We start from the raw sequence: 72,089 nt of genomic DNA on the forward strand, positions 1-72,089 counted from the left end.
TATGACCTTTGACCCTAATTTACATACCCAAGATGGTGTCCGATCAAGTAGTTGTTATTTTATAAAAAAAATATACGTGACATGAACTAAAAATGTGCAAAATATGGGGTTGATAGCCATTGTTGTTGTTGATCTATTGCACAGAAAGTAGAAGAAAGAAAGAAAAATAAAGAAAAACTTAAGTTATTTCATAGAAATTTGAAGGAGAAGCATAAAAAAAACAGAAAAAGATAAAGTTAGGAAGGAAGATTAAGACTAACTAAAGAAAAAGAAGAAAAAAGTGTTTAAAAAAATTAAAAAAAAAACATTGGCAGGGGTGAGCCTCGAACCAGGGACCTTAGGATTACGAGTCGGATGCGCTATGCACTGACCTATTTCATGCTCCATAGGCCCTGTGTATTAAGCAAAATGACGCTGCATCGAAGCCACGTGCCATTTTCAACCAAGTTTTTTGACGTGATGCCGACGTCGTATGAAAAAACAAAGGGCACACCTCAATAGCCCAAAGTCTCAGCTACAACATATTAAAATCTGGGAAAAATTCACCGAAGCATAAGTGAGCTATTGCTCGAAAAAGATAGTCATGTCAATTTTCACTTCCAGAAAAACTGCTCTCCCATAGAGATAACACGTAAACTGGTCAAATTTTACAAGGATACTTTCAATCCATTTTTACGAGGTGATAACGTCATCCAATCAAAATTTTGTAATATAAATATGAAAGTACATTTAATAAGCTACAACATACTGAAAACTGGGTGAAAATTGGCAAAGGATAAGTGAGATACGCTCGAGTGAACTTGAAATTTGATGACGTCATTTTGAAAATTTACTTTTTTTACTTTATTAAGAAATTTGATATCTTTCAATCATTTTTTCAGTATCGCCAACCCATGAAATGACATGTACAACTCATCAGCTTTCAAAATGTGTAAAGAAAATGGGGGGTCATCCTGACGAGTAAAATCGGATTTAAAGTTGGCAGTTTTTTTTTGCATAGTTGCACTGTATATCGCCATTGACGCGCGCGCGGAATTTCAACTTTGACGGGCCCGTATGACGTCATATTGAGTCGGATTGACTTGAAACTTGGTAGAAATATTCCTTGATATTTCAGGCATCTGATAAATGTGAAAAAACGGGAAATTTCTATTGCATATGAGTTTTTTTTCAAAAAATGCTTCAAATGGTCCTAAACGTGTGCAAAAAGATTTTGAGCTCGATTGGAGCATACAAATATTTCAACGCGCGCGTACGCGCACGTTTTAATAATAAATATGAATTTTGATAATATGAGTACAATACGCTTGACTTGAAATATATGTGACGTAAATTTCATTGAAAATTTCTATTCCATTAATGAGATATGAATGAAAATGTGTTTTCATATAATGACGTCATCGTGACGTCACGGTCGACTGATCACAATGATACATTAGATCTGTCATCTTTGTGACATGATACATACATGGTATGATTTTGAAATTGATAGGCAGAGGACTTTCTGAGCTAACCTCTGCACAACTTTTGAGGAGAAATAAAGAAGCAAAGAAGAAAGAATCCGTACAGATACAGAAGGTGATCCGAGAGGATACTCGGATCACCTAATAAAGAAGAAGAAGAATAAAGAATCAGTACAGATACAGAAGGTGATCCGAGAGGATGCTCGGATCACCAAATAAAAATGTCACCAAGCATATCTTTGTTCGCATTCTTACACGGCATGATTGGGCCCACTCATTCATTTATGCCGAATGCGAATGCGAAAAACAAAAGAACAATCCTCCGAGAGACTGGTTCAAAGTAAAAGAAATATGTGTCGGTTTATGTAGTGCATACGCCTGTCCTGTAAACCTCTTATTTTTTTGTCTTCCTTTCTTGTTTGTTTGCAATAGTAACACAAGGTAAAGACAATAGATGCATTTACAACGATTCTTTCGCCTTGAACTCTGTTTGTGAATCGGCGTCTCTTATGTTTAACCTCCGAGAGGAATGCACTGTGTTTACAAAGTCACCTTACTTGTTTTTATGAACTTGGTATGACTACTCTGTTTATATCTGTATCGCTCTTATTATCTTATTACGTTTACAATATGTAACATGTTTTAGTATCCAGGTAAAACCAATGTGTTTTAGTCCAGTCTCGATATTCTAAAGGGGCCCCTGCTCACGTCCCCCAACCCAGTGTTTCCCCTACAAGTACTCAACATACTAATCTGTTTACCACAAATCTACTCTGAAAAAAAGTCCCAACATAATGATGTAAAATAAACAAATCATTCGGCCTCCAGCTATGGTGGATATCGTAAAGCAATCTATCCGTCCCCCTCCCCCCCCCCCCCCTCAAAAAAAAAATCCCAGCTATACGACATCGTTATTACGATATGGGAATTTCTCTACTGACCACCCCAACCTATATTTATGTTCAAATGAATTTCTACACAGTGGTCAGGTAACTTTTCATAATTAAACTCAAACCAACAGAATAACAGTAGTAGTTGAAATTGAAATTGAAGTTGAAGTAGTAATTGAGATTCAACCCTAGTTGCATGCATATGACACATAACTTGAAAACACATTAATGTGCATTAGTAAAGAGGGGTGTGATGCCATCACTTTACAATTTGTTTATTTTCTCTGCAAACCGATAGAAAGGAAGTTTGAGAGTTGTGATACTAACAGCTACATATTGTTTCCAAGAGAGCTTCTTCAGTTGCGTATTTGACGAGTTAGCATAAAAGATACCTCCCCCACCAGAAGTTTTGCTGTTACGCTTGACTCCCTGCCTGTTATGTAAAGCAAAAATAAAGTGTCATTTATTCCTGGTATTGGGGTGAGATTAAAACATGATTTATTTGTTCTTCTCCAAGACAGAAGAATTCAGTTATTTTGTTCAATGTCAATACAAATGAAAATTTCATCAGGCATATTTTCGTCACTCTTACACGAATGATACTATTTCTTTTATGCGGAATAAGGCGGGACAAAGAAGAGACCTTCAGAAAAGCGACACAAAGTAAATAAAATATGCGTTGGTGAGTCAAATGTCAGATAGACACCTGCAGCTAACTATTACTGTTCCTTTGCTTTCTTTGCAAACCTAATACAAGGCAAAGACAATACATGTATCAAGAGCTTTTGATCTCAATCTTCTTGTGGGCGACGACGAGAAAAATATTTCACCCTTTGATTTAGAGAAAAAGCGTGCATGGCCTCCAAAGGGGTGCATTGTATTAAAGGACAAGTTCACCTTCATAAACATAAGGATTGAGAGAATGTAGCAATATCAGTAGAACACATCATTGAAAGTTTGAGGAAAATCGGACAATCTGTTCAAAAGTTATGAATTTTTGAATTTTTTGTGCAGTAACCGCTGGATGAGAAGACTATTGCAGCGTGTGAATAACTTAGATGTCACATGCGTACAACAATATAAGGAACATATAAAGAGAATTTCACAAAATTTCATCTTTTGAAAAAAGTACACATTCCCCCGACTCGTCACCGACAAATGTTATGGGTAATATTATTCCCCCTGCCTTTAGAAAGAGGCAAGTCAAGTGCTCTTTTATTATGCGAAAAAAGTGAAAATATGTTGAATTTTCTTAACATTTTCCTTATACTGTTGTACGCATTATGACTCACAAGCTGTAGTAGTCTCCTCATCCAGCGGTTCCAACACAAAAATTTAAAAAATTCATAACTTTTGCATCGATTGTCCAATTTTCCTCAAACTTTCACTGATGTGTTCTACTAATATTGTTGCATTCTTTCAATCCTTATGTTTATGAAGGTGAACTTGTCCTTTAAGGAAGTCATCCTTATTAACATCATCTAACCTGCCTTTGTGAACTTGTCATTGTGCAGTTTTATGATTCTTCTTATATTTTCAATGAGTAGAGTGTTTATCATCCAGGTAAACCACTTTGCTTGAGTCCTGTCTAGAAGTTTGAATGTGTGTCTGCTCACGTTTCCCGGCAACAACTCCGCCACCCCCCCCCCCCCACACATACATACACACACGCACACAAGATAGAAACTGTACAAATCTGCTTTGAAACAAACAGTCCCTAATTATGGATGTAAAAGAAACAAATCCTGCTGCCTCCAGCTATGGTAGATATCGGAAAGGAATCCATCAACATGATGAAATAAAAGCAACTACACAATTACGACAATACGGGAATTTCTCATTCTGTACTGATCATCACACCCTTATTGATCCTCTGCTTGCCACATGAATTTTCTATCCATAATTATGTGTGTGAAATGTGTACACATTTCACACAGTAGCACAGAAAGAGTTTAAATATGAAAAGGGGGCATTTTACTCAGTAGTCAGGTAACTTTTCATGAGAAAACTCAAACCAACAGAGTGGCAGTAATGATATCATCGACATTGGACCTAGAATATGAAAATTAGGGAATTTTCAAGCATCATACATGTACACCGATGTGTTGGCTCAGTGAGTAGAGCGGCTGCCCTCACAATCGGGAGGTCGTGGGTTCAAACCCCGGCCGCGTCATACAAAAAGACGTTAAAAGATGGGAGTTGCTCCTACCTTGTTTGCCATTCAACAGTTGAAAAGGTTAGAGCAACGTCGATCTGGCGCTGCTCAGTGGCTGCCGGGCCCACGATCAATTGGGCAAAATGAATTTCAATTCTTGGACAATAAAATTTGGAGTTTATATCCAAAACAATTATTATTAAAAATTACTATTACCTGCATACACATTACTTGAAAGCACGTTAGTTACGTGCATTAATAAAGAGGAGATGACGTCATCAATTTACAAGTCTCCCGTTTTCTGTTTCTCCTTTTTAACTCCAAATACAAATAAAAATCGTATCCCTTGCTTCAATTATTTGTTGCAAATTACCTTACAATGATGACTCTCAAGGGTGAAGGGCTGGAGTTGCCGAATCGGTCATTTAAAGTGAGTGATTGTGCGAAAATTGTATGTTCTGACCATGGAGCTATTTAGTAGCCCCTGCTCTAACCATTGGTCGAGTTTTGTATTGTTGATAGCATCATCTTAACCATACTGCCCCTGTGGATTCAGTTCAAGGGAACCCAATTTACCATACAAATCTCACAACAACCAGTACTCTAAGGACACTAATTACATCGACAATTTCTTCTAAGGCTGTCGAAGATATAAAGGTGTATCCAAAGCTAATACTGCCGACATTTATTATGACTTCCACAACATAAATGATAATCTTTGTTCCACTTCACCGCGTATCTCCCCCCACCCCTCTCTCTCTCTCTCTCTCTCTTTCTCTCTCGGGACCGACAAAATTTAAATTATCAGCTTTTCATTAGGTTCCTCCCCTTAAAAAAAGTGGTTTCCCCAACAGAAATTATCAACTTCTATGTCATGAATATGTATTAATTTATGCGAATTGATGTCTGCATGCTTGTTGAGGGCACCCGCGTGGTGGGAAGCTTCTAGATTTTTTCAACTTTATTTTCAACTTTAATTTCATTTCCATCAAATAAACAGGGAGAATTATATACAATGCATTAACAGAACATATTTGTAGTAATATCAAAAACGTAATTGCATTTATAAGTTATATACATACGCATATTACAAGGATGGGAATGGAAATGGAGGGTCCCGCTAAAAAGCCAAGCTTGTACGATGTGGGACCCTCAGAAATACATAAGAGAACGAATAATGACTTCATGAAACTACAAACAAATATATGAAACAAAATCAAAGAAGCCAATGTCAACTGACATGAAATGAAATAACAGGAAGGAACGGGGAAAAAAGAAAAAAAAGGGCAAAGAGAAAAAGAAAACGAAACTGCAACACACGCCATCGTGGACACAAGCAAACTTAATTCCAGTATGTAGGAGTAATAAGACGCACCCTGGAATGATATTGCGAATTAAGAATTGGGTACATATACCAGGAAAAAATACAAAAGAGCGGACATATTAAAAGGAAAGAATAGACACAATGATACATTGTTCAATAACAGTAACATTTGAGGAGAACTTATATTCGACAGATTATTTTACTCTAATAATAGAAAATAGTTTGATATGCAATTGATAATGCATACTTAAAAAAAAGATGATGACTTAATTGAGTTAATGAAACAAACCTAATCAGGTTGTATGTTATAAAATTTCGATAAAAATGATTTCAATTTATTCTTGAAAGAATTCAAAGTTCGTGCTGTTACAATATCGTTAGGAAGTGAGTTCCAATACTTTGGCCCATCGTAAATGAAGGTGTTCTGAGCCAGCAGAGTTCTGAAAAAGGGCAAATGAAATTCATTCGAAAGCCTTGTTGGATAATTGTGAACGGATTGATTTCTTGGAAACATTGTTTCAAATATATTTGGAAGATTATTTTTATCATAATTATACATAAATTGTCCTAAATTATATAAATACAAATCCTTAATTTTCAATATTTTGCTTTCAAAAAATAACGAGTCAATATGAGACAGAAATGCAGTATGACATATAATACGGAGTGACTTCTTTTGTAATAAAAGTAATTTATCTAAGAGTGTTTAATATGTATTTCCCCACGCAAGAATATCATAATCTAAGTATGGCAATATGAGAGATGAATATTTAGTTTCTAGATCGCAGATACATGGTGCTCGATATCAAGAAATAAAGTTTGTCCTTGTTGGTTCCTCACAAACGTTTGGTGGCAATATATCATTTTTTCTGCTATTTGTGTCACTGAATGACGCGTGTAATGTTGAATGCGATGATCTCCTGGATGTCATGATAATTGGGGGCTTGTCCGGGAAATGAAACCGGGACCTCTCGCATACCCCGTCCGTAACATATATCAAACTGCACAGACATCTTGCAATGTCTTGTGTTTTTTTTTCTCCAGCTTATGTGACATTAACGCCACGTACCTTCCCAACTGTAATCTATCTGGTCGTATTATATCAACTCCTTTTGCTAATTGCTGCTACCTGTACTTGTAAAGTATATCTGTTGTTTCCTAATGTATTATCATGTATTATTCATATCCTGTTGTGTTGCAAACTCCTTTGTGGTGAGATTGTGTCATGTTGTAATATGTGCCATGCGAATCTAGATGTGAAATCTTAAGTGTAGAGTGTCCTATTATCAATTGACACTTTGAAACACTTTCATAAGAATTTCAAATGATGAATTATTTACTATTGTTGTTGCTGTTGTTGTTGCTGCTCTGATGTAGATACACAAACTATGTAAGATTGCATGCTCATCTGAAGAAAATGGAAAAATAACCAATCTAAATATTTTCCAACGATTCTGACACTGAATTTCAAGGACAATGTTACTACTCATGGAGTGATCTTTGAATACTTTAAAGATAAACATGATAAACGAAACGTACTTTTTATTGTTAAACGTTGGCCTTTATCTATCACTATTGTTGACTTATCAGTATGAACGTGTTTTTCTGAAGGGGCATAGTTACGTGTGAAGGGTGCTGTTCGTTATTCCGAAGGTTCGTTAATCCTAAGGTTCGTTAATCCGAAACACACAAATTCCCTATACCTAGAGGTTCGTTAGTCCGAAAATGAAAAAGAGTTCGTTATTTCGAAGGTTCGTCTATCCGAAAATGAAATAGGGTTCGCTATTCCGAAGACTCGTTTATCGGAAAATGAATTAGGGTTCGTTATTCCGAAGGTTCGTTAATCCGAAAATGAAACAGGGTTCGTTTTTCCGAAGGTTCGTTGATCCGACAATGAACTTAGAGTCCGTAACGAACCTTCGGAATAACGTGCTTTGTTTCATTTTCGGATTAACGAACCTTCAAAATAATAAACCTTATCACATTTTCGGATTAAAGAACCTTCGGAATAACGAATCTTCGGAATAACGAATCTTGGGAATAACGAACCTTCGGAATAACGAACTGTAAACCATGTGAAAGTCCTTTTTTGGTCTTGATTTTAATCAGTGTAGTACAAAATTTATTAAAAACCTAGCATACCAAGGAAACACGCTCCATCTTTCTAGATCCGATATATCATTGCACAACAGTCAAGGTATCCAGGCCGGTGGAAAACCAATTTCACGCCTAGCATATTTCCAACTTCATCCACTTAATCCGCAGGGGGGCATTGTCGATGAAATCAAATGTTCAACCTGGCGAAACGAGTCATATTTACACGCTTATAATGGAGGATTTAATTTCAAAAGGCTCTGTCGGGTGCTTGTCATTATCAGTGATTACTGCATTCAAGTTTCTTCCAGACAGCAACGTGTGTTAACTTGCCTTGAGAAGCCCCCGTATCAGTATGTCTGTCAGTGTCAAAATCGTGTTTGAATCCACTGGCTGAGTTAACAATAAATATTATGCTGATGTGTTGGATATTATGGACTTATATTAATTTCCATATCGGCGTTATTGAAAGTACTTATTCTTTTTAAGCATCAATTCAGGTACATGATTGTAATATATAACGTTACAGAGCCCCCGCTTGGGAAGTATTTTACTTGTTTGAGAAATGAGAATGCGATTTACATCAACTGTACTTGACATTAAGAGGCCTTGTACTGGGCACACCTCCAGACCCATCATTACAGCTTTCAATTCTACTCGCAATGATTTCATTAAGCGTCGAGTAGTTTTTATTGCAACTGATTGACGAATTGCCCACCCTCGACTTTGTTGTTCAACATTCCTTATTATATAAATAAACAATGTGACATGAAAGGCCTTGGTCGCCTCCTGGATTAAATAGGAGACACAAGACAATACAGAATAACATGTAAATACATCTTACAAAATAAAAGACCCAGTCAACAATTACAGTTACATGCTCACAAACAAATTGAGAAAAAAAATACATTTATACATAAGGACTGAATTGATCAGTGTTGCAGTAGAAGCAATAACAAAATAAATCATGGGCATATGTATAGGATTATGTATGTCCACAAATGATTTCTTCTGGCATGGTTACTCCGTGCTTATTCACGCCGATGTAGGGTAATTTTTCAATCAGTCATAAATGTTGTGACTGATTGTAAGAAGTCGAGTGGATGGGAAAACACTGGAAAAGAAACATACAAATTTTTCATCTATCGAATCTCATCTCCAGAGGGAAGAAAAGGCATAGACGATAATATACAATGTATGCATACTGGGATTGCTAAAAAGATTCAAGTTCATGTATAGCAATTTAAAAAAAATTGCATGATACCACAGAAAAATTTAGATACTGATTAGACCTTGCTTGTCTCCAACTTTTAGGTGTCTGTGCAGTCAATCTTAGTTCTTTTCTGCAATCACATCTGCCTTCAACATTACATCTATTTCAACACGTGTATATATACATATGTATGTGTGTGTGTGTGTGCGTGTATGTGTGTGTGTGTCTGTCTGTAGAACTATCTATTTCAACACGTATCATATACCTGGTATATATGTAGGCCCATATATATATATATATATATATATATATATATATATATATATGTGTGTGTGTGTGTGTGTGTGTGTGTGTGTGTGTGTGTGTGTGTTTCCGTGTCTGTGTGTCTGTGTGCATGTGAGTTTGTATGTATATGTATTACAATCATCTGTGTGTTCATAACTATACAGCTTATGGCATGTGCGTTTAATCAAACATAGCCTCAAGCTGTTCTCTATGATGTAAATGTCAGATGCAGATTTAATAGATATAAATACTTCTCACTTTTGCACAGCTTTCAAGGTAGCCAGCGTTCTTAAAAGGTATAGTCCATGAATGTTTTGACCGAGAAGGAAAAAGAATAGAGTACAATGTGGCCACGGGATATTTGAGTTTCAGATCAGGGCAAAAGAGAACTTTTGCGCCTTCTAAAAAAAGACCCACAAAACAAAACAAAACAACCAATATCAAAAAGAACAGAAGACCCAATATATGTTCCTTTCTTTCTCTCTCTCTCTCTCTCCCTCTCTTTCTCTCTCTCTCTCTCTCTCTCCCATTCTCTTCGTTGTCCTCTCCTCTTTTTTCCTCGGGTTCATGTGTTTGTGTTGATACAGACTTCAATAAGAGAGAAAAAAAGAGTGGAATGATGCGTGGGTTGAAAACGCGACACTAGCCAAACACGACGCACGATTTAATGGGAAGTTGAGATCTTAAAGGGCTATTTGACCTTGAGAACAACATGAATACTTCATCCTATTTGAATATGTGATATATATATATATATAAATGTGTGTGTGTATTATATTTATCTTACACATATATATTTAAATATATATATATATATATTTATATATCTTATACATAAAATTACATATACTTAGTACATTATATCATAGTTGCTGTGAATGTTTAGAAAACATGTTATTAGCAAATTCTCCGTGTTTGTCAGAGTGTCTGTCTGTCTATCTGTCTCCCTCTCTTGTATTGAGGTGCCGTTATTTGTTTGTGTGTGCTTGTGTGTGTGCGTGTGTGTGTTTGTGTGTGTTTGTGTGTGTGTGTGTGTATGACCCAAGCAAGTTAAACACTCGACCTTTGTTGGTTTGGTCTCGATCGTACCTTTGAAGTCATTCTAAAAGGCGCTGACGGCAATATTCTTAACCTTTAATGACATGGCTATTGACACGAATGTCATTCTCTACAATAAACTGCGTCTACTTGATATTCATCCCGCCAAGTCGAGTGAAGATGTGCAGAAATGCAAGGCAAAAATTGATGATAAAGATCAGTCTAGCACTCTGCATGCTTGCACATGCTGCTAACTGGCAAAAGATAGCATGCTCTTGTTCAAACATTTTCAACATCGCAAGCAAGAACACGCACACGTAAACGTACTCAAGCACGTACGTGTGTGCGCTCACGCGCGCACACAGTCACGTGCACATCCGTAAGCGAGCAAACATAATGCGCTTACGAGAACACGCGTGCACGTAACACATACACACGCACACACATACACACACACACAAACACAAAGACGCAAATTTACACCACAGAACAACAACAAACTACCAACGAATATAATTATATCATCATGTTTCCACCATTTTGATTTGATTGTCAGCTAGAGATCTAGTTAGTTTACTAGCTAATTTACTAACATCTATAGTCAAGTTTTGTTGTATATATCTGTATTTGTTTATTGTGCGTCAAAGCTTATTGAGAAAAATGAAAATCGATTGAAATGAAATTAAATTTTGTGCATCCTTTAGAACAGAGGTTTGTTCAGACAGCAATGAGAATGCTCGTCCACCAATAAATTCAAGTTGTATTCAAGTTATCAAAACGTCTTTTGAAATTAAATGGCTTGTTACCTATGTGGGGAGGAGGTGAGGAGGGAGAAATACCCATGAATTTCACATACTTGATAAATCTGTGTACTGAACTTTGCCGGAAACACCTAGATGGAAAAAGACTTTGTCGGTATATCTGTATATGTACATACACAAATTTGACTTCTACAGTGCAGAAATATTCTTGGATCCCTTCTAGAGTGTTTTGTTTGTTTGTTTGTTTGTTTGTTTTGGGCATTTTTTAAACAATTGCTTATTTCGTAGGAAAATTGCGCCCTTTGTTGTTCACTCTACAAAAATTTCATGTTCCAGTACCTTCTCGGAACCAAAAATCCGAAAACAACTCCTGCATCAAATGTGAATGCAACTTGTACCCATAATTTGGGAGAGCAGACGTATTAATGGTCTTGTATATCTCTGGAAAAGACCATACTACACAGGGTATAAGATTTATGTAAACCTACAGCAAAAAGCGTTCGTTATTCCGAAGGCTCGTTAACCCGAAAATGAAATAAAGTTCGTTAATCCCAAAGTTTGTCATCCGAAAACGAAATTAATGTTCGTGTTTCCGAAGGCTCGCTATGGCGCACTTTCTGTGCATATTTGGAATAACGAACCTCACTTCCTTTTCGGATTAACGAACCATCGGAATAGCGAACATCACCCGTAGTCTTTTAAAGATAAAGCGTTTTAACGCTTTCACGTTCGTTGGACTGCTCTGTTTCGTGACAAACGTAGTGAATTATGTCACTTTGATGCATGTGTGTGCCTACTCAGCAATCAAATATTTCGTCAGTAGCTCTATGATATCATCCATCAATCTGGTGATCAGATCGGGATAGAAAAAAAAAGAGGTTGTTCATTACGGAGGTACATTGTCGGAAGATCAATCATGGTCTCCCATTATCCGATATATCAATCAACCAATGAATGACTACTGCTCACGATGAAAGACTAGAGTGGGATAGCGGTCGGGATCCGTGAGTTGATTATGTTTATACATAACGTGTCAACAGTTTCCTTCGTCTTGTATATTACATAGCCCAGTGTGGAGACTCTCTTTTTCTGTAGGTTAGTTCAAAACTGAGAGATCTATACATCGCAATATTAATTCCATTCCAAGTCAGGTTCAAATTTACTATACGCTCTCTTTCTGTGTATATATATATATATATATATATATATATATATATATATATGGATATACATATACGAGATATGTTTATACATTTTCATTATGTGTGTGTGTATATTAATGACATACGATAAACTATCATTGTAATATGTGTTTATATCACAATCAAACATACCGAACAGAACAAATTTCATTAAAAAAGACATGAAATTTACATAACTAAGTGTGATATTTTACTGTGTAATTTAGCAAATTAGACCTTTTTGTCATCTCACAATTCGTTCACACAAATCATATTTCAGGAATTTAGCAATAACAACCATCACACTTTAAGGTCTAAAATATTGCTCAATTCTTCCTATACTAAATTGGGATGTATGTCGTTCGGACATTTTATTGTAATTTAAAATACACACACACACGCCCACACACACACACACACACACTCACACACTAATTTAGCAAAAATTTGTGCGCACGTCAATAAGATACTGTGACAACTCTATGTTACGCCGTCTTATTTGCATGATGTTTGTGGCCAATGTCACTTTTACATGAAAATATGACATTTTCAGAGGCCTAAACTTTTAAACACATCATTTCCTCCGGTCAACCAACTATTCAGAAGTTGTCACCAAACGGCAAGAAGGAGCTATTTCGTGATTTTAATTGATTTCATTTGAATTGAATTAAAAGCATCACCAAAGTGCTGAGGAATCCTTCGTGCATACTTATAGCGAAAGTATCCAGGTCGGTAACTCAGAGACGTCTCACAAAAAGTTACACAAAAAACTCACAGGATTTTTGACTTTTTATTTTTATCCACTTTTATTATTTTCCAACAGAGAACCAAACGACAGACAAACTGCAAACAGCCGTGAGACCATTTGTATCATGAAACATACTCACCGGTGAGTTTATCTATTGGGAAAATATTTACACGTAAAGTAAGGCAATGAGATTGATAACGTGAAAATAACTCGTCCTCACCATGATGAAATGGCTAGATTAAAACAAATCAACTCAGAAAGAGATGGACGTCGTCCTCTGACTGGGTCCCATTGTAAGAGCAAGATAGGAAGAAGAATTATTTGAAATACGGAAGACATCACGAGACTGAACCTCCTTTTGATAATTAGACCATCACCTTGACATCGGTATTATTTTGATGAAAATAATTAACTTCACAGCATAGGCTCAGTGTTTGAAGACAAGATCCGAAACACCATCACAGTATTCATATGAATCATACAATCTTAGAAGTACTTGCTGATATTCTGATGTTGTGGTACACTGCAAAAAGTCCGGTGTTAAATAGTGAACACCGAGCTGGTGTTAAATTTTCGGTGCTCATTTATGGTGTTAAATTAACACCTCCGGATGTCATTTCCAAATTTTAAACTGTTTTTTGAAGAGTTTCTTAGTAAGTGCACTTCTTGTTGATTTTTAATTTAAACAAGACGATCAAGAATTTAACATTAAAATACTAGATTTTTGAAAAAATGTGAAAATAAATTTACACCAAAGTAACACCAGCTGGTGTGGTCTCTTATTGAAGCTGGACGGGTGTTAAACCATTGATATTAACACCAACAAATATCAAATCAACACCATGTGGTGTCATTTTTGAATTAACACCAGTACAGTGTCAAAATAACACCAGGTACAGTGTCAAATTAACACCACGACGTGTCAGGTGAACACTTTTCAACACCATCACAGTGTATTTTTAACACCTGTGGGTGTGGTCCTTTATTGAAGTTTGATCGGTGTTAGATTTAACACCCGTGGTGTTAAATCTAACACCGACGTTTTTACAGTGTAGCAAATCGTTTTGGACGTACATTCTACAAGGTCGTAATATCAAAGTCTACAAGAAGATAGAATGAGACTTTTGGTGATACTTCGGATCATTTGCATTATCCTGGAATAATTGTTAATTGGCGTCATGCTTGTCAATTATAGGCATCATCCCATAGTTGTTGTTTTTGTTTTCTAATTATGCAAAGAACAGACAACAGGGATGGGGTAAGTTTATAGGAGAAGGAACTTTAAACATGTCCAAATGGTTACGCTTCGGAGCTACCATATTAAAAGCTATGAGCAGGGAGATGTACATCAAGAGCCCCCCCCCTCCCCCTCCCCCTCCCCCCCCCCCCCCCCCCACGGTACGAAGCAGGCAAAGCTGAAACAAATTGATCATTGCACTGCAGTCTTTCTTGGCCTATATGCAAATGGTGAGGAAAAATAAACACACAAACAAAAAATATCCTTGGCTGGGTCACGTGCTCACTTCCTTCGCGTCACCAAATTGGCAACTCTTGTCAGATGTATACATTCTCTAGTCGTTGGTAACAACATATAATAGCGCATCGATTAGGAAAATAATCATACATATTTATAACACGACCAATGGTGTCCAATGATCTTTGTGGTTGGTCTGTTATTCTGAGGCGATTAACAATAGGACGCTTTACTCAAGACTTAGTGATATAGGCAGGTGATAATGATTATCGTTCAAACAACACACATACCTACACGCATGTGTGTACAAGGAGTCTTGTGTTTCTTATACAGGGGTAGCCTGATTAACACGTACAAGGAATTTACAAAGATTACATGAGGATCTGCATTCATATCTCAGTTCAACGATGAAATCCAAATGTTATCGCCGACACGGCAGCACGAAGCAGGGGAAAAAACAACACTTTGCCTCTGCTGACAATATTGTACAAAGTCAGAACTACTCGAGAGGATTTTTTTTTCACAATTTCGCAATGCCCGTTACCAGTTTCTGACCCTGGGACACTTTGTCAAGTATACACACTTTATTGCCAAGTCATGAAGACATATTTGTCATTATTCAAACAATCAAACAATCAAACACTAAAATCACAACACAAAACCAGCCTGAAGCAGAAATAGTTTCTATATCATTGTCAAGTACAGTAAACAAATTAGTTTGCTAGATAAATCCATTAAACTCTTTTCCTTCGCTACATCGTCCTCAATAATGCTTTCAACATTGATTTCTCATTTGATGGCCCATGTAGGCCGTCGATATGTATACGGGATGATGCGACGTCATCTTATTAATTGCACTTAAAATGTGCAAACGTCATCCATCGCTTTACGGTAAACAATATAAATTTATTGAATTAATCGTAGTCTATTAAAAAGAATGACCGTGTCGGAAGGTAAGTTTTCGCTTTTCAAGTAGTGCTGTTCCCAGTCATGTGTGCACAACAGGAACATTTTACTTCGACTTGAAATCAAAGGCAACGTAGTCCCACCAAAACTCCTTGGTCCCACACTAGGAATTACATGGGACATCGTACAGTGTCTTAGAAGTTGTAAGAAGCTGCATACATGATACTAGGTATACTCGTGCCATAGTTCTTTCTTTCTTTCTTTCTTACTTTCTTTCTTTCTTTCTTTCTTTCTTTCTTCCTTTCTTGCTTCCATTGCACATCGGAAACTGAATCTCAATAAAACTCCCCAGAAAACGTTGGCTCTGTAATACCACATCAATGAATCCCATTCCAGGTCTGAATCACTTTAGAGTCTGAAAATCAGCAAAAGGTCACGAAATGCAAGCACTATCATTTTCAGGATCAACTGCGGAGGCGGGGTCACCATAGTGACCGATATTACTATGGTAAACACGACTATGGTCACCGCTCTCTCTCTCTCCCTCTCTCCCTCTCTCTCTCACACACACAAACGCACATACACACACACATACACACACACATACACATTACTTTTCTTCTTCCTTTACGTCCCGCTCATTTGTTATTCAAAATGAACTTTTCTCGTGTGCATTTGACCTTCGATTATAGCACCTCTGAAACTCTCTCGGTGTAGTCTGCTATTGACTCTTCCTAAGTTAATCAATTTCCAAGCTCTGTCTGTCTTTTAACAACGCTAAAATAAAACAACGTTAACACAAACAGGGACGACGATCTATATCTGAACAAATTCCATAGGTTAACTTCCCCGATGTGTTTGCGATGGATCGTGTGAGGGGTTACGTCGTGTGCCAAACGACAATTTACTAGTAATTTTTCTCTCCTTTTTTTTCAGTGGCAAGTTCTTTTTGTCATTGCGATTGAACGTTTTTAGCAACTGTGCCCGTAAAGTGTTTAATCATTCACATTATTATTATTATCGTCGTCCTCATCGCTGTTAATTGCCATGATCTTTATCGTTATAATCACTGTCCTAATCATTACCGTTGTTATAATCATCATGATTACTATAATTTTATTATTATTCTGGTCATTATGACGTCAGCAAATACACCAAAACGTATAAGAGATAATTGACTTTGTTCTTCAAAAATGGCGCATTGGGTACGATTTCTTTCTCCTACTGGTCAATTTGTCAAGTGGATATGTTGATCTATTGCATGTCTTTAGAGGATACTTTTTTCATATCATGCACAGTGATGCACAATTTCTTTCTACTTGATATCAGCTGCTGAATTACGATTTTATGACGTGCTCCTGCGAGAGGGGTATTGGGGTGTGAAGGACTCGGAAGCACAGAGTTTGGGCTGATTTCTACAAACGGGACACTCGTCAACCACATACATACAGCTGTCTAGAATAACTAAAATTGGAATAAAGACAAAATGTTGTTGTTGTTGTTGTTGTCGCATAATGTGTGAAGACATCGAAATGATAATCATGCACCAAAGGCACCGGTTATATCATTCAACGAATAGCACGTCTTTGTTTTCATGGAAATGCAGCAAATACGCAAAATACATTATAGTGGAAGACACGAGATTAGTATAACATTGTCGAGTGTGATAATTTCATGTCATTGACAATGATTGAGAAAGAGGCAATACATAAATACTAGATATTAGGCAAAACTTGAAAGACATCTTCAATGCAACAACAAAAAAATACCAACATTTGATTTGTATGAGAGCACCCGAGAACCGAAGATTTTTGTTCTGATGTTCTAATGCACAGTGACTTGTTATAATTATGACATAAAAAAGGCAAAGTTGTCTGAACCTTATACAAAGTGAGTAATGTCCATTTTGATCTTAATTTTGTATCCGGCTCTATAGACCTTCACTGCAGCTACCATTACACAGTGCAGCTGCCACTGCATAGGGAAAACATATACATTATCGCTAATATTGATTGCAAGAGGGTATTATGTTTAAGGCAATTTCGTGAATGTCTGATTAATGAGCCATAAGTATGATCATAATATTCCCGAAATGACGTCGGGACTGGCTGACAGTCCATGGTAGGACCTTTGAGGAGACAGTGGAAAAAGAATAATTATATTCTACGTTGTAAGAACGCGAGCCTACGCCTCACACCTGCCCGCGAAACACAGCCCGGGGCTCTCGAGCACTCGGAGAAACGCCGGCGGCAATTTCCTCCAGGGTCCGTTCCGGAATCATGCGGGGAAGATACGTGTCTCTGCCCCCTCCTCTTTCCCCGGGCAAGTTAGTTGTGCCTGGATCAGAGTCTCAACTCCCATGTCTAATAAGGTCAAAACAGGGAGGTAACTCACACCTCCCTGGCCAAAGAGAGGGAGGGATGCACTCCCGGTGTCATCGTTGCCTGCTTGAGTTGAGTGGCACAAGAAATACGCTCATAGATCGGCGAACGTTTGTATCTGCGACGGAGTTCCCCTTGCCGGCTGGAGGGCGTCCTATTGCTGACGTGCAGAAACAAAGCGTAGCACCTCGTCATTGGAATAACATAAAAGGTAAAGAAAATATGTATAGCAGTAAAACATCACAAATGAGAAAACTAGAATCATGAGAGAGTCTTGTCCGAGTTGTCTACTCCGAGCGTTGTAAGTTCCTCAGCTAGCGCTTGAGCTGACAAAAGTGTTCCAGCGAACTATTCGTTGACACATCAACCTATCGCGAGTCTTTCTGATCAATACGAGCCCCGCTACGTGGATTTCTGTCCGGTTCTTTGTAGTTCATTGCTGGCCAGCTATGGCCTTCGCCCCTGGCCCAGACTTTGGCGCCAAAGTTACTGTCGGTGGTGGTTCAGTTTGTCTTGGTGGCGCTTCATGTGCAACGAGAGATGGTCAGACCGGGAGAAGCAGCGCTCGCACACCTTGCATTTGAACGGCTTGGCCCCCGTGTGTTTGCGGTAGTGTCTCGTTAGCTCGTCAGACCGCGCGAACCGCCACTGACAAGCGTTCCATGTACACCTGCAAAGGAATGCAAAGAGACAGAGAAAAGAGAGAAAAATTGTGAATACTATCCATACAGCTTTCACTCTACTACAATATGTACCGAATCGAATAGATACATAGATGAATGAATGGATGCGCTTACGGACATTACTTCAGAATTTCAAGCGACAGGTGTTCTATCAAACTAAAAGGTGAAAACTTGAAATGGCACAATTTCGTCAGAACTATCTTTACGAAAATAATCTGGGAGCCTTATATGAAAAATCTCTAATGTCATCTTACTTGACATCACGTTATAATAAACCACACAAAAAAATATTATTGATAGCTAATAGTTTATCACTTTGCTGATACTTATATGTAGATACTGTCTGCATAATGATTTTGACACTAAAGCCTATCATATTACACATGATGGTTACAATGCAGCATAGCGGGTGATCCATCAATTAACCGGTTAAAAGACTGATTGCTTTTACTGCATTTTAATTCAAATGATTGCATCGCATTCCTAATATCAATCAAAGATCTTTATCCTTGCAATGTCAAATATTTCATAGTTTGCGCTGTAGGTTTTTTTTTTTCTTGATTAATGAGCAAATTTGTTTTGAGAGAAATGCATAGTGATATCATGTACAAAGGACCTTGACCAGCATCTTCTCAGGTAACCACGGTCTTGCTAAATCGCTATCTTTTACTCCTTTTGATTTTATCAAAAATCAAATACTACAGTCGAAAAAGAAAGGAACGTAGCAGCTAGTATTCCATTAATGCTGCTTGATCACATTAATTCTTATCTGTACCGAAATAAGTTGTACAGATTCATGCAAAGAAAGAGCTACAATACGATCTCCTTTCATCATGTATGCATAAGTTTATTACAATGAATGACTTGCTTCATGTGTGTATAGCTACATACTTACACACACTCGGTTTTTTTTTTTTTACCCGTTATGTTCCCTTAACTATAGTTACTTTTATCACTTCAGTTATTATCACTCTAGATTGCCACTTTATTTTCAACTATCACTAATATTGTCACACACTCATAATCACACAAACACACACACACACACACACACAGACAGACACATACACGAACAAACACACAGACACATATTAACACTCAGCTTTAAATGCCAATGCGTGGGAGAAGAGGAAAATTCCATCGTGACACGGCAGTGTTTATATAATACAGTAAATCTGCAAACTTTGTAAATAGACGAAGATTGCCTCTTGAACGTCAGCTTTGGAACACGTTAAGACGAATCAAATTATGTGATCTTAGTGCCACTTTATTCCAAGTGAAAAAAAAAAGAATTAAAGCAACCCAAAGATACGAGATGTACACGTGAGTATATTATACAATCAAAGGATAAGGCGATAGATCATCCGCACATAGTTATTTACATTGTATTTCAATGATACCAAAACATGGAAGCCATGACGATAATCTTGACATAATATTTCAACCATGTCACTTGTACAAGGCTATTAAGATAGACAAAAACATGCTTAGTTTGTTCTCACGTACGATTGATTCTTTTGTTAAAAAAAAAAATCAGGGCCGTTTTGGCAAGTATTACAGATGAGTTATTCAAACAAAGATGAATTGTTTCTCTTAAGTTTCACCAATCAACTACTGTTCGTAATAAAGTGCTATTCTACTCCTTATGCAGACTGCTATAATATAGGTTTCAGAATACACAAAAATGACCTTAAAGAGTGTGCTGGCTGTGCTTGGAAGGGACTGAATATTGTCTTCACACGATGCGAAGTGTTTACAATGAAATAGACGTTGTGTGTGAACCCTCTCCATCTGCTGTTTATTGTCACTATTTTTAAATCTTTTTCTCTAATATAGGTAGAACAATCATCGATAATGTGAACTAACTACGACAATGACAGTGATCGAACACTACGCGTCCGTTTATGAGAATGAGCGATAACCGGCCTATCATGAGAATTGTGCGTAAACTGTCGAAGCGTGGAAATTGTACCATGCAAATAATACACCATTTTTTTTTCTTCCTATTCCCAGGCACCGAGCTCGCACTTTGTGGTTTTGTCTATCCTCGGTAATAAGTATAGACACGGATAGCGGTATAAGCAGGCAATTATTTTCGGGTTAAGTGCAATAATGTAGTGATATGATAACACAACGAAGAAAAATATGAATAGCAATCGTTCTTCATCGGTCACTGGGCATTACTATTACTACAACTGATAATAACAACACGACAATATGGTATGACCGGAAGTATCTAGCTTCTATTCTTGATTTGTGGACTTTTAAAATGAGAGTCTTGCGGCGTCACATTAGAATAATAAGACATTACTTATCATCATTCTCGTGGAATGACAAATCTCTAACATTACGCTTTCTCCGGCAGATGAACTACTTCTTGAAATCTATATTCCAGGTTTAATCACAACTCATTCTTATTGTTGATTTTGACAGTCAATACGAATGGGTGACGTCACTTCCAGGTGATGACCTACAAGGATATGGTGAGGTGCTAAATGAACATCGTCTTATTGAAGATTAACGGAGACTGTTCTAACGAATACTCAATCGAGACGCACCGCTTCCAGTCAAAACTCCAGTGGAGTATTTTTGAGGGAAAACTATACCAAGTACCAAGACTCGGATGTTGGAGCCGCTTTAAAGATTGTTTCTGTCAGCTCGTGATGTCGTAGATTTCTAGCATCTTTTTCAACACATTTCCTCAATACAAGATGGTGCATCGGACACGTGGTATTTGTCTCAACGGATCTGGGAGGAGAAAGTCAATACGCGGACGAAGAGTTTATTTATATCCAAACATAAATTTGACCTTTGTTTGACATGTTTCACGCACGTTTTGAACTTGATTTATGGTCCGATTTGCTGCACATGAAAAGCAGGTAAATGGCTAAAACATCGTGCCATATTTGTTTTATGAAATGGTTATTCGAATCTCTCTGCGTTTCCATTACTGTGAATGATTGTTAGAATCGGTCATATTATCTTAGTAATTATGGCACCCTTAATTCTTTTGAATGTTTCTCTAAGGAACAACGTCAAAGAGTAGCTAATATTTCGTGAAGTCATCATGTTTTGGTAGGTAAATATCCCGGATAGTGTTTTATCATGAGCTTTAAGCTTGTTACATGCGCAATGATCGTGGAGGTATTATGTCTAAAAATACCAATGAAAGACACAGCGAGACGCTTAAAAAATATCGGATTATTTCATGGATTAATTATCTCGGTCTACTTCATCGATTATAATATCCAGCTGTTTATTATCACACATCCTTTCGTAATCTGACCGGCATTGAGGTGGCCTTTTTTAACTTTAACAATGTTTCATTTCGTGCGTGCAGGCAAACATAAAAACGTGTCTGAATGTTGTCCGCGGCTTTGTTTTCGTGCTATTGGACCGCTCAACATCAGACGGAACGGACAAAAAGACGTGCTGCAAAGACGACCTAAAATGAGGTCACGTATAAAGGGAAACCTTCAGACAACATACCGGCGTCTTTCTCTCTCCCTCACACACACGCACATATACATAGAAACACACACACACACACACACACACACACACACACACGCAGGTAAGGAAAAAGAGAGATGAAGATATAGGTGGAGGGAGATGGATTGAATAGGAAGATGGGTGTTGCGATGGAGGGAGGAGAGGAGAATGGACACACATCCAACAAGCAACATGCGCTCAGTGTTTCCACATCGCTTTCTGTTCTCTCTCCAAGAGATAAATAGATAGATACATACATACATAGACAGACAGGTAGAAAGATAGATAAATAGATAGATATGGCATATATATTATATATTCAGATACACAGATTAGATAGGTAGACAGATATATATGTATATATATATATATATATATATACTCAGATAGGTAGATAGGTAGGTAGATAGATAGATAGATAGATAGATAGATAGATAGATAGATAGAGATAGGCAGACAACAATATTGGGAGAGAGAGAGAGATGGAGAGAGAGAGAGAGAGGGGGGGGGGAGGCAGAGAGGAAGGGAGACATTTATCCCATTATGTGCTGGCATACTTGGTCTATAAATAGAAAAGTATGCCAAGAGATATTGTTTGTCCTTCTTTCACAGAAAGCTAAATGTATTATAATTGTGCAGAACTCGACTGAACCTAGAATATCATTGTCTTCTTCTCATATCCCCAGTCTGTCAGACGCGTTTACCGTGCAATACGTATGGACGGGAACACAACAAAAGCGTGTATACCGAGAGCTTACGCCAGAGGAGACGGGTGGTGTATGGATGATTTGCTGACGTCGCATTAAAGGAAGGTGGACCAATGTGGACCAGCTAATCGTTAGAATTTGATATAAGGTATACATTAGCAAGCCTATGTCACAGTCGAGCTGGAGAAAATATTTAAAGTTATCGTCGTCTGTGTGAGGTGGTTAGGAGCTGAACAAGTTCGAGTTATCTCCCTTTAAGTACCGGTATTCATTTAATCATCTGATCATACCGTCACTTATCAATTCACAAATCTGCTCTGTTGTGTTCACATATACTTTCAGCATTCCACCCATTCATCTCCTTTTCATTCATTCATCAGTAAATAATTCATTTGTTCATCCGAGCACAAATCAGTGTAAAAAAATATACATATATATATCTACCGGTAAGTAAATCCGTGTGACCTTGCTACTCAGAGACGGCATACTACATGTTTATCGCCGCCTTTTCGACGTCTCGATCTATTCACAAGAAATATTCACTTTTTGTTTACAAAACATTTTCTTGTGTTTACCTGTATGGTTTCTCGCCCGTATGTATTCTCTGGTGAGCTTTGAGGTGTGAACTCTTCGTGTACACCTTTGTGCAACCTGCCAAGATAATAAAAGGAAGAAGAAAACATTACCGCCATGTACGGATATCTGTTAACATGTTCAACTAAATAACATTACACATATACACTTCACATATACACACACATACATACACACACACGCAACAAACAAACACACACACACAAAAAGGAGAAAGAGTTAAAAAGGCTGGGCTACCGTGGGCGCTTATGTGAGTACGGATCCACCTGAGGTTCCGGAAAAAGGACGGCCAGATGAAACAAAATTTGCGCATGCTTACAAACACAAAGAACATGAATAAATAAATAAATACATCCGTCAAGAGTGCATCAACGAACAAAGGTGACAATGAGGAGACCCAAAATAAAGAAATCTAAATGCTGGAGAGGGACCCTGGCACAGGACTTGTGAAAATAAAAGTAGGCAAGATTTTGAAAGAATGCTTTTAGCTTGTTCAGGACTCTGGCCCTGATTGAACTAACCCTATGGTTTACTGCCAACGTCTTCCCTAATTTTCCCGTACTTGAATATGTTTTGAGTTGGCGCCTTTGGGCTATTGCATTGGTTACTACAACTATCCTTTGACTGGGCTTAAGATAACCAAGATCAAGTCATGATTGATACGTGTCAGACAAGTTAATCCGAGACAGTGAAATGCACAGTCTACAAAACAGAAGTCATGTCATGACCCATATAACTACTGCACTCTATTATCATACTGCACTCTGTATTAATGTGTGCTCTCCGAAATGAATTGTAAAGAATGGGAACAAGATAGACAGTGAGTTAAGAGAGGAAAATCACCCAATATCGGGAAGACAGGCTGTGCCTAAATCTCGTACAATCGACTGTAAAACTCTTGGTAGTACATCAACCAAGGCGCTCACTGAATTTCACGCAGACGACACGTTTTGGCTACGCCCTCCCTGATATAACGCTGATATAACAGCGATATATCGGTCTCAATCGGGGCGTCTATATCGAACATACATGTGTGATATCTCGATGAACTGTCAAACCCGGAGCATTATCGGCGCCCAGGTACGTCGATGTAATTCACTGCAAGTTACAAACACACCTTCATGTACAGGTACGATTGCTGGCAACACCTTTTCTTTCGACGTACGTGTATTTTCGACAAAGTGCGAAGAGTGAGGGAGGAGAGACACAAAAAAATGTGAAGATACGAGCACAAGAATCTACGACTGAAATATAGATGCCATTATCGCGATACCTGCCAGACGTTATCTCGGTCCGATTTATCTCCATTGGCCTGGCCACCCCTTTTGAGCTATTTTCGACACGAAGAAGGCATAGGTTTTTATCATCTTCTCTCTTCGTGCAGTGCATGTATTTGTCTGTATGTGTGTCTGTTTGTGCTTTTCTGTGTATGTAGGTGTGTCTGTCTGTCTGTCTGTCTGTGTATGTGTTTGTTTATTGCTTGTGTGTGTGTGTGCGTTTTTTTGTGTGTGCTTGCTTTACTAGTGTTACTGAAACTCCTATCATAACCTCAGCAAATTATACTGAGCAGATCTTACCAACTGTTTCACCGTTATTTTATGCTGAAAGCTTGTATTCTGCGCTATATTTGCATCCTTGACATAGTGGTAGTGGTATTTAAATTCAATTCAACTAAAACAGACAAACTGCATGGTGATGGTGACGTAGGATCCTATTGAAGACCATCAAAGATTAATGCGTGAGATTCAGATTGTTTCAAAAGCGGAGGAGGACTTAAACATCGTAATTTATACAAAATCCCCTCTTAACTCTTGAGATCCAAGATAATTCAAATATTGGTACAAGGCTTGGTAAAGATCGAAATTCATGACAGGTTAGTTTTGAATTTAGTTTTGAGATCACTGTGCGCTTACATGAAGTTGGGACTTCACAATGACACATGAAGGGCGCACTTATACGACATAAAAGCATGATACTACAGTTCAGATGTCAAAATCGTTATGAAGCAGCAAAATTCCAGTGTCACAGCAGCAAGATAGTGCCCATTATAGAATGAAAAGATACCCTCAAAAGAAGCTAGAAAATGCTGAATATGGACACCACAAAATACGTTTTCATGCTACTTTCACGAATGATAATAACTTAGTCTTATACACCAAGGGTATAACCTCTTCAGTGTTAGTACTGCTGCTCTACCAGGGGGCCCTGCCATTATCATCACCCTAGCGTTGCCTGGTACCCATTTATACACGACTCGTTGTTTTCCTTACACAACCGTCGACAACATAAAGCTTCTGCGAATAACGATATATAACTGATCATCAACCAAAATCGCTTATCTTAACATTTAATTATCATTCATCCTTTCTTCCACTACAATGATGCTTGCTTCTCGATTCGTTGGGAACAAAACTTTCAGTCAACCAATAGCGGCTTACCTCGATGTGATAAATGGCTCTTTCGTCTAATTTGTACCGTGATCTCAAATGATGTATTTCTCTGTTTGGAATACTCTCATTTCTTTTTGCCTTTGGCTGAATGACAATGTTGCCCTCAGTGATCTTAGCAGCCAGAGCACGCACAGTTTGATCCTTTCAAATGGGGACGGGGTGGTAATGATGCAAGGAGGATGAATATCTGATAAATCCAGTCTTAAAGTAATGGTTTAGTTTCGGATAGGATGAGACTTTTTTGAAGATCGTTTTACTTTTTTAGATAACGAGAAAACTTCCTATGAAATATGAAAGAGCATTAAGGGGAATTCAAAGTTTATCTAATAAAAATTGGTTTTAGAGTGGCTGTGATATCCAAAACGAAGTCATCCTGATGAAAGGTTGGACCACCTCCTATTAGCATCGCTTTCTTTCACTTTGTTTTTGGATATCTCGGTCATTTCAAAACCGATTTTCATCAAGTAAAATTTGACTTTATCATAGAATATTGCATGCTCTTTAACATTTCATGCAGGGGTTTCTAAGTATCTCGCAAAAAAATAAATGAATAAAAACGGCATCCTCATCTCAACCAATACGATACCATCCCTTTAAGAATGGCGTCCACCAGCTGAATTCGCGACTGAAATGTTCCAGGGTATAAAGTATAATGTGCGTGATCTCCATCAGTACTCATTAGAGCTCGAGGCGGCCTCATTTAAGCTCTTATGTAGACAGAAAAGAATGTGGAGGTGCATTGTGGAGGAATGACGGGGGAAAAAATGTTGACACTCTTTTGACAGAGATGCCAAGCAACCGCCAGAGGGGATCGATTATACACGACCCGTTTTGAAATCATCGCATAAATATCCTTCTATTACAGTTTCATTATTATGTATGTACAATAGAGGTATCGTTCTATCTATCCCCCTCTATCCCCCCCCCCCAACGCATAGATGTGCTCACTTACATCATTACCCTGCTCTCTCTCCCCCTCTCTCATTAACGACGTTCACTGAAGGTATGCGATAGTGAATTCAAGCTTCTTTTGGACAAAGATTGGGGGAAACTGTTTTCCGACAAACATCGATCATGAAGATGGCAGAGAATCAGACATAAAATGCATGGTTCTTTGATCGATTGTTATCCAGAGGATGAAAACAGAACACGGTGGGAGGAGGGGGGGGGGGGGGGAGGAGGGGCGCTTAGGGGTGTAGAAGGGGGTAATGATGGATTTCATGCGTGCCTGGCATGAATTCACTTTGATATTTACGACGAGGTATACCTCCTTGGTATTGTATTCACTACACGGAAGTTTTCTAATAGTCTAACAAGTGAATTCCAGCACAAAAACACATGAGAACTGTCGCAATTTTATCATTTTTGTTGTTTCTGTTGTTGTCGTAAGACTGAACAAAACATGGTGCATTTTTCGGGCAATGGTTTTCTCCCACACACATTCCTTGACTTCAGTGATTGGCTCTCTAGTCAGCGATGTTCAATAATGACATGCATTGTCGCTTATCTACAAAAGCCATCAGTTGATAATGACGTGGAGAGTCGATTGAAAAAAAGAAAAAAAAAACCAACATCTCATCCTATACTCAGCACAAGGTGCATTCGAGTCATTATATTCCACTGCTACCTCCTGTCAATTTTGTTACTAATTAAACATAGTTCTACCATTTATGAAAATAATTTTTTTTTCTGCAGTAACGAAAACCTTTAACAGATGCAAACCGGCCGCGTATTGTCGGTGGAAAACAACTGACGTAGTAATATGATCACAGTTGCAGAGTTTGAACTTGTGACTCTTTACGCTCAGTTCTACCTCTCTGCTTTCATCTATATTTTGCATACACAATGCTTGATCAGCGGTGTGATTATTTTAAGCTTGGTCATTCTGCTGCGACCAAAGACCTTTCTTTATTAATCAAATCTATTTACTATGACTACTGTTTAGCCAAACATAAAGCTTAATACAGTGGCGGATCGGGGGGGGGGGGGGGGAGTGCGCCAGGCGCGCGTCCCCTTTATTTTTTGTTAAAACAAAAGATATCAAAAGAAAAAATGGGGGAGGGATGAGTGCTCCCCCCCCCTTTAATATTGTATAGGATCCCCCTCTTTACGGAATTTCTGTATCCGCCCCTGTATCAGTAGCAATACCATATCATTTTTTTTTTCACCCAACCATTTCAATCACGTTTCATTTCTTTTACTTAGCATCGTGGTGGTTCAACCGAATTAAACTGTGATTGAGCTGTATGATGTTAAAATTGATGAAGCAAAAAAAAATACACAGTTTTGAAACACTAGCTTTGCTATCAAAATGGTATCAACAGTCTATGACCAACTGTCACCATGCTAAAAAACAACAACAACAAAGTTTACAGAATGGTTGTTTAAGTGGTACAGTGTGAATACAGAAAACAAACGAGGACGATTAATAGGCCCATTTACAGATATTCACGTTTTGAAAGATCCAACCATCCTTTCCAACAAAATGTGTTTTCATGGCTTCATTTTCTTCATTAAATTGAAAACGCTAGTGGCATGAGGGACCACGCAGCCTATGATGACGGTTGTAATAACACGTCAGTAAGTTAAAAAAGACGCACACACAAATCACTAGATCTTTATGGCATTTTCATGATCAACATTTCTACATCTCGAAATACAATTGTTATGCAAATGAAAATAATGATCAACGTGCCACCAATAAAAACCCTCTGGGTGTTGAGCATTATTGTGAGAATATCCCTGCTATAGGATGGCCAGAAATGTATCTAATTCATTATTTTTCTTTTCTTATGATACTGCCGCAAGATAAGACATCTAATTCTTCACAAATACGTTACTTGTTGGCCCATGAAGAACTGTCACCACAACCATTATTGCGGTTGTGAGGCGACAGAGGAGCGATTGCCCTTATTTGTTCAAGATTGTATTTCAGACATGTAGGGTGACTGCGTCTGGTTTTAAATTGGAGCAACTGATGTTGAATAAACAAAATATCTAGTACACCTGGCAAAAAAAAAAGAGACACAAGAATACAGCTGAGATATCATCTAATCCCTGTACCTGTCATCACTGGCACACTCACAAAAAGTCCCATAGAATTGCTGCTTTGGAATTATAGTCATGAGGATTTCCAATTGTTCCCACCTCATTGACTCTTTTCAATGTGGAATCTATATTGTCTGGTGTCATTGGGTCAAGTTCGTTCTTCATGCGCCAATGGGCATATCCAATTGTGCCTCTGCTCTGTAACTTTAGATATTTATGTACACATATTTGCGTCTAGCTCATTAAAGCAATCAAGCGGTAATGAGGACGTCAAATTGTTGGATATATTTAGTAGATAAATAAAGACTAGAAGTACGCAACTTCTTTATGAATCGGGTCAAACCTTCTCCTTTTATAAAACGGAGATAATAACAACGCAAAACATTAGTCACCTTATAAATCAGATCTGGCCGGCTAACCGTCAAGGCGTTTGTCTCTGCGTGTTAATGGTATTCAAACATTTCTCCCTGAGAGTTGTATTCATTCCCTGCTTGCTTCGGACCATTTAATGCAATGCAATGAAATATAATGAGACAAGCGTGCCTGCTAATCAAATTTAAGTGCATAAGCCTCATGAGTCTTGAATGTTAAAGCAAACACTTTTTTGGACTGTTGGAGAAAAGTGTTGAGTCTGCTCACGACTGACTAATGTTCGCCACGAGTTGGGCTGTCTTTCTTACACATCTCGTGTTTTCTAAATTCAAATTTATTCAGTTCACTGACTTCTTTCATCCCAGAATAGCCAATTCAAAATTTCCATGGAAACAAAATATTTGTTTCTGTTTCGCTACCTGCGTATGCCCTCTATCTCAGTGTCCATTTTTTGATGTTCGATGCACGGTGTACATGAGGCGTGGGCGGAGACGCTTACAGGCTCAGATCAAGGCTGGCGATTGTTTCATATCCATCACGCTCCATGCTGTTGCTTGAACGAAAAAAATGTTAATACCAGTCACGTTGTTCAAGTTCAACCCATCAATATACCCCCAAAAAGTACAAATACGTCATTAATGTTCATGAGACTCTTTTTTGCTGTTATTGTTTTAAGCTTGATCAAATGCTAGTCTACAATGTCATCCGGCTTTAATCGACGAAGTCTTCACTCGTGTAAATAATAGAAAAACGTGACTCCAGAACGCATTCTTATGTCTCATCTTTAATGAGGGGTGAATAATTCGCTTGGAAACCGTTTTTGTGTGTGTGTGTGTGTGTGTGTGTGTGTGTGTGTGTGTGTGTGTGCGTTATTCATACCCATTACACCCGATGGTGGACTGTACTTTCCAAGAAGAAGAAGACATCTCTTCAACCAACACACTTCTATGAAGGTGCATACACTTATAAGACAGGCATCACTTTTGGACTCTCCGTCAACAGTAACTTCTTGGTTTTTCCAAAGTTTATTCAACTTCCTTCCCTTTTTCCTGGTACTTATGGAACCAAAGGAGGTACTCCAATTAATGGGATTGGCAATTGTGAGCGAAGCGGGATTTCCTGCCTCCCTTTCTAGGGGCTCCTAAGTGATCGTCTCAATTCAACATCTTACAAACAAAAGAAAACAAAAACCGGAGGGAGAAACATTAATTCTCCTAGCGGGATATTTCCTATATAAGAGAGAGAGAACGGGGAGGGAGAATGAGGTTTGGTCATGAACAATATTGCCGCGGGGATTAACCTGTTTTGGCCGGAGGGATCATCACGGGATTCGTATGGCTCAAGTCCGGGGATTGTGCGGCGGGGGATACGGGGACCAGTTGGCTTTATCCGGGTCATGTTTTACCACCAAAGATGAAAGCTTCGTTAGCTGCTCAACTATTTCATTTGGATGTTTGTTTGTTTTGTAAGGTCTGGAATGAATAAAAAATGAGACTCTTTATCTCACAGGCTACGCAGTATCAGTAAAGTTATCAAAATTTCTTCGGAAAGTGTGTACCTATGTAGAGAAATGGCAAATTGTTTCTCATTATTATAGAAAGGGAAATCATTTCATCGCAGTGGAGGATGTGAAGGTGTAGTCTTCATCCGAGGGGAGTAAATATTAACTTGAAGGAGAGAAATTGGAAGAACAGGGTATAGTACGCCATGAGAAGGGAGTCTCTGGAAAGAGAGACCAATGTGAACGAGGATTCATGAAATAATCATGAGATCTTGGAGTATCATGAAAATTAGGGAGAGAGTTAGTTGTACAACTGTGGCGTTGCTGCGCCAGTGAGTCAGCACAAGTTAAATGCATTGATCATGGGAGTTATTCGCGCAGAAATATTACAATCCTTCAGTCTATTTGCACCATAACAGACCTTCTGCTCCATGACATTGTCCTGAGAGAAAAATCACAGACTCAAAGAATTATTCAATGGATTGGGTTGTCTATCTTAGAACGTGATAAATACATGTATTTTACGCGATATAAGCGCATTATTTTCATTGATGTATTTTGTGATGTCTTGGAGTGTGCCTGTGCGTGACTGTGTGCGTGCGTACTACGCGTACGAGTGTCAGTTGTCGGCTGCTCGCAAAATTCCTCGGGAAAGGAAACTCTTCTAAACTACACCCATTTTGCTTCAGCTTTTGTCTTATTCAACAAATATTTACAGAGTGTGGAGGAAATCATTCTTGGAATGTTTCTTTCGGTCAATCCTAGTATATACATCGTAATGATCCCACAAAATCGCTCCCGCAAAAAGTGGAGAGAATATTCCGGGCCATTATGCTGCACTGTATTGATGCCTACTACTTGGAAACGAAATTAATTTCCTTGTCACACGGCATATGCCAAGCTCCTATTACAATGCCCTCTGGGCTAGGCAATATACGCAAAGCACATATTGATTCAACTCGAACGAAATAAATATGACGAACAACTTTTTCTACGTATCGAATAGCATGAAGGCATCTGCTCTCCCGCGGTAAACAAACAAGTGCAACTTGGTCACTCAGTCCGTGTTATGGAACCATGATCAAATGCACACTACTTGGTTTACAGTGTAACCAAAGATGACTCTTAAAACAAAGGTAACTATTCATCTACGACACAGAATTTAAATATTCCTCAAACGAAGTTTTCTGGACGGGAGAATGAAAACACTAGTCTTGTTCGATAATCTGAAAGAAACTTCTAGCACACACACACACACGCAAAATATTCATCATCAACAAGACAGCAGAGTGTTCAAGATGAGGGTGAAGAGAAGGGCAGCTGTGTCAACTTTTTGTAAATCATTACTGAAGTTTGAAGTGTTTTTTTATCGAGTGTTTCTCTTCTTCTTTACCTTATATACCTCTTCCGCCCCTCCCTTTCCATCTGTCTCTCTGTCTGTCTGTCTGTCTGTCTCATACACACACACACACACACGAATACCATCAATCACCTTACCTCTTCTGTCTATCTGACTGTCTTCCAATCCGATTAATGCTGTATTATCAATTGTCTATCGATAGATGTATCGATTTATACATCAATTTATCTACATCTACAGTTGAGATTTTACTACGTTTCCATCCATATGCATATAATACGTCGTTACTGTCGTTTGAAGCCATTGGCGTTACTCACAGCAATATGAGGTATTAATTGCTTATAAACAGTATAATGATTGTTCTCTAACGTAATAACAAGTACAGACATGCTATGTGTAGAGGCGACTAGAATATCTTACTCTCATTTTCTCCTGGACTTTGACATAATTACTGTTTACAATATGCTTTTATATCAACTGCATTAATTTCTTTAATTTTAGTCAAAGATGCACATAGATTTGGGATGATATTTACACATTAGCTATTAAGTGTATCTAGAATTACAAGTTCTGCTTTGCAGTAGATCACTCTTTTCAAACATCACGTTTACTTTCCTGTCAATCTTGCAAAGTTTCCCTTAACAACATACTTGTGCTTTGTGAAATGTAGGTCCTATATGGTTTTATGATGTGGTTTATGCTTAGTAAAATGGAAATAAACTATAATTGCGACTAAGTCGATCGTTCGTGCAGGGGAAAATCGGTTCAAAACTTGTTATAATTGTATGAACTTTTTAAATTACAGGGTCATGACATTGCTTCTCCATTGTGTGCCCGGTTAAAGCTAATGATATGAAGTGAAACTTAAATTAGATACGGTTATCATGGTTATGTCGAAATCAAGAATGAACGTTTTCTCCTCTAACTCACATCAAATAAATGCAATAATCCCTCGAATATAAAAGGTCAAAAAGGTAAAGACTGCAATGTCATGCTAGGTGATGAAGGAATGATGATGTCCTTGGAAGCAGTCTTTTAGGACTGAGATCATTCCTCTCTAACTCCATCTCTCTCTCTATCGATCTCTCTTTACCTTTGTTTCTTTCATTCTGTTTATCCACACATTTGTGATTTCGAATAAGCAAGCAAACACTAACAAAGAAAGGAAGAGCGATGAAAAAAAAGTACAGGGATATCCCACACCATCCCTCCCCTCTCTCATCTATCAAAGACCAGCCATTTTTGACAGAAGTCATCAATCTCTCCTCCTTCTCCTCCTTCTTCTTTACATCTTTCCATGGTATCCCTCCTCATCCTCCTCTCTCCCACCCCTCCCCCACCCCCTTCAAGCTCTCCCCCCCCCCCCCCACATACACAGCACATATCTACAATCACCGAAAAGGTACCTCCTTGCTATCACCAGGGAGCTTGGATGAGACCTCTTCCCACCTCCCTGGTATCATCGGTGGAATCACGGAGTACTGGTATAAATCTTCAAGATGTGACGTGAGAGAACCAGGGAACGTGATGAGGACGATGAACTTTATAAAGCACCATTCCATGAGACTATTGTAACTGTCCCTTCCAATCGTCATTCCAAGGAGGTACCTCCTTGGTCATTTACCACATTGCAAAGTCAAGATTCAATTTCAAGTCCTCTAACGTTATAACCATCATTCGTTGTTCATGGTATGCACTGTGAGCAGAGACAGAAGTTACTTGTAGAGGGATGTCTTGTGGAAGGATCACGGTTCTTCAAATGTCTCGTAATACAAACAAAAAGACAAAAATCGATGTTAATTTGGGCAATGACTTTTGAAAAGACTACACGTCCTCTTCCTCTGTACGTAGAGATGATCCTGGCATGTTCAGTATCAAGATTTTAATCGTTTTGATCTCACTGTAAATTATCCTCCTCACTACAACAGCTATCGATACTGTAAAAGATGACAATCTTAATTGAAGTATAAAAGTTTTGAGAGGAGCAGAGCGGTCCCACATCACAAAAGAACTCGCTCTTACCAGGGAGGTGTGAGAACCAATATTCAATCAAATTCACACTCAAACCTTGATGTATGAGATAACATTTCAGGATCGCGTGAGTCTATAATCTTCATGGGACAGGGAGAGTAGGAGAGAGAGAGAAGTCAATAATTGTATATCAAAACATGTCTCATGCGTGTCCTTCATGGTTGCTGTCGTTCATAATCTTCAGTCGCATCGACTGCTGTTAAGTGTCAATTACACGATGCATAATACAGGCTACTAGATGCCTGCGGCTCTGTTTATTATCGGAGATGTTATACAAGAACACAAATACACGCACACTCCATTACCATCACTACAGAATTATATACACACTCATAAAGCGATCGATCAATGATGCTCTTCCACTCGGTTTTGGTTTGCGATCGCGAATTGAGACTGATCTTTACTTTGCTGTAATACTGTATGTTTCCAGACGTGTTGGGTTTCGCCGCATTTGGTGATCGATATCTCCTTTAATCGCTGCTGGCAACAGGTGTATTTGAAAGGGAATTCATCAAACACCAAGAGATTGGAACCTCGAAATGATTATCAAATTGAAAGTGACAGAAGGAAGAAGGAAAGAAAGAAGGAAAGAACGAGTAATCAAAGGAAGACAGATGTATAGATTATTAGATTACAAGCTATGGATATGTAAGGTAGCGAACAGGGAAAAGGGGAATTTTTTAGCGCGGAAGAGGGGAAGAAACAGAAAGAATAGAAATATACAGAGAGCACATCAATATCGTCAATACAACCCTCTCTGAAGTTTAGCAACATTATTTATGTCTTATAGCAAACCAAAATATCATAACACACAAATAAATATGTGACTATAACTATCTGAATAGTTTCCCAACTTGTTTTGCCCGGGAGTAGAGATCATTCTCACCAACAAATTTAATGTCGCCCGCTAAAACCCGCAACCTTCGGAGGATCCAATCCCGAGTGAATGGGAGACATTTACATTGACGCTGATCGTGCCAATTGTTTATCACATTAATACATGCTGATTCTGTAATAACGCCTACCTAATATCCTTCTTATTTTTCCCCTCCTCGTATGATTTGTCCACGATGCCGACATACTCCCAAGTGATGGTGACTCATCGGGTGTTTCTACTAATCTTAAACTCAGCGTTACTGTATTGGGTTGTTGAAGGACTGCCTTGCTTCCACTTATTCTTTGCTCTTTCAATTTCACAATTACTGATTTTGGTGTTCGACCTCGCGGGGCCGTAATAACAATAATCGAGATAATCGGGCGCATGTTTCTAAACCCCCAAACTGCATAGATGTTGGGGGGGGGGGGGAAGAACAGTCGGGGAAAACAAGTTCAAATTTTCCATTTGACTACCCCATTTGAGTTGACACGTTTCGGAGCGATGACTTTGAGGTGTATTTTTTTGACGAACTGTTCACCGTGCATCCTGTTACCATTCGAAGGCGTCTTGATTCTTTATTTCACCACCATAGAAGCATTCAACCGAGCAAGAGGAAATCCTTGGAATAATTCTTTTTAAAGAAGTGACTAACAGAAAGACCTACTTTTGCTGCAGATTATTTTGATCACACTTTTGGTAATCAAGGTCAGATAAAAGCACAAACACATTTGTGTCAGCTTTCAATATAATTGGTTGCCAAAGAGGAGTTCTAGGTAAAATAACATCCCTTGTTCTATACTTGCCCTGATGGCTATAGTAAGTTCAAACAAACAGATATTAATGGAATGAACTTAATATCGTTTTAAAGTCTCATATGGCCTGGGTACGAATCTTCACTATATATCTTTTGCTTGAGCTTTGTACCTGTAATCAAATTACAGGTATAATAGATTTATACAAAGCTTTTGTAATTAGTTGAAGGAAAGGAGCTTGAATCTCTTAAATTGTCGACCCAAGGCATTACTATACATTTCATGTTACGACATAAGAAGAGAAGGTGTAGAGGTCATGGCATCGTCATTTAATCTGATTTGCATATCTGGTTTAGACGAACATTGTTCTTCTGCATGGTGAAAATATGATATACATAGACGCATGATCATTTCATGCTTTATATGGATGAAACTTCCTCCTTTTAATTTTGTTTGTCTATGGACCAGGCTACATATCGTGAACCCGAACTCAGAGCATTTATATACTTTAATAATGGCCTGTGTTTTTACGTCACGTTTCGTAGGCTGGTCATTCGGACAACCAAGAACGGTAGGAAGGTTGGTCAACTTATAGCTGACTACTTCCCTTAATGACACAAAAGTTGTCTCCAGTGTTATCTAATTGCAGCTGGAATCAAGTAAGAAGCTTTGTTGGATACGTCTTAGCACGCTTAAAGACTTGTGTTCAAAGCGTGTTTTCACACCATTTAAGACGTTAGTGTTGAATTCTCTTCTCCTGAAGTGTCTCTCAATCTGTCCTCTCCCACGAATACTTCCCACTCCATCCTTCCTCCTCGAACATCCATTTCTTCCTAATTCTATCCCCTCCACTTTCCCCTTTTCATCCTTTCCTCCTCCCCCTCCTCACCCCTCCTCCTCCCCCGGGCCAACCCCGCTTCCCCTCTCCTTCGTCTCTCATCTCCCATAGGGCAATGCGGGCCTGTCGGCCTGAGAATTGATCACTTCGAGCCTTGACCTCAACTAAACCCATCGTGAGGCGGGACCCAGGTTTTACCTCTTCGCTCCCTTCAGCACAGAGAGGGAACGGCGTAAGGTTATCGACTCCCCCCAAAAAACTCCCCGACTGACCCAACTCCAGCACGCTCCACGGGGTTATCGCCCAAACGCTCACGCTCAAAGACTTGCCCCTCTCGAATGTCGCGCCTCAGGTGACGGCCTGTGTACACCCTTCGAGCAAGAGAAAATCTGTTCATATTGCTTCAGGTATCATATTCAGCATGGTTGCCAATGGCAACGATGGAGATGCACGGGTCACTGTTGTTAATGACATTGTCCTGTTTGTAACACTTGCATTGTTGTTGTTCTTCTTGTTGTTCTTAATGTTCTACAGTGTCTATGTTGTTCTTGTTGTTCGTAATGGTTCCTCTATGATTCTGTCCTACACTGTGTGGAGAGCACTAAAATGTCTCACTCCTATAAATGAAAAAGGACAAGCACTAGTCCCATCATCTTGTCATACCAAAGATACTAATCTAAATAAATATGGGGGAAAATCAAAATGACCATTACCAGCTTGTTGATAACGAATTAGGCGTGGTGGATGGTGGTGATTCCTCCTACAAAATACACCAACTTTGGAGGTGTGGCACGCTTTTTGTTATACTTCGGGGAACTACAGTTTGCTTTGGCGTAGATTCAGGAAACACGTGAAATTTTTGAGTGAAGTGAATTAAACCAAGTCTTTCCTGAAGGACCAGTAAGTGGAGTTTGAGCAGACTCCTCCTCCTTTTGCAGATTTGAGGAATGGAGTAAAATAAGGTTATCACTTATTGTAGATATGAAACATGAAAGACACTGGATCTTTCGTGTATTATATGATTATAATCTCTTGATTTTGTGCAGTGTATCTACGGAACACCATTTACAGCTATGAGAACTATAGGCCCTACACAAACTTGTCTTTCCCTACCCCCCCCCCCACACACACACACACACTAGCACACACTCACATAAACACATAAAAACACACAAGAAGCAGACGCCACGTCTAGAATTGCATTTAGATACAAAACAATTTTGTTCGTCGTACGTGCGCGTTTGCATTACTCGGTCACGATCAGCACGAATTAGATTTTGTCTTTATGTATATCGCTATATATACAACATATCATCCCCCCCCCCCCCCGCTTGCACACATGCATTCCCTAAATAAATATACATTATTGTTATGCAAAGTACATTCGGTGCTTTTCATAATTATACTACAGTGAAGATCGTGGGCGTTATCCTACTGATGGTTATGATACAACTATGAAAATAGATGTCATCATTGCGATTATTCTTTGACCTCTGAAGCTCTCAGTAGTGTCGGTAGCAGCCATGACAAGCCAGCCATTCCTTCTCGCCCACGCAAAGAGAGCCTTAAAGGTCTCGCACCTGTGTAGATAAGTCTGCCTAATACTTCATACGTAGGTTAAGAGTTAGTGTACCAACAGTTGGTGTACCAACGACAATCGGCGGAGTCAGTGTTTCGTGTTTGGTATTCGAGGAATCACATGTTTTACTTCGAGAATGGCATCTTAAAGGGATTAAAGATGTGATCCTTCTGCTGTAAACCTTACCACACTCTTTTCAGACATCCTTTCACACATCTTTCATGACGGATTTTGAGAACAGTGGTTAGTTTCCAGCCATGATTGCGATTTTTCTAAAATAGCAACATGATTATGCACAATGAATCCATGAATCACGTTTTACCCGTGTTACTTGTAAATCAAGATTTACCTGGATAGTTACAGTGATGGATTCTTCGCCTCTCCAAGTCAGGGTTGTTCTTTCGGTTGTACTTGACCGATGACGTGATCGATGTTGTCGAGACCCCCGACATCGTACCACACTTACCAGCCATCGCCATCGGGTAGGGAGGCGGCGGTGGTCTGAACGATAGGGCGGAGCCTTCCAAACCAATGGGAAGGTCGGCGGGGGAACCAGGATGAGAGTTGGGCGGGGTGGGTGGGAAGCCGCTGTATGACTGGTGGTGGGGTTGTTGCTGGTGGTGATGATGGTGATGTTGGCTCTGGGGGTGGTGTTGGTGGTGGTGGTCCACTGGAGGAAAGTTGATGTTAAATGTGAAAGAGTTCGTGATTGGTGTTTGGTGTTGGTGAGGGTGGTGCTGCTGCTGATGGTGATGATGACCCTGTGGTTGTTGGCTGTGGTGCTGAAACGAGGGGGAATGCATGATAGGTTTGGTGTCCATGCCCAGATGACAGGCATCCGGTGTGGTTGGGGGAATTCCCATGGGCACACTGCTATTGAGTCCGTTACCATGCATGTGGCATGGAGAAGATAAATTGTCCGCAGGTTCCTGCTTGATAGTCACACCATCCACTGTAATGGGCTGGGAATGACACACCATCCCTTCCCCACACGGCATCCTCGGACCGCAAGTTCCAATGCTGTTGTTGTTCGAATCCATGTACTGGAAGTTCATGGAGAGCCTTCTCGCTTCATTGGCATTTAGTCCGCTACTTCCCAACCTTGAAGCCGTCGAGCTCGCCGGGAAGTCGCAGTCCATCTCCTCCTTGATGTGGGCAAACTGCTGCCCATTAGGCAGGATCGTCCCGTTGCCGAGCACGGCGTGCCCGTTGTCGATACCCACGACGAGTTTGGAGTCGCCGCAGTAGAAGAAGTCCTCCATCATCGAAGCGCTCTCACGCCGGTTCTTGCCGTTGATGATGTCGCTGGAGTCCGAAGAAGGGCTGAGGGGCTCCTTCTTGAACAAGATATCCGTCAAAGAGTCACATCCTTGTTCTCCCTGCAAGTTAGGACATGAAATATAAATCATAACATCAGTATCAGTCTGACAATTATAACAATATTGTTTAGTGTCTATATAATCCACTCTATCGCTGTGCTTTCGTATCGTTAACAAAATTGCCCTACTTTGACGAAAAGAAGCAAGTGACAAAAGTTATATATTTCATATTAATGTAAGCAAATGTATTTGTCATTTTTACATGGAAATCAGTGAAGTGTAATTGACTCAGATGTCTATTAGTAAGATGAGTGTCTCTTCTTAGGGTATATGACATCCAAGTACAGCAATCAGAGTCATAGTACAGCTAGGCTGGAAATCAATCATTAAGAATTTTTCAGTCGCTTCATTCTGCAAAAGTTTGGCAATATCTTCGTGTTAAGGGAGCACTGCGATATAGTGGACTCTATAGGATCATAAACAGCGAACTTTCCGGTTCGAATCTTATGCGATGCATGTGTTTATGAACATGATATTCAACTCATTTTACTCCCTTTAGTCCTCAGGTGTAAGGACTATTAAAAATACCTGATATTTTACTGGGGTGATGATAATAGGAGGCCCTCTGGGAGAACAGAGCAAACATTTGAAGAGATTTCTCTGAATAGATGGGCCACATTTCATTATAAATATCATGATTTCAAACAAGTCTACACGTGAGAGATGACGAACGTTCAAGTCTGTTACACATGAGCGTTTGCTTGCATCGCTGCTTCGCTACATGCTGCATCAAAAATAACGGCATGGTTCCCCACACAAACACAAACATGTGTATTTGCACACTTTTTTCATTCATGCCTAATTCACTTCCGACGGAAAAAATAGTGGCAGACATGCAAAATAATAAGGATGATATTGTCCACGGATAGCCATATTCAGTGGGTAGGTTGTCAGGTAGCTGTTTTCCATAGGGGTCCTAACGTGGCTTTTGTTTTTTGTTTTGTTTCGTTCTTATAAGCAAGAATAGCACCGGACGGCATCAGTAGGCATTTGTGTTGGAGTGTATCGCTGCTCAGGCCAGCTTAGGGCTCAGGAACTCCCTGTCACTATTGATATAATTAGACTTTCAATAAATAATTAATCAAATGAATAAATAGATAAATAAATAAATACATAAATAAATACATGAACACATAAATACATGAATAAATAAATACATAAATAAATAATGAATAAATCCTTATATCCTCCTTAGTCACTCTCCTATTAAACCATGGAATGAATGAAAGAGCAGAGTTCTGCTGCGTAATGTCTTCTGGTATTAAATAAAGCACAAGTACACTGTCAATTTGAACAACACTACGAAAAAAGCATTTGGACTAAATTGGTTCAGCAATTGCATGACTGCATCTCATGCGTGACAGGTCGTGATCTTCACGACTTCTATCCTTAAACTTCTGACCGACTTTGGAACAAGCAGACCATTCACTTCATTTTCTTCTTGCGGTCTAGTGAGACTGGTTGCTTCCTAGAAAGTCCGTCTGATGACACAATGAAAAAAGTTGTAAAACAAATATTTTCAGTCTGCCTCCCTCCATAGAGAGACCGGTAGGAACTCATGCGCTATGTGAACTTTGTGAACTTTTGATTATAAACACAAATATTCATTCATACATAGTTATCGAGTTGACTTACTGATGGAAACGTATTCCTTGCGTGTAATATTCGAATAAAATGTTTCAATGGATAGTAATGAGAGAAGTGAGTGTGAAATGGAGAGATGGACAGCTTCACATTTATGTTCACCTCCAACATTCTGTGTGACAGCAAATCAATTGAGACATCTTTTTTTCAAGGCCCTTCTCTTATCAAAATCGAGCACCGTGTGACGCCACAGTCACACGAGGGCGCTTCAATTTCTGCCCACCGCACTTAAACAGCCAATAAATGAGACTGCTTCGCCGAACACTTAAAAAGAAGTTGTCAACATCAAACTTCAACTGCCGAGGTCATGACAGTCTAGCGACACATCATCGTTGAAGCAGCTACATTTATTGTGACGTAACAATCATTGGAACTGAATTTGATTCACAGACATAAAATAGATACACCTTTAAGAAAGAATGTGCAATGTTATTAAGATATGTTTCGTTTTACTTAGTCTTTCTCTAACTCTAAGATAAGTATCTTGGTAGATCTTCACTTCGTGTTCATGTGATATGACAGTCCCCTAATGGATTAATGTACTTGTATTATCAATCAGATCAGAGAGAATGGTAATGATGGGGCGATGATAGCATAGGCCTACTCCTTTGAGTTACTGAATTGACACAATGATCTGGTCTTCACCTGATTTTTTTTAACAGATATATAGTGCCATTTAAATATGCATGTGAGTCATCATCATCATCACCATCTTTAGCTTTGTTTCGCGGTGGCGCTGTATAGGTGACAAATTTGAATTCAAGGCCGATTTCTTCTTTTCATGTTGGTTTATTCATGGAGCTACAAACGTAGCTCCATGGTTTATCATTACATAGATGAATCAATGCGATCTTACTTACGGGGAGCCACCACTAAACACTTTTAACGTAGATTCCGTAATAGTTCGCCCCCAAGACGGAGGTAAGAACACCAGCAAGTGACCATCTGGAGATGAGTCAGGCGGAGAGACAGCGGGGAGCCTGTTATCCTTAGCGCGAATTCCTCGCACAGCACCGTCTCGACACAAGTTGACTTTGTTGTCTGAGATAATAAAATGACTTTTTTTTTCAATTCCAAATTCTTCAAAGAAAAACGAAAAAAAGAATCACTTGAGGGGAACCACCATCTTTCTCTTCACTTATTTACTCGCTTAAATGAATGTCGGAGAGTTTTTTCTTTTTATTGTTTGACTCAAGCGTCTTGCAGCACCATCGGTCGAACGATTCCTGATTGTAAATAATAATGATAATGATAATTATAATAATTATTATAATAATAATAAAAATAAATGGAATATGATCAATAGCAAACGGAGCTTATCCCAAAACTAAACATATATTACGACATGTCTAGAGTCTATAGAGTTGTCTTCAAGACGAGTTTTAATCAAATGTGTTCAGTCATTGTATGAAAAGTGCGACACATTTGTGTGTTAATCCGTTATGACTTCTCCATGCACGTTCGCCTCCTCTCAATCTACCACTCACAACTAGGATCGCTGATTTTTCTTTATTATTATTTTTTTGTTAATGTTGTCGCAGTAGCAGTGACAATAACAGTTCAGACAATGCAATCTATACATGGATAGGCAACTAAAAACCGGCCCACCAGGGAGGTGCCACTTCATAGGCTCACGAAACAGGACCTCACACTTCCAACGATTGCTATAGGGTCGCTAACTATGGTACGAAACTGGGAAAACGATTTCAAATCAAGTTGATTGTTATCTGTTGTTGCGTCTTTATATTATGGGAATATTTTTAAAACATTCGATAATGGCAATCAAAAGCACGCTTTGAAGATGAGATCCTACCCTTGACATGTTACAAAGAGAGCCAAAAATGTTAACTTTCCGTCGATGTATGATAAGACGCATTTCCAACAGTTTGTAAACATTTTACGTGCATGTGAGCTTTTTGGTCATTAAGCTTAATGTTTTCACATCAATCATCCAGTGAAGTTCTCATCCGTGGGGATACGGAGACTCCATCCCCCCCCCCCCCCTCCATATCCACTCCTGATGTGTTACAGATGAATACCAATATCATTGCCATTGGTTAGAGTTACACCCTATCTCAGCCCTCTTCAGTCTACACCCTGCATCTCCCTCTACACTCTAAACTTTGCGAACCGAGTATCTAGTATTGTCTTACGGTTCTTCCTGACAGGTGGGATGAAACCTTGCCATCGCAAGCCACAGCGCCATAATTTTGGAGTGAGAAACTCTCTGGGATGTCGGTACATCCATTTAAAACAGGAAGAATCGTGTGTATCTGCTGTTCTCTTTGGCATAAGTGTCCAAACAGTGATGCGAAGATGACGGCTTTGGTTAGGATTGAAAGCACGCCTCGTGACCGGTAAATTGACTTGTTACGTTATAGCTACTGTATTTGTTTTTGTAATGAACATGTTTATAAATAGGGTCTATCTGTTAGCAAAGATTGTGCTTACCCCTACTCACACGCACACACACACACAAACACACACACACACACACACACACACGCACGCACTCACAAAGCTGAAGAATGAATTAACACGAATCACACACTGCAAATGTTGGGTTATTTCCATTGTTTCATAGCAACGGTGCTCCCCATGAAAAATCAGTTAAGACAATGAGGCCTGTAAAACAATGAATGCCACACAATTCACTGTGTTGCATTCATCAGACGGCTTGGTTAAATATTGAACTACACTTATTGTCACCTGTGCACTGGTCCTCCATGCATGATCGTATTTGGCAGAGGTCACGTGAACAAAAGCAATACCACAGTCGCATAATATGGATTTGTTTTGGTGTCTCGAAAAAGTTTTTCAACCCGAGGAAAACCCCTTCTGCAAACGATCGTATGCACATATTTTACATGGATAATAAACTTGGCTATTTCAGTCTTGATATATAATAAACCATGACTGTTTCTGACTACCTATGAATGTATTTCTTTTTATAGAAAACCTGCGAACATTGGTTGGATGTGATGGTTATGCTGCACTGATCATGAATCTTTCCGTTCTACGTATCAACTGTAAAATCACATCGAAATTTATTAATCTTGCTGCAGACAGTACAAAACATAAGAAAATTAATGAATGATGACGTAGATCCTAATCATCCCCGTCATGATTGGCTGCGAGTAAACAGGTGACAGACTTATTTTGCGTATTTCTGAGTGAATAGCCATCAGAATTTACGATGACCATCGGTTTTTTTTTCGAGCCGTTAGTAACATGCGCGTACATTCCAGACAGAAGCAAAACGTTACTATAATGGACACGACAGAACACCCAGTGATCGTTTGTAACAACGATTTCATTCATCGTGAGGCCTAACAGCTGGTAGTTCCAGAAGAAGAAAAAATGAAAGGACAGAAAAATGACCTGACATTTTGACCGCAGGATTAAATATGCCAGCAATCGTCAAAATAATCGCTATGGATATTACGGGACACGGTATAGGACTGTGGTGGCTTGGATGGAGATGAGGAAACACAGCTTCCGATGCTCCCCTCCCCCTGTTTTGTTTTGTTTTTTGTTTTTTTTACGTGAGCTAACATAAATCTGAAATTCTTTCCTCTCCTCTCAATGAGTGGTTTGAGGCGGAAGGTACGTTGGACTTACATAGCATTAGCTTTCATTTCTATCAACTTTGAATTTAAAACAAATCTGTACATTCTTCACGAGGAAGAATTCGATTTACAGATCAAAATGTATCTGCAGGAAGACAAAGGATATCCTCGACGGAATATGTGCATTTCCGCTGGAAAAGAAGACTGGATCAAGAGGGAATTCCACATGATATATCTTGCTGCCCATGAAAGACAGAAGGGCGCAGATTGCTTCTAACGATCTGGAGTGGAAGAAGGCATCAAAGGGACTTGAGTGTCATTCTTTCGTTGAGTCGTTATTGAGTAAGCCGGCAAACTGATAATTGGTTTTTACGTCCTTCCATTGCTCTCCTCTTTTAAGGGGGTTGGTGGACCATTTTTAGAGATATCTCAGGAGGAAAATCTGTATTTCATGAAACAAATTCATGAAAAAAAAAGAATGTTTGTATCTTAGGTAAGGTAGTGGATTTGGGCAAATATTGTAGTTACTCTTGGGGCTTGGCGTGTCCTGCTAGCTGTTCAACATCCCCAACCACCACCACCACCACTACTACCGTGCCGAAGGAGACGAAGAACGCCTCTTCCACCACAGCGTTACCTATACTTATCAGAAACACGGAAGGGGGGGGGGGGGGTCGCAGGATTTTATCGTCATGTAGACATAAGGAGGGAATGGGAGATGGGGTGGGGGATCGCGAGGTCCCTCATGTTAGGGTCCTTACTACCAATTACACCACTGAATACTAACTAGAATCACAGAGAACTGCAAGAAATATCATTCCGTTGTGAAGTTCATCTCAGATGTGGGTATACGAGAGGCTTTGAGACTAAGAGAGAGGACTAAAGCACTGGTCCTTATGTTAAATGCGGCAATCATTGTGAGAACTTGACATCTCGTATTCCTTTCTCATCCATGTATTTTGTTGTTGTTCTTGTTGTTGTTGCTGCTGCCAAATGAATTCAACATGTTGCTAATCTGCTATGTCATTACCGTGTCCTTGGAAAATCGCGATGTCTTTTCAAAGTCGACTTCACAGAAGCGCTTATCCTTTAAACGCATGCCTTTGGGTGAGGGAAGACAGCAAAAGAAGAGATCGTTTAGAATAGCTTCTGCTCGTAAATATTGGAATTTGTCTCCAACAATGCTTCGCTGCTGACACTGATACTCATAAAAAGTTTATTTGCAACAATAACACTTTATACTATAGTATTGACAACCACATCAGTTGTCGTATACCCTCCAGACGCAGATCTCAATGTAAACATTTCTCATTATTGCCTGTGCGCACGAACCGTGGTAACGACGCTAGACGGTATTCTTGATAAGAATTGATTCGATTTTGACGAGAGCGTGGAAATATGTTAGCGTTGATCCCTTCTACCTTAACTTTATTAACATTCACACGAACATAAGTCAGCACGGAAAGAAAATTATTCTCCCTTAGAATACAAACACTCCAACTGGCTTTGTTAACCTTTGAACTTTGGTATAATCAGAAGCATTGCTGTTTTGCTGGAAGAAAGAGTAACCTTCGCAATAAATCGCTCTGCAGTATAACAAGCTCACTATGATGTGTAATGATCAGGTTGACTGTTTACTAATTTTCGTAGGTGTTTATGCACTGCCGCCGGCGACGATCTTCAAGTTATCAAGTTTGTGTTTACGTTACAAGCGCTAGGTGCCGCAAGCTACGACAATCAAGTATTGCGTTCCCTGAGTCTGTCAGTGATAGTAATATATACATATTTGTTAGTAGGAGGAAAAGTAAGGTTAAAGAAAAAAGTAAGAGAATTTGAAAAGAGTGAAGAGTTCGACGTGACAACGGGGCTCTTCTGAAACGGTAAGTTTTGAAGAGTTTGTGGCAGAATATCGGCTGCAGAAATCATAAACAATGGGTCTCTCAACAGCTCTAGTAAGGAGCAGATACAAGCGAACGTTTCGGGAAAGTGACGAGGTTCGCAAATCTGCATTCTGAAGTATATAACACTCAAAATATGTGGTACAGGAAATGGATGGCATTAAAGAGCATGATAGAGACATTGTCATAGTTATTGAAATCTAAAAGAAAAAAACGGCAATATCCAATTAAAAACCGGCAAAGAAACTTTTTACTACAGATTTTAGAGTTATGTGTTGTGAACACATTGCGACAGACAGATCTGACGCAAATAAAGGAGCTCCTTGCGCCAATGAGGACTTGAAGACAAAGCATAGTTCTCAGAAGGGCTCAAAATTCATCTTCCATAATTTGGATTTTGCTTACAATATATCGAAAGTTTCAGCCAAGAATCTTGTCTGGCTGACGCAGTTTGCCATGATAATGAGTTGTTTTGGAGTTTACAATAATTTCGATCATAATTAGGCGCCCGACTGAAGCGCCTTCCCCGTTCAGTAGTGGGTAGATAGAACGTTTAATACTTGATAATCGATCGTGCCTGTAATGTAGCAATCGTATTTTTTTAACAAGCTATACTTGCGTTTCACTCTCGCGCAGAAAATCGGTGGATACTGTTACTGGCCTGATTTGTCAATTATCGATAATCGATTTTAAAACATTACGTAGCAGCTACGATCGGATATATTCTCATATTGCTATGCTTTCTGGTTACTTTTCTTATGTGCCAATTATTTCGCAATTTTGTCGTTACCGAGGTGATACCGTGTCATTACAGCGTTATTTCACACATTTTATCTGTAAAAGGGACTACATGTACTGTAATTATGTGTCCATTTGAGGGCAAAAGTTTACAGTTTCAGCAGGCGTGTGGAAACTTTGTTTTACCTGTAAACCTTTAAACCCCGTCACTGACATGAGAAAGAGAACAAGTGAAAGCTAGTATAAATTATGGTTCCTTGTTGTGGAGAGGGCGACGTTACGTTACAGGGTGACAGCGGGTGGGATGTTAAGGGAGGAATCTTTATACTGGAGATGGGGGGGGGGGGGCAGTTTCGTGGCTATCATCGTTCATTAAATACACTGTTGACTACACCGTTTGCAGATTGATCCATGATTTGTCCGATCACGTTGTGTTATGCCTGGGCTAGCGTCAACACGAGAAGTCACCACTGCTATCTCTGTCCCGAGTAGAGTTCTGTCAACACCAAGCGTGTCAATCGGTTCACCCTGATCTCGCAGAACTTCACACCTCTCTTGCCCCCAGCTCTTTGTTCGTCACGACTCTGTCCTCCTCGGTAAATATTTGTCTTGATATATATAGGCGGAAATTTTTGCAGTTTGGACTGAATACACGAAGAGAAAGATGACGGGCAGCACGTATTCCTTGCACTAAGTTCTTCCCGCCAACAATAAGTCCCTATCCTCAAGAAAAATACCGATAACAGTTTGGTAACGAATTTGTCTGCCCTCTTCAGTGGGCAAATATGCTCGATCATCTTCCTTGTAGACACTCGAAATGACGAAAGCTTATTGAAATAACCACGTAGAGAGGGGAAAAAATTGCTTGTCATTTTTTCGGTCTCGCCTTCAGACATGGTATCATCATTTCATCCCTGACATTGAAATTGGGATGATCTTCGATTAGGTTTATCAAACAGTCTACTCTGCAGTGATAAGTGGGGACTAGTTGTGAAAAGAATGATTACAGTGATGAGGGCAAAGATGAAAACGATTTTGAAGATCATCTTCATAATAATCTCATCACCATCAGCTGAAGTCATCGCCATCATAGTAATACTTATTGAAATACAGTCCTGATGAATACATTTGACCTCAATTTAACCTGGCATTCACAAACAGAGTCCGTCTCCCTGAAACAACACAGAAGCCTCTGGGAAAACTATTGCACTTCTGCGTAGATCTTCACGCCTTGTTGTTGTTGTAGTTGTTGTTGTAGTTGTTGTTGTTGTTGTTGTTGTTGTTGTTGTTGTTTTGAGAGAGAGAATACAGTATTTGAAAGGCCCTCTGTGGTGCAGTGTTGTCAACATTCAAACATTAAAATCAGGGAGATTCTAGAGAGCTTAAAAGTACTGTTTGTCATTGGGAGCAGTGATTTAAAAAATGTTCGAGTTATCATAATTTGATGCATACGTGGTGTGTAGGTCAGTTGTAGGCCTATTACAAGACATCCTACGGTAATTATAAAAAAATGCAATAAAGCCTAAAATATACGGAGATAACACCAATTTTCTCACTAAACCATATTGTGTAGACGGTTTATTCTGGAGACGATTTTTATTGTAACTATTGTTCGCATTTTGTAGGCCTATATCTAACAATGCTTCACATTGATTATACTAATTACAATGTTTACATTGGTTATTTCTATCCCAAACTCACATGTTAGAACTATTTTGAAGCGCTAAAGCTGGGTTTTTCTTTCATCTGCAAATGGGAAATAATGCCTTTAAAGGAAAATACCTGTGTGTGACATGTATCTCGCTATATAGGGAAAATGTACACCGAATTTAGGGAGGCTTTGATATTCCTTTGTCAGGATGTGGAGGGATAATCTATTTCCAGGGAGACTCATACGGGGAGATTTGGCAAATCTGTGGTGGTCACAATGCCCCCCTCTCCATATCCCCTCCCCCCCCCCCTTCACCATCACCACTACTTCTAATCTTCCGTGGAAATCGAGATATTATAGTAATCGGTTTCTTTCGGAGAAACACATTCTCCCTAATTTCATTGACCCGAGCTGTAAAGTTCTGATTGTTTGGATTCCTCCCCACAGACTCTCATTTCGGAAGTCTTCAATTACGCAACTGATTTTTACTAGTCGAAAGTGGAGACTACCATTCGCGAGCCGTAAAGCAGATGCGTACTGTTCCCCCCCCCCCCCCATCCTCCACGGGAACACGGGAACCCCCCCCCCCCCACCCACACACACACACCCACACACACACACAATACACAAACACACGTACGCACCCATTCAAGCACATCAGTCTCCTCCTCATCCACTCTGGATAAAACAAATGTGTGTTGTCCTTGTGTACCAGACGTGAACCAAAAAATAATCGCCATACGCATGTTACACGATGTAAGCGATTATGTTCATTACCACTTGATTATTTTCAGACGGTTGAAAAAAAAAATGTACCCTCAGACAATGGACGTAACACATGAGCGAAATGCAGGGTATGTGCAGTCAGTATAGTAGTCCCATCTCTCTGGTACAACTGTGTAGGTCTACTGCGCTTTCTCTGAACAGCACTTCAAGCCATGATGTATCCTCTTTGTTTGTTTGGCTAAATTCTGTCCATCAAGAGGGTCTCGAGGTTGTGTTTATGTTGCGAGCTGTCGAAGTGAACTGATTTCTTCCTTTCGGTTTTAAATTCGGGTAGATTTTACGACGGAGTGGAGTAGCGAGAAACTCCAGAGTGGAATTTCCATGAAAATGAAATGTCTGTTTGAAACAGCCGAGAAGACTGATAAAGTTCATTGGCCTCTTCGTGAGAGATTTCGTTCTCGTTAAAATAATAGCATGGAAGTTTTCTGTTTGTTTAAATCTACTTTAAAGGGACTGTACAGTACTGGTTGAGGAGGGAATTCATGTTTTGAGCATTCTTAAGTGAGATAATGAGAAACCTCTTATGAAATATGAAAGAGCATGTAATTTTAAGAAGGATTCAACGTTTACTTGATGACAATTGGTTTTCAGATGGCTGAGATATCCAAAAAAGTGATAATAATAAAAGACTACAAGCCACAACTTTATTAGGATCTCTTTGTTTCACCTTGTTTTTGGATACCTCAGCCATTTCAAAACCGATTTTCATCAAATAAACTTTTGATACCCCTTAGAATTGAATGCTCTTTGACAACTTGCAGTGTGGTTTCTGAATATCTCTCAAAATGTTAAAAGCTAAATCCTCACCTCGACCAGAACTGTACACACCCTTTATTACTACAGCTCTGTACTTCTTCTTTTTTTCTCGAGAATACACATACACCCCGGTATCTATTCCCTTCTCCTTTTGAGTCAAAAGAATTTGTCTTCTTTGTTTCCCTACAGTTTTTGCGTCAGTTTTATGGCGATATTCCTTTCGTCCTGATCTAGGATAAGTAATAAAACAAACTACTTCACTGTTCAAATCCTTATGAGGTCTCCGAATTAATAATGGCCAATGACACAAAAATTTAAATGCAGAAGATATAAAACGATATGATAAATTCATTCGACATTCGTGGCATAAGTATTCCTCCCATTTTCGCTCTTTTCTCGTCATCCTCCTACCCTCAATTTCTTCCTCTTCCTCCCTCTTTTTCTCATTCCCTTTCGAGATTCATCTTTTAATTGGGATGGTCTGCTTACCAAGGTTTCGTCTTTATCGTGCAAGAGCTTCATCAAATCAGAGAAAGACTCCCATCTCCCTCTCAAGAAAAGAATGAAAACTTGTCTCTTCTTCTCCCTCAAAAGATCGGAAGCTTTCTTGTGGTTGTAGCAGGGTGGAGGCAAGTAAGCCCAAGAGAGAAGCGATTTGTGTAGACAGAGAACGCTTCGCACTCTCCACGAATCGATGGACGCGATGCGTCTATTTGACTGCACGTCACTCTGTATTTCTTGGGACATATATCTCTCCTGTAGCGCCCCCATTGATCCTTGCTATAGCTGCTGTTTTACAGTCGGCGTGAAGAGTAGATACATAATATGTTTATATATACCAATGTATATACACGTACATACTGGTATATATACATATATATATATATATATATATATATATATATATATATATATATATATATACATACATATTAATATACAGAGAAAGAGAGGGAGAATTAAATATTGTTGTAAAATTTTATGTCTATTTGCACTCTTTATTACACAGAAGAATCAGAAATTGTATTTGTGTATCACCTCTGCCTCCAGGCACATGGTAATGGCACGGAGTGCTTTACTTTCTTTACACTCTTATCAAGAGGAAACTCGCTGAAGCCATTATGAGCCCAAAAGATCTACATACATAGTACAATTATGGAGCTAGCTCCTAAGGTATAATCGACACATTCCAATCTTGCGGGCAAAGTTTTGATGATTATGAGTTGGAAGAACTGAATCAGGTCAACCTCAGCTCTTTTACAAAGCTTGTGCGACAAAAGAGCGAGGTCTGGATGACAAGAAGATTCATTCAAATTCTATCTCATAACAAGAATGAATAGCATTGACGCTAAAAAAGTCAGGGAGTGAAATGCTTTATGCTTCGACTAAATCTGTGCGTCACGTTGACCTTCCCTTGAATACAGTCATTGAGTTAACAGTTCGAACAACCCAGCAACACAGGTGAACATAATAGTTTCCACTCTGTCGCATATATCCTTCCATCAGCTTGAAGCTCGACAACAATTGAACAAACGTCGAAAATTGCCATTGCCATAAATTAGGTCGTTTCATGTCCTTCCATAAATCAGTCAAAACAAAATACCAAATCAATTTGAACCATGACGTCTATCAACTGACTACTCAAGCATTAATGTAATATTAGTTAATAGTATATTGAATTTTGTTACGTTTGACACTAACAATGAGTAATGCTTGGGGCACTTTGAATAGTTTGATTTTTTGTTTTCATTTCCTTTTCAACAGGACAATAAAGTGTACATGGGAAATAGCTGTCCAGGGAGGTAGGAGAAAGGTCTCCCACCTCCACAATTTTACTGACAAGAAGGCACTATCATAGTAACAAGGGGAGCTTCAACGTCATTAATAACAGGGAGATGGGAAATAACAAAGTTTACGAAGGTGAATTCTTCGGTTTCCGTAATGAGACCCTGTTGAGCGTGACTATTGGAGGTAAAACACAGCGGGCAAGAACACAAGCTGCTGTTTCATATCAGTTTGTACTAATTTTGAACTCTAACCAGATATGTGTATATGGGAGACCTTCTATAGGTACATATCCTTTTTTTTTCTGTGTAAAATGTGGCCAAAGGGAATGGTTGGGGAGGGGGATTACCCTTGAGTCTACCCTGCCATAACATTTAATTTTCTTCAAGATGACTGTGCAATGGTAAGCAAACTTTAAAAGTTGTGAGGGTAGCTTCAAGGATGTTTTTCACTGCCATTGCAGAGGAGCGAAAAAAAGGGCGACAGTTAATTGCGCAGCATCCGTTACAGAGAAACGTGACATTTGAACACACTTTTTGAGGACGAACCTGAACTGGTAGTTCATGATATTATTTCAGGGAGTATTCTGCAGAATTAGACGAATTAGCAGGTCCGTCCGTGTGGTGACCGTTATGATTTCAGCCTTATTGAAAACATACAAGTCAACTACTGAATGCACTCGTAGGTATGCATCGAAAAAGTAAACATAAATACTGTAGATAACCATGGCAACACAAAAAGAGACAGTATGAATTCGATACGAATGATTGATAGTGTGTAAATAATACGTGCTGCATGCTGGTTTTAACGCAAGCCTACGCCTACATTGTTGAAAACTTCACGGGAGGCGTACATTTAAGGACAGGTTAAAACAGAAAATCAAAACAATAGAGGTGCTGAGGATACGGCAGAACAAGTTTCTGTTTTTAGCCCTTTTTTCCATTTTGAGTGTATAAAAGATAGACGAAGGGCGGAGAGCTGTGTGGAACAACGTGGGAAGCATGCGGGGTGGGCTTGTGTGAAGACCGGGCGGTAGCAAGGTACGTCGCAGACGCGATGAAGATTGACAATAAAATCATAACACGATAATGACTATATGTCAACACGATAATGACTATATGTCATCACGAATTTTCCTGATTTTGATAATGATGACGATGACGATGATGATGTGGGGATGATTATGATGGTGATGACTGTGGTGACATATTTCACAGGTCAGTGGAGCTCCGACTGTCTCAGGTGTAAAGCTCCGAATGGCCAGATACAGACAACACAACGTAATATTGTTGTACATGCGTCGCCACTATGCAGTGAGCATGTCTCTCAAAGAACTGAGCATTATACACATCTAATGGTTATTAACTTGACCGACACGAGATATAGTCGGTTTGTGAAAATAACTGTACATGTTCAGTGTAAGAAACAGGGAGGTCAATAACTTCCGAACATTGATACATTTTATCATTACCACAGTTCCAAATGGGAGGTCTGTGATTAGGGGATTTATGAATCTGAACGGTTATGATTCACATTGGAATTTACCTTTTTGTAAAGCCAGGGAGGGGGCAAAACATTACAAGTCAGCCTAGTAACTACAGTGCTTGGATTATGCATGAATTATATCTCTTTGTATTCATCTCTCTATTGTGTTACATGTTGCAATATTGATATAACATGCAATGTCCTTTGGTGCACAACTCAAAGACGAGAGAAAGATGTCTTAACCATGCCAGTTCCAACTGCAACTACATTGCATAATGATGTCAATGACGTTGCGAAGCTACGATCACTAGGGGATTCGAACACTCCATACAACTCTCAGAAAGAAATTCATGGGATATTCTCTCTTCACAAAAGCCATGCCTGTTCACATTGTCTAGAGGGGGTACACCCCATCCCATAAAAAAAATTGAAGATTATGAATATTGGGAAGGATTGTAGACGAGAAACAAAATATAAAGTTTCTCCACACCAATTCTTGCCGACAGCAATGTTCATGAACATACGAGAATTGCTAGTTAACAGTCTGCACAAAGGAGACCACATTAACAGGTGGCCAGTCTACTTTTTATTGTCACTCCCTAGATCCCTCCCATCTAACACATAAAGACAAAAATGCAGAGATACTGTCTTTTAGAGTATAATGTAACGCTGTGGGGCCTGTCAAAAGCTCTGTAAACATGTGAAATGTCTCTAGGCCGTGTATAAAATTATGATCAGCTATAAAGGATTGAATAGGTGGCGGATTCCGTATAGATCATTCATATAAGGGTTTTTTCTGCACGGCAGCCATGTTTGTGAAAGCATTTTTTATCTACCAGGGAGCTAGGAGCTAAGGAGTGACCACCCCCCTGATTCTACAACTTCTTGGCATCGTTGCCATCGGGGAGGTGGTCTCACCTCCCTGTTGCCATCGAGTGGAGGCAAGCGAACCAGTACTCAAAGGCAGGTGCATACCTGGCTCACAAGCCTCTCACCTCGCCTACACCCAAGCGACACGCCCGCACCTTCTCCGGGCGAACAGTGTTTACAGGGATGTACAATGGGAACTCCCTTTCTCAATCGTGATCGAAGCTGCATCGTCAGGCTAGCTCGCAATATTAACAGAATTAGAAATACGACAAGTGCACTCACTATCGGCCGCAACAAAATATTTGAGCTTATGATATACAAAAAAAAAAATAGACCTGTTAAGTAAAGATGGCTGAACATTCATTTACCTATAAGTATAATGAATTACTGTACACTTCTTGAACAGGCTGAAGCATTACAAATTATAGCTGACGGGCCTTAGTGAATATAAACATATAAACAGACAAGCAATGATAACGACGCTGATTTAAAATTGGTAAAGTCGGGGTTCGTGGAAAGGTACGACAAATTTCTCAAGAGATTGCATGGTGAAAGACAGGTAGCCTATCATTTGAGAGGCTGTGTTATAATGTTTTCAAGCAAGCAGCAAATCAACTTCTTAGCAATCACCGCACATCTCACTGACCATCTTGACCAAGCAATGACGTCATCCACGCAGTTGGATACTCTCTAATGATTCACCTTGAGCATCTCAAATAGCTGGAGCAAAATCGAATTGACCAATGGCGAAACGTACGGTAGGTGTAGGTCTACATTTCTACATGTGAACCCACAGTTGTAGTTGTTATTTTTGTTGCTATTGTTATTACTGTTGGTAATTGTTGGTTGCCGCTGATGCTTTGAGTGTGAGGGATGATGAAAAAGGAGAAAGTGAGAGTACTAGGGAGAGAGAGGGAGATGGAGCCAGGGACTCACCTCCTGCTGTTCCTGCCAGCCGCTCTCCATGAAGGGGCTGGCGGGCAGGACGAAGTCCCCGTCACTGGCCGCGGGGGACTTCTCCAGCTCGTTCAGAAGTCCCTCGTTCCCGAAGAGCGACAGGTCTGGTAAGATCCCGACCGTTTCGGTCATGTTCACGTTCTGGTGAGGGTGCATGAGGCTTGAGGCAGATCACAGTGAGATGAGGAGACGAAAAAAAAAAATGCTGCTGAAATATACAAACTCTACACCGCAAATATGTGATCTTCCATTCATTAATCCCAGAGCGAACACGCTTTGCGACTTCAAGACTCTTCTCTTTGAATGAAGACTTTTTGAATCGGCCAATAACTCCTGGAATGCTTGGAGATGTCTGAGGTCATGCTCAGTGACTGACGGACTACTACGTCTCGTTTCAAGGCATTGAGGAGCGTGAAGTCTCATGCGCAGTCAGTCCCCCACCCAGCATGCAGACGTACCTGAGGTGAATTCAGCGCGGGCGCGTGGGCGGGCGGGCGAGTTCTTGCCAGCGATAAACTACTGCCTGCCTGCCTGCCTGCCACTCAAGCCGCTCTTCTCGGCGACTGTGCACTTTGGGGCAGCACATACCAGTATGGACAGATTATTGGTAGCAGCCATTGGCCAATCAACGCTCGAGCCGTACGCCAATGGCATTGCGGCTGGCAGAAAGGTATAAACAAACACAGACTTCTCTCCATGTCAGGTATTTTTTCCCCTTGTTCTGTTTCGTCGGTGAATGGAGTCATGACGTCAAACCACTCAGTCAAACTTTACGAAAAGCCTGGTAACGGATGTAAACACAATGCTCGCAAGCCGTCACGCTGCAATGGAAATCTAGGCTCGTGTGATCACACGAATTAATTTGCTATTAAAATACTTCGATGTATGGGTCTTTTTTCTTTCGTCTGGTGAGTATGCGTGACAGTGTGCCTGTGTGTACAAGACTTTTGTAAAGAAGTCGGAAAGACGACAATGCAAGCCTCTGAAAGTCTAGCCCTCAAACGCTCCATGCAATTGCGCATAATCGCCCGGTAAGCTCTCCGGCAAATAGAAAGATTATGGCTGCTGAAGACCAAAGCCTACGCACGAATCTTGGGATCCATCTAATAAACTGAATCTTTAAAGTCCTGGGCAACAAAAAAAAAATAATAATAATATATTTTGAACTTCACATTTCTTGCATGAGTCGAGTGGCACCATCATCATATAATACGTAACAGAAGTAAGAGGACCGAGAACAAAATATTCTCAAATTCTGACGATTAGAAAACTCAGCTAATGTTTATCACAGAAAGGGAAAAAATGAATCATAGGTACTTATATCATGCCTGATTTGCTGCAAGTTTTTAGTGTAAAATTGATGTATATGTTGAGATTTAGGCTGTTTAAAAACAAAAAGAAAAAAAAATTCTGGTCCGTTCACTGTACCTCGAAGTGAACTTTCTCCATGATGTAATATGGTCCTATTCAACCCAGAAAGCAGAATAACGCTACCCCCACCACCACCACCACCTAGATTCATATCACAGTCATTATTCAGCATTGCTTGGTACATGCAGAGTTTGAATGCAAAAACAGATAAACACCATTTTCAAAGTTTTGACGTCATCAAATAGAGAAAAAATAACTATTTTCTATAATACTGCACTTGTTAAATGACAAAGTATGTTTAAAAATATTTTGAAAATTATCACATTTATTGTAATTATTTACATTGTTTCCAGCAGCTTTAATCCAATTATCTCAAATTGATAAAAAATAGATTCACATGTTTTTGCATTTAAACTCTTCATATAAATTAAAAGCTCTAATAAGTCAAGTGAGGTTAACTGCTACTGGTTCAAGCATCCCGTCTACTGATATGAGTGCGAGACTGGCTTCGAACCCATGATCTCCAGTTTGCGAGTTAAGACCCTTATCCACTTCACCTCTTCACACATGTTATAACATACACCTGGGCTAACACTTAAAGGCATAATTTACCATTTGCAGATGAAACAAAAACCCACCATTAGTGCTTTAAAAGTTCTAAAATGTGAGTTAGGGATAGAAACAACCACTGTAAAAAACTGAATCGGTAAAATCTATGTAAGAGTAGTTAAATATACAAAATGCGAACAATAGTAATAATAAAAAATGTTTCCAGACTAAACCGTCTACAGTTACGGTTTATTGAGAAAAATACAGATATCTCCTTATATTTTTGGCTTTATCGCGAAAAATCGATATGATAGGATGTTTTGTGGTACAACAGACCTACACATAATGTATTAAATGTCATATCTTGAAATTTTTTAAAATCACTGTTCCTAAAGGTAAACAGGACCCTTAATGAAAAAAAAAATGATGAATGGTATAAAGAACGCCCTCGCTTGGAAGAGTCCATAAACAACAAGCAATCGTGTGCGTGCGTGTGTGTGCTCATCATAATCTTAGGATGGCCCTAACTCAAGATGGGTAATCCTTGATGGACTACATTGGTGACATTTCCGGTCAGTATTTGACCAGCGGTCATGATCCTCTGAGTGACATGTGTCAGCGATTTTGATCTTTCGTCCAGTCCATGATGATGCTGCCTGTCCGCAGACAAGCTTGTTCTAATAACCTTATGCCCTGAATGTTTGCATATCTCAATTGCATCTGATTCGTCATACACAATGATGTTGCATTTCTGTCGTCCTTTGCAATGTACTTTGCATTCGTTCGCATGTCAATAATATATTGCCTATATCAGTTATTATTTCTATACCTTTAGATCTCTTTGTACGTATGTACGTAAGTATGTGCATGTACGTATGTTTATGTATGTATGTATGTATCTATCTAGCAAGCGAGCTATATCTCTATCGAAATCATTTTTTCATCTATCTGTCTATCTATGTATCCATGTTTCTTTCTATTTTTCTCTCTGTATTTTATGATAGAGAATAACGGGTAATTGACTGTGGACATAGTTGCATCGGAGACATGGCGATAATTTCAATTATCCTGGGACATGATGGGACAGAAATGAAATGAGCTTGTCACCAAAAATTGAATACTGCTATAGGATATAAGTCCCTGAAATTGGCTCTCATTTCGAGCTGCAATTACTTGTTTTTCCTCGGGAAACCCTCGTTTTGAAAAATGATAGTTACTATTCTTACAAGTCCTGTTTACCTGTGGGAATCGTGATTTTAAAAATTTTCAAGATACGACATTAAAGTTTTTAATGCATATGTGTAGGTCTGTTGTACAACAAAACATCCTATCACATAAAACTTTCGCGATAAAGCCTAAAATATAAGGAGATATCTGTATTTTTCTCAATAAACCGTAAGACGGTTTAATCTGGAAACATTTTTATCATAACTATTGTTCACATTTTGTATATTTAACAGTACTTAACATCGATTTCTTTTTACAGTGGTTGTTTCTATCCCTTACTCACATTTTAGAACTATTCTAAAGTACTAAAGCTGTTTTTTTTTTTGTTTCATCTGCAAATGGTAAATTATGCCTTTAAGATCAGGCCAGTCTGCAATATCTGCAATTGGCTTTGTGTTGTTTCGATTATCATCTGATAGCCAGCTTGCCTCCTACATTGTTCATGTTACGTGATGGATATTTTCAACCTCACTGCTATTATCGTACTTGGTCTTTGTTGTTTTCTTCTCTTGCTTTCGTTTGAAGCATATTCAACGTCAGCCGTGGTCTCACTTTGTTCCGTAGAAAACTACTTCAAGTAAAACGCAAGAAAAGAAGGGCAACCGGATTTTTCATGCAGTAGTTTGTCATTACACGACGTTTCCTTCCGTGTATAACTGAAGAAGAAAGAGCGAGTGAGGTACGGTTGTCTAAATAGAGAGTGTGAGATTGGAGGGACAAGTGTTTTGGTTGTCATGGGAACCGCGTAACCGCACAGGCGCGTTTCCCATCTGTTCAAATCCCGCGAAATCTGACGGAATCACAAGGATGACTTGTTGAAGACGGTTACCTTGAACATGACAGTGGTCATGCAGCTAGCCATCGGTATCCGTCTTCTTCCAGTCCAGAGATTCCCCGTTCAGCTATTCAACAGGTGGTGGAGTAGGGCAGGGTCGAGCCCAGCCACACAAAGACGTGATATGATAGGCGAAGAAGCTATAAACTCTTGTACATCGCCTTCATCCTTCGCCTCTGAGAGGTAAAGGGTTATACCCCTTTTCCCAAGGAAGACGCTGCCTTTCCCTCTCTCCTACCCCCCCCCCAGCATTCATATCTATATCTATCTATCTCTTTCCCTCTCTTTTTCTATTTTTCTTTCTCCATTAATATATTACATATTTATATGTCATGCGTTATGTCATGCGTTAAGTCATATTAACCTTATAGTCGTCATGTGTGTGCACGGATGTGTGCACGTGTATGTGTGTGTGAGTAATAGTTGTGGTAGTAGTAGTAGTAGTAGTAGTAGTAGTAGTAGTAGTAGTAGTACACTTTCAGAAAAATAAGTTCAACTTTGTACCTTTCAGACCAGAAAGATGCAAAATTGCATCCCTAAAGATGCTCATATTGTGACACTGATGAAAGTGCAAAGATGAACCTATTTTTCTTAGAGTGTAGTAGCAGCAGTAGTAGTAGTAGTAGTAGTAGTAGTAGTAGTAGCAGTAGTAGTAGCAGTAGTAGTAACAGTCGATAGGCAGCAGCTATATAGATTTGTTCGCGGGGTAGGGGAAAATCAGTAGAAGGTTGGCCAATTACATCAAGCAAAATTAATGATGATGAAAGTTTTGCTCGTTTGACTAGCAGCAAAGCTATCGAGAATGGCGACCTGAATTATCGTACTAAAATCGCCGTTTTCGGCATGTCACCAATATCGATGACTAGAATAAACGGTTGCCTCAAAGTTAGAACGAAGTAAGAGGTAGTTAGACCAGGGAGTTGGTTAGACAATACACTTACAGCTCCCAAAGACGTTCCTTCGATGTCATTTTTTATCAGTCATTAAGATCATAATTACTCTGAAGCAGGAAGTTAGTCACAGATACTTCCATTTTGTAATGATATGTAGTAAATGAAAGAAAACTACTATAATGTTTAGCTTCCAAGAAATCAATTTGTTCCATTAAGGTTTGTTTCAATTTAACAAACTTGAACCCTGATCAACCTTTCTTGTCCTTTAGTGAGATTCCACAAAGAGACCCGAAGTAACCGGTACTAAAGTTAAATCTACAAACATTAAGTTCAGGACACCACAATATACTGAGAGACATTACAAAGAAATGTCGAGGTTAGTGTGATGTCATAACGCACGAATGTTGGACCCCGCCCATCTCTCCCTCTCCTTCTTTCTCTCTCTCTCTCTCTCTCTCTCTCTCTCTCTCTCTCCCTCTCTAGTTCCTTCTATGTCTTTCATGTTGTCGCTATTTCTTTCTTTATGTCTCTCTATCAATTCGCGTCGTGGTTGTGCACTGCGGTGCGAGGATCTTCCTAACTCTAAGTCGTCATTTCATTGAACGCAAACATGACTTGTTGGCCAGCACACACAGAAGTTTGATCTTCAGACTGTTCATATGACCTTCACATTTTTCATATATTTTTCTCTTTTTTTTTAATGTCCATGCTGTCCATCTAAATGATAAGGAATCGAAAAGCGTTTAAGTCAACATGCCCGGTGATTCTAGAGGGACAACTTCCGTTGCCAAAACAAAAGATAGAGGATCGGGCAAAGTCCGAGCCGCCCAATCAAATATTATATACCTCAGCGTTTGTCAACCAGTCGACATACTAGAGTTATGGTGAATGTGGTAGGCAATAATTTCGCAGAAATATTGACAGACTTTATTGAGATGTCACGTTCTGGCGTATGAGCGCTTTAATATGAGATGGCGATATGCCTTTTGAATTTATGTTTGAATGGACTTTTCACGTAATGGCATTATCTGCGAAAATGCATATCAAGGAAAGGATGTATATGGCACACAAGCAGTAAATTACGAATAAATAACACACCATACAGGGGAGACAGACAGATGTGTGATGTGGCCGTACAATGTACATAATAGCGTTTAGGAATTGGTATCGGAAGCTTAAGTCAGTATTTGTCAGGTGGTTGCAACCACAACATCTATAAGATATATCATATTGCTATATTTCTTGGAATCTACAGCTGATAATGATGATATGACAATGACATTGAAAACTTGCGATGCAACTTGCAACTATAGGTCACATTATGATTGCATTTCATTACACTATTATTTTCCCTTATCATGAGAAACTGGGCTCTTTGATTCGTATAACTATGTACATGTATTTGCTAATGCCATGCTATTATAATACTTTGTTAGCAATAAAATATGGAGTGAAAATGAAATGAAATGAATTTGTAATCATGAGAGAAGTTCATGAAGCTAAGCTACATTTAGCAGCCTTGTGAGCTTTGATTAAACTGGTTTCTATCAGATCGATACACAAATGTAAAGGCGGACTCTCAAATTCATATATTGGGTAATTTGTCCAGACACCACTCTGTAGACCTCATTACCATTAGCATTACGTAAGAAATCCGTAAAATTTACTTTCTTCTCCTTATAGACATTCTGAAATAGCATCAATAGTATTCTTCTTTTCTCTGTCGCCCCCTCTCTTAAACAAGCCATTTTACCCCGATCTATTTGTGCAACACTTCATCGGGATGACGTCAAAATGGAGTTCAAACATTCTCCGAGCTCGTTAAGGACGATTTCGTTTCGAAGCGACCTGCTTTTATTGGTTTTGTCCTTTTCTGTTCTTCTATTTGTCTCAGCAAACGAGTTTGAAGGTCGCATAACTTGATAGGACTCCAGTAAAGGTAAACCGGTGATTTGATTCTCCTCAACAAAAGGGCAAAGTACAAACAGTAACCATTCTTTCGAATGATAACATCACTGGTGGGTTATAAAACCGTATTAGACACCCATTGGTATTTTGAAATTCAAGAAAGAAAAAAAACCCCCACAGAATCCCTGGTTAATTTGATATTCACATGGTGGTTTATTGTGCACTCGTTATTTCAGGCAAGTTATGAAATCAGAAATTCAGAAGTCAGAAATTGTAAATCAGTGCAAGCGAAAAGAAAACTTCAAAGCTAAGAAAATTTTACTTCTAAAGGTTATTTTTGTAATGCCAGCACAGCGACAAGGATCAGTGAAAATTGAGGATGGAATAAGACAATTTCATCAAGACAATTAAGCTGTCTTCGGTCATTAAGGAGCTTCATAATAATAATAATAATAATAATAATAATAATAATAATAATAATAATAATAATAAAAATAATGATAATAATAATAATAATAATAATAATAATAATAATAATAATAATAATAGTCTTCATCGATTTGACATTCCTGCTGAGCTTGCTTTGTATTTAATTTCTGAATTAGAAACATTCTTCCCAATTTTTCTAACACTGATCAAGATGCATTCATGAAGGGTGACTGTAGAACGAGTTATCTGAAGATAAAACTAAATTGCTCTGATGCAGTTCAAAAAAGAAAATGGTATCTATAAACCTTTTGTTTTTTAAGCAAATTAGGATTTCCCCTCGTCTTTTTTATGAGCTACTCTCCATTTTTGGAAACCTTTTACCAGAGAATCTGAGATCGCTTGATTACCTGACATATTATTGTATTATTCTCTGTCTTTTTTTGTGTGTATGTGTGTATGTGCGCTTGGTTGCTTGCTTGTGTGTGTGTAGTTTCTTTAACTGAATTTCTTTCATGTCCTCCAGACTTTGTTAGATATTTTCAGATTGACCTTTAAATATTTATTTAGAGTCAATAGGTATATACTTGTTTAGTTTCATGGCTTTGCTGGAATAGGGTCCCGTAACCAATTGAATAAGCCAATTCAACACAAATAATGTGTGAAGAATCTTTGGGAGAGCGCTGAGTACAATATACTTAGCTGACTATCTTTTTCTATTTATTTATTTATTTATTTACATTTGGTGTGCGCTCCACAATTCGCGTATTCTGTTCTGTCAGGAATAGCAGGAAATCAAATCAGGCGTGATTTACTCATGTATCGAGTTCATTGCTTCTCTGAGACACAGGAATCGAGAAACACTCTCATCTCTGTTTCGAATTAGCACCGCTGTGGGCTCCAGAAACCTTAAGACTCGATTATTCGTATTTCGTTTCCCGCCGTTGGTTGATCTGATTCAATTTGTCGTCTGCTAGTTTCCACTGCGCTTCAGCGCGTCTGACTCGGTTTCCGCGCCGGAAATACTCTGGCCAAGTATTGCATCCTGCGCATGATTACTGACCTGCAAAACCAAAGCTCACATCTGAAATTTGCTTACCCCCCCCCCTTTTTTTTTCCTTTCTTCTGCTACTTCTCTCCCCTTCTCCCTCCTCTCTCTCTCTCTGCTCCCCCTCCTCTCTCTCCCTCTCTCTCTCTTCCTATTATCTTCACTTTGCTGATTCCGTTCTCAGCGCGTAAACAAAAACAACACACACGAAGTCAGATTTTATTGAAAGTTAACCTCTGACCTCTGACCTTTCATCTCTGACCTGTGCCTGCAAATTTCTGTGTGCTACTAACTGTTCCTCTGCCTTCCAACATTTTACATCCTTCCATCATCTGAGTGCATATTGGCAGATTAGAGTATTTCATGTTATATAAGGCTCACACGGGTAAATAATTCCCAATAGAGACGCGTGTTCAAATTCAAATTTCAAAAAATTCTGTAAAATAGCTGGGAGAAATGAGATGCTTCAGCTTCACTAACCTGGATAAGTGAGATATACCCTTTCATCCATCAAATTTTCAGGGTGGGTTCTTCTGCTCGAATTCTGTCCAGGGGTCCGCAAAGCCAGACTACGAGTTCTTGTCACTAAAAAAATCACCTATTTTCCGTACACGTACCCAAAGAAATATAGTCCCCTCAAATTCCATCAGAAAAGCTGTCATCTTCCAACCAAAATGCAGTTTGTAGAGGAATTCATACTCAATATCTACAGCTATTCAGTTTTTTGCCAAACTGCATCATTGATTTTTAATTAATTTTTTCTTCATTTATTTTGGTATCTTTGGTACGAATTTGTGAAGGGGTCTGGGACAGTCCATTTTATTTACAGGTGTGAGCCCTATATATCAATGTTTGTATATTTTCTTTTCCGCAAGGTAAAAGTAAAAAGAAAAAAGAAAAAAAAAGAAACTGGGACGAAATTGGGAGCGAGCACCTTTATTTTAGTCTACCAGAAAATAAAAGATCCAAGAGACATCCGTACGTTTTGACAACGGAGTGACGTACATAAAACACCTCAACATATTAAGAAATGACTCATTGCTCTTTCGGCGCGGACTCATGACGGGTGTAGCGTCATAAAATGATTCATCGCGCACATACGGCCACAAACATTCCAAACAAAATAATTTGCTTTATTCAGCTGTGCACTATTTACAGTTTATTTTACTATGAATACAAATTTGAAGAAAAGAAATTGTTTAATGAGCCACTAAAAACCTGAATGTGGTAATTTCAGCCTATATTCAACACATTGAATACAGAAACCGCATAATAGCCCATTAGAGACACATCAATGCACATATGAACACAGAGAGTGAAACGATTTTTGGTTTTTTAAGTATTGGCTTTAGTTGAAACGAAAAGTTCTCTTCTCCTTCCTCTGTCGCCCTCACACTCTTAACCCATTGTGTGTTTGAGTGCAAATTGACACAGAAAACCCCACAGCGTAGTATAAACTGTCAAAATCCATGGACCAGAAAGGGTTAAAGTGCAATACCACACCATGTTCAAATTGATGTTAATGAACAGAGTGACGTTAGATGAACAGAATTATGGGAGTTTCAACAAACTCGATTTATAGGACTTAACTTATAAAAGTTAAAGGACTTTAAGTTTAAGCTTCCATGAGCTTTAATAGAGTACACACAAAAATGCGCGATGATGTCATCACCCTACTAATCTCACATCGATTTGTAAACCATGATGTTATCCAACTTTTGGTTTAGTCGACACGCTGGTCGATGATTTAGCAATTTTAACCTTTTTCCAATAAAGCCACCTGTATACAGGCATTGTAAGACCACAAAAATTTGATCCGGAGGATACATCGATTTTATTGATTTCATTCAAGTTGGTTTAGTCGACACGCTGGTCGATGATTTAGCAATTTTAACCTCTTTCCGATAAAGCCACCTGTATACAGGCATTGTAAGACCACAAAAATTTGGTTCGGAGGATACATTGATTTCATTTATGTTATGCCCCCCCCCCCCCAAAAAAAAAGAAACATGATAAAGATTAATATGTGCAGTTCAGTATAGGATGTTACTTGAGAAGATGATATAACTATATAGGGCCTACTATCTGACCACTGCATTTGAATGATTACGTGGTCTCAACTCTATCCCTGATTTGCGAAAACATGGCAAACTTGAAACTTAAATTATATTCATTGTACATGAAGTCGGGTTTTTTTTTCAAGGTCAAAGATATTAGTGTGTGTGCGAACGCACCTGTGCGCGTAGTTCATTAGGTAACATGGAGTACCTTCAAGTATCAAGCGACATTCCAGCAACACGCACCTGCAGATCAACACAAGGCGGTGAACGCCCATTGGTGTTGCATTTCGCTCCAGTACGTCCCGGATATTATTGCGTTTGAATTAGAGCCATTTTTCACCTTCAGTTTACACCATCAATTCTATTATTAAAAGTGTTGTTGTTGTTGTTGTTGTTGTTGTTGTTGCTGCTGTTGTTGTTGTTGTTGCTGCTGTTGTTGTTGTTGTTGTGTTGTGTGTGTGTGTTTTAAAACCAAACAATGAAAAATCCAGACGGGTAGCGCCTCATACAAATACAGGAAGTTTAGCAGATACATTATCGAAGTCGAGCGTAATTTGAAGAAGAAAATAGGAAAGGTAAGGCGTGACCACTGAAGATATCAGTGTAAGTTCAAGAGGTCAGAAACGTCTAGGTGTGGTCCCACACTCGTTTTAATTGATATACATGTATTAAAAAGCCTCAAGTGTGGCCTGGCACACTTAAAAGTCAGGATTAGATCATATTAGAGATCAGCTAGCATTGAAACTGTCATAATTGTTGCCCGATATCTCTACACAATTTGAATTGATATTGATTGATTGATTTCTTTATTTCTATATAAGATCATCAACTAAAGCTGGAAGTCAAAGCTATTAGTCAAGCACATACGGGCACAAACACACACACAAACACAAACACACACTCGCACTCACAAACATACACTCACACACGCACACACACGCACACACACACGCATTCTCAGGGGCTTTCATTTCCAATGAGCACAAAGTGTCGGAAATGTTCAACGCAAGCGGGTGACAGTATCACACGGCATTGTGCCCAAGTTCCGCCGACGGGCTCGATCCCGCCGCACAATTCGGTTATCAGGTGCAGTCAGCTTTCATTTTCAGCTGCCCAAAGTAGGTCATACTTTCCTCAGTTTTTCCTCCATGAGTAAACTGATTAAAAGACAACCAGATACACCGTTTGATAGCGAGGAGACCAAGGTTGCCCTCCGATACTTAGACGCGTCAATTTGTGGAGAAATTGACGAATAAATTTGTTAATCCCCGGACGCTTTAAAGATCACTTCCCTAAATTACTTCCAGCATTCTGTTTGATTAACGCGAAGATAGACTAATCAAAAGTGCTTGTATTGAGAGATCTAGGACGTGCATGCCATCAGATTACTGACCTGATGTTGGTTACCTTCAGTAGATGTCAGGGCATCACATATCGCTTGTATAGCAAAGCGCAACCACTTTACATTTAGCGGGAGTAAAGTTTCAGCACCATCATATATAAATAGGTGTATGTATGTATGCATATATTACATATATATATATATATATATATATATATATATATATATTTGTTTTTTAGTATAGTGACCAAGTGATATCACATTCTAATTTTACAGTTGATATCATCTATCATCTATTGAATCATTTAAAATCCTTCTCAAAACTCATCTGTGTAATCAGTTGTAATCTATTTTTTTATCTTTTTCTGGAGGCGCACACAGTCAGTGATTGATTATTGATTATTATCATGTAAGAATTCATTTTGAGCAAAGCGTATAGTAAGTGGTCCGGTTCTGAAATTGTAATCAAATTAAGAAATGTCAATGGTGAATATTTTGACTTTTTGGACTCACTCAAAACTATATACCTTTTAATCATTTCTGTTTTAATTTTGTGTTATGGATAAATGAGGTCTATACAAGGCGAACATTAATAATGTAGAAGGGACAGAAAGAATATGAATTTTGGTGAAGTTACTATAGGAACAACAATAAACCAAAGTGACATTTATCTGACAGGGATAGGAAAAATCAGTAAAAGGGAGCGAGAGAATAAAAGAAAGAAAGATAGATAGGTATCGGAAAAGATGTAAACATGGAATGTATTTCAATAGACGCGTATAATACAGTGATATAAATTTAGATACAATTAGACACCATATCTTATCTTCGCATGAATAACAAAGTATATTTTAAAATAATTGTTTTTAGATTAATTTACACAAAGTATAAAAATCCACAGTATATAACATTTTTTTCTCTTTTCTTTGTGTTCTTGCTTTCCTCTAATTTCTTTTCAAGTCCATACATTTGTTCTCCCCATGCCTCCATATTTTCTTTCTTTCTTTTTGATTTGCTAAGTTTGTGTGTAGATTTTGGCTATTAATTGTTGCTTTGGATTTCGTTTCACATAGGTCTGTGTTTGTGTTTGTTTGTTTGTTTGTTTGTTTATTTGTTTATTTGTTTATTTTCCCGCTTTAGACTAAGGTGTACGTCATAATTATATCGCCGATCGAGTGTAATCATGTATTTGATGCAAACTGTCTTCGTATAACGAGAGGCCAAGGGGAGTGTCGTCTGCTATCAAAGGAGAAGAAGAAGAAATTACAAGACGACCCCCGAAGAAGCTGCTTCTTTCAACGCGGGACGACCGAGCGGAAGAAACAAGGAAATCTCGGGATACATGTGAGGACGAGCCGGGAGGGCGCCCCCACGCTTCTCTGACAACAGACGCGTGACCTTTTCAGAGCACACAGGTAAATACAATATGTACAACGTCAGAGGGGGGAGTACAGAGCCTATGGAAACCATGGAGCTACATCAGCTTCATGGTCGACTATCCCAAACCTTAACATACATATCGTAGACATGGTAGATTTATTAATCATTACTCGTAATGGTGATGGCCTGACCTTAAAGAAGAAATCCACCCCAAAATAAATGAACTTCAAAAGAAAGAGAAAAATATTCCCTACAGAATGATACAAAAATGACAAAAATCGGATAAGAAATAAGAAAGATATGACATTTTGAAATTTTACATTTTTCGAAAAAATTATGCTGCTTTCTTGACCAGTCCTCATGAATATTCAAATGAGCAAGTTGATGACATCACCCTCACAAATTTTCATGTATGTTATATATGGAGTTCGGAATATTTGTTTGAGCTATGTACAAGTAAATGCATTTTCAAATACCAAAATATATCAGAGTTAACATTTGTTATTTTTTATTTTGGGTGGTTTTAGGACCAGTTTTTTTATTTTTGCAGCTGAAATATGAGATTTTTGTCATTTCTGTACATGACATGAATAAGAAATTGTGAGATCATCGCCAACTATTCATAAGGACTGGTCACGAAATGTTTTCCGAAAAAATGTGAAATTCAAAATGTCACATCTCCCTTATTTCTTATCCGCTTTTTGTCATTTGTAGCCTATATCCTTCTGTAGAGAGTGTTTGGCTCTTTATTTTGAACTTGATTTATTTTTTGGGGTGGATTTCTTCTTTAAATCAGTGTTAGAAGTAGTAGAAATATAAAAATCAATATGTTTGGAAATGGTAGTTATTGTTGCTGTATGAACACCGGCAGTGTAGAAATGGTATACAAGTAATAGCCGTAGCAGAAGTCTCAAGAGATCATTGGAGAAGTCGCATGGAGTAGTGGTATCAATTGAAGTAGAAGACAAAAGAAGTTGTAGTTGTTGCAGTATAGCAGCAGTAAACTATGAGTAGAAAAAGAAGTAGCAGTTTCATTAGCGGTAGTCATCACGGTGTACTTGTCCTTGTAACAAGCAGGCAGAAGTATATAGTAGAAAATGTCGAAAAATTCTATACCATCTTGCATCGTCAAAGTCTTTGGAAAAGACTGCACACCTCTTGAAAATATCTGACCTGTACTCAGTTTTTAGTAAAGAATAATTATACATTTAAGATTATGCATACAAGCATCTTATAAAAAGCCAAAGAGATCCAATATGTTTGGAACATATACTTGAATGTGAAAGGGGATATATTTTCTTCCCAAATCCCTCTCCGAGGTCCTAAAAGTAAAACTGAAATTTCAGCTCTCAGAAAGGTTACATGTCATGTCCTCGCCTTTTAAAAAAATGATAATAATTAAACAGTTCTCCAAATTTACTAAATTATGTTTTGTAGATAAACTCACCCTCAATAACTACAATCTATTTTCTTTTATTTCTTTACTAAGACAAGGTGATGAGACTCGGAACAGTCCATACTTTCTTAGTTTGTTTGAGACCTGTACCGAGCCATGTGGATTACTTTCGATTCTAGATCAAAGAATTTAGCAGTCGTCTGGAAGGTGACTAACCTGTCATTTCATCTCGACTTGTCAGTAGCAAGGATGTTGGCTTGATTCTATCACATCGACCATGACGACGTGCTCTAAGGAGCATCCGAAACACAACTTTAAGATTAAATCCCTCTGATTCTTTAACCATTTCTTCTTTTATTGAAAATAATTGCAGCCGCGAGGCCCAAAACATCTGCTCAACATCGCTCGCCAAAAATCCCCACTTAATCCCAATAAACACTTCCATAAATGTTAACGCGGTTATACGGTTAGATGATGTTGAAATTCTCAAAGGGCAAACACGCGAAAATATCTGCCACATTGTCCCAGATCATTTTAATGGCTGAAGATAGCCAACATTAATGGTAAACATTGAGAATCTCTAACAAATAGACGTTATGGGTTATTGTGTCATGTTATTAGAGAAAAATTACGTTTGCCATCCGATATGAAGTGTTTTGGACATCAGCTCTCTAAGCTCAACAAATCCATGATTTAAAGTAATATCTAGGTTCCATGCCATTCTGACATTCTTAGTCGTGTTCAGGCGTAATGTACATCAGCAAATAAAATTCTGCAGAAATTCTGGAAGATTTAAAGGTAGTCCCTGATAGACGACTTCTAAAAGTATTAACGTTTCTAGTGCGGTTCTGCCGAATATGCATAAAGACAAATTGAATATAAGCTGAGACAAAACAGCAGAACAGAAATATATACATGTAAATATCAAAATCTCATAAACTGTTTCAAATTTACGCGCATTAATCTGGATAATCACGAGAAAGGTGCATCGGTTGAAGCAGGAGAATGTCACACGTGGCCCTCGAGGAGTGCTACGACCTTCCCCGGCCTCTAGCCCGTCTTCGGGGTGAAGTCCGGATATCAGAAACGGAGACGCAGATGTGTTACCAGAAATTCGGATTATGAACACATTTTTTTTCTTCTTTTTTTTTTTCGCGAGACGCGGCTTCCTCAGTGTAGACTGTGAACTGTTCGTGCATATGTCATCTGCAGCATCCAAAGTTTTAAGTGGTGGAGTAAGCAGAGTTTTATACTTGGCTACTTCTTTTAAATAAGATGATATGTCTATGAATAGAGCAAAAACGGAAAGTGGACAAGGAACTGAATTTTGTATAGCACGAAGGATAGAACAAAGACTTATTCTTGTCTCAAATTGAAAAGCGTTTCCGGCGATGCTAAACGAAAAGGAAATAAGTAAAGTGTGTTTGAGTGTTCGTAGAGTAATGAGTGATATAATTCAGAGACAAAAGAAACTGATTCTTGTGTTTATCACTGTCTAGGTGTCATGAGGTGTTTATCAAGTTGCCAATTTGAGAATCACAACAGGTGCGAGATTGCAATGGCACTGAAATGATTCAGGGATATTTGACGGGCAGTTACATGCACAGACAGCACAAACAAACTTTTCCGTGTGAACTAGAAATGTATACTTATATGTATGTACAGATATTGTATAGTCTGTTGTGCAGGTTATTTTTGATATTTACCAGTAAAAAGATGAAAGAAGACAATTCTAAGCATTGGTAATGATGTAAGATAGTTGTTGATCATTCTAATTCTCGTCTATTGCCATGTCTTGATCGTAGCAAATATATATGTTATATAATATATATATATATATATATATATATATATATATATATATATATATGTACATACTTATAGGTATGATATGTATCGAAAGGGCTATCCATCCCACAAGTGGTAAATAAATAAATAC

The 72,089-nt window shown here is 38.9% G+C and overlaps 1 protein-coding gene across 1 annotated transcript; it reads right to left on the reverse strand.

Moving 5' to 3' along the window:
• Window positions 1-16,843: 16,843 nt before the first annotated feature.
• Window positions 16,844-56,235, reverse strand: LOC139745099 (uncharacterized). Its single transcript, XM_071655520.1, has 4 exons — window positions 55,695-56,235; window positions 38,547-39,576; window positions 23,371-23,446; window positions 16,844-18,583 (listed from the first exon to the last, which is right to left on the reverse strand). Exons 1-4 carry the CDS (start codon window positions 55,869-55,871, stop codon window positions 18,400-18,402), a joined length of 1,467 nt encoding a protein of 488 aa, XP_071511621.1. The 5' UTR covers window positions 55,872-56,235; the 3' UTR covers window positions 16,844-18,399.
• Window positions 56,236-72,089: the final 15,854 nt, after the last annotated feature.

This window comes from Diadema antillarum, unplaced genomic scaffold (assembly GCF_040938485.1).
Source record: "Diadema antillarum isolate AM-2024a unplaced genomic scaffold, OU_Dant_1.0 seq00001234_RagTag, whole genome shotgun sequence".
NCBI lineage: Eukaryota > Metazoa > Echinodermata > Echinoidea > Diadematoida > Diadematidae > Diadema > Diadema antillarum.

Bases quoted from the DNA above. Each gene is read 5' to 3' on its own strand.
- LOC139745099 (XM_071655520.1), bottom strand. From the start codon at position 55,871: ATGCACCCTCACCAGAACGTGAACATGACCGAAACGGTCGGGATCTTA. The intron at 23,447-38,546 runs GTAAATCTTGAT...TTATCTTGGCAG, and splicing joins CCATCACTGTAACTATCCAG to GTTGCACAAAGGTGTACACG. The intron at 18,584-23,370 runs GTAAACACAAGA...ATTCCTTTGCAG, and splicing joins ACGGGCGAGAAACCATACAG to GTGTACATGGAACGCTTGTC.